The sequence below is a fragment of the Vanellus vanellus genome (assembly GCF_965231255.1).
Source record: "Vanellus vanellus genome assembly, chromosome: 17".
Classification (NCBI taxonomy): Eukaryota; Metazoa; Chordata; class Aves; order Charadriiformes; family Charadriidae; genus Vanellus; species Vanellus vanellus.
This window is the reverse complement of record NC_138922.1, coordinates 6,249,041-6,320,170: the sequence shown is the minus strand read 5'-3', so window position 1 is coordinate 6,320,170 and position 71,130 is coordinate 6,249,041. Positions and strand designations below refer to the sequence as shown.

The window sequence follows — 71,130 nt, the reverse complement described above, 5'->3', positions numbered from 1 at the left end:
AGGATGGGGGTGCGTGGAAGCCGATCAGTTGGTGCTGGGTGGCTGCGTGGTCCCGCGGCTCCTTTCAGCAGCGCCGAGGTCGAGAGAAGAGACAAAAGAGGGTGTGCGAGGGGAAGGGGACATGGCAAAGGTGTGCAGCAGGTTGCAGCGTTTGCAGCATTGGTTATGAAATGCTTTTCCTTTCAGGCTCCGCACACGCGTGCCCCTGTGCCGCCCTGGTGTGCTGCCCCAGAGGGAAGGGGGTATCTGTCCGGAGTGGGGTGTCCAGCTGCCCCCTGCACCTCCCTGCCAGGCTGGTGTTAAACAAGGCTGTGAGTGTCTCGGAGCCCCTCTAACTCAGCTGGAAAAGCCCATCTCCCTTGTGAGGGTGCCCAGGTTGCCTGCCGCAGCCTGGCTGGCTCATCCAGGCCTTCGAGGAACCTCCTGTGGCCACTGCATGTGAGGTCCCGGGGTCCAGCCTTGGGCAGACTGTCTGCAGGGCTCTTCCACCATGCTCTGGGCGCTTTCTGGCACCATTAAAGGACTTCATTCTGATAACAAGAAAAAAAAAAACTACTGAGCATTACCACATCCAACATTAAACCAGGAACACATGAAATCCTGGGCTATGTTGGGAGAGAGGTGAATGTCCCTCGGCTTGTGACCAAGTGGCAGAAAGGGCTTTGTACCCTGAAAAGTGCAGAAGCAGGTTTTCCAAAGTGAGGTCCTCAAATCTGTGGGTATTTATGTTTCCATTCATCCCTTTGCATCACAATTCTGTGTGCAAAATGAGGATCATGACCTCTGATTTCACGGGGACTGGAAAGACGTTCCTCAGCATTTGTAAAACACTCTGCCTGTATATTTACAAGCACCAGAAGAAAAACCACAAGAAAATGAACAGTTTAGTATTCCGAGCAGGCTCCGAGCAGTGTGCAGGCGGCATGGCGCCGGCTGCGCACCGACTGATGGGAAACCAGAGCACTGAATTACCTGCTCAGCCGGCGGGGCTGATCTGCCCTCGCAGGCGTGGGGCCGGGCTGGTGGGACAACGAGTTGTCACCATGTCATTCAAGCCCCTCGCTTGAGCGCGCCGGCACCGAGAGGCCCCACCAAGGTTTTTACGGGCAACCTGAAAGCAGCGTTGGCTAGCAGCGTGGTGCTTGGCTTAACCAGCTGCTCTTTTTTGTGCGGGTTTTGTATGTCTGATTTGGATCTTTATGTATATTTTATAAAAGGTCTGCTAAAACGTGTTATTGCAGAAATAAAAGCTAAGCGCTTATTCATTTTTAATAAGCCATCAGGGAGAAAGCTATTCCATGTGTGTCGTAGTGTTTTTCTTCTGTTGGGCTGGTTATACTGAAATGCCTTGGAGGGAAATTTGCGATGAAATTACGTGAATGCGACACCTTTATTCACACTGAACACCCTCTCGCGCTCAGGCAGGAGCGGAGCTGTCGGAGCCTCTGAAGGTGAAGCACAATTCAACGTCAACAGGCGGCCTCAAAAACCACCAACAGAAAATTTAATCCAAATACTGGTTTGCTCCATATAAACGCAGGGGCAGTTCCAGCTCCGGCCAAGAGCAGCCTCCGAACCCTCTGTTTGCAGAGATTTTGCCATTTTGGGGGCATACAAACCCAGCAGCACCATCCCGGCGGGCGGGCTGTTCCCCGAGCTGGATGGGGTCACAGTCTCTGTCTCCCCCGAGCCCCCCCCAGTTCTCGGCTCTCGTCCCAGCAGTTTCACGGAAAAGCCCGAGCAGTGCCTGTGAGCCCCGATCCCCTCTGCAGGCCCGGGGGGTGGCCCCTGCGGCGCCGGCGGGAGCCGGGACAGCCGAGCGTTACCGCCAAGGCCCGGCGCCCGAGGCTGGGATTGCCCTACCCCCGAGGCACTCGCCCCCCGGCTACCCGCCCTCGGGCCAGGCTCTGGCCCCGCCGGTTGCCATAGCGACGCCGGGCAGGCCACCTCGACCACGTCGCTGGCCCTTTAAGGCAGGACTTGGAGGACTGCGGCAGACCGGAAGTGCTCCGCCAGGCGCTCTGGCCTTCGCTTCGTCTCGGTGGGCTTCCGGCCTTTCTGTTTCCGGTTGTGTGGAGCCTCGTGGTGGGCGGCTGGGCCGGGGGGTGCCATTGGGGGGTGAAGTAGGATTTGGGGGGCTGGGGGGCAGGATATGGGGCTGAGGTGATGGGGGTGCAGCGGGAGCTGAGGGGCAGCGGTGTATGGGGTGCAGTGGGGGCTGGGGAAGACAGGGTATGGGGGGCTGAAGCGCTGTGGGGGTTGCAGGGGTGCCGCAGTTTGGGGGTGTAGTGAGGGTCTGGGGAGCGGGTGATGGGGTTCAGGGGGGGCTGGGGGGCAGGAGAGCTGGGCGTCTGTGCAGGGGACGAGCTCAACTTAGGGTTCCTCCGTGGGGGAGATGCTGGAGCCCGCACTGGGGGTCTGGGCGGGGGGGGGCGGGAGAGCTGAGTTGGGCCCGAGGGGTGGAACGAGTGAGCCGTGCAGCGGGGAGGGGGTTGCGGGGGGCGGGGTGTGTGTGGATACTGAGACTGTTTGTTTTACTTAGGAATTTTTCCAAAACTTTTTGTGTCACAGGATTTCCTGCTGGGGCTCAGCCCCAGAGAAGCCGCAGCCCCGAATGGTGACCGCTGGTGGTTACATTGGCCCTTGGTGCTTCCATTGAGTGAGAACCAGGCAATTCGGGTGAGCCCTGTGGGTCGGGGGTATGAGGGGTCTGTGGGCGCCGCGGCAAGCGCAGGGCTGGGGAAGGGCTGCTGGGCAGTGGGGCCAGCGGGCCCAGCCTTGTACCAGCCAGCCTCACCCGTGCCCGAGATCAACTCCCCAGCAGGCTCCATGCTGGGGTTTATGCTGTGCAGTAACAGGTGTGAGCATTCATGCAGCGTTTTGATGGTCATGTATGATACTGCATACAACAGGCTTCTACCTAAGCCAAGGAAAAACAGCTTTTAGGTTAGTTTCTTTAATGTATACAGAATCTTCTTTTGAAAACATTCTAGCAAAATTAAACTGACATTGCCCTTCCTTTGCAGGCAAGTTTTACAGACATAGAAGCAAAACTTAGGTACATTGCACATACAGGTTTTCCCTTGATTTATCACTGGTGCTATCTGAATTCCAAAACTATGTTCCCCACGTAGTAGGGAGTACTGATAAGGTGGTTTCTTTACTTGAGCAAATTGTAAGGCTTTGTTGGAAGTTGTGTACTTAGCTCTCTTGTTATGTCTGATTTTCTTTACTGATCGGTTTTTCTCCTGCAGCTGGGGAGTTCAGCTGGGGTCACAGCTCAGGTGAGCATGTGCTCTTGTAGGCATGGGAAGGGGAGGGGGAAAGGCCTGTGCTGTGAACCTGGCACCAAAGTGATCCTGACTGCTGATGAAAATTCGTTGCTAAAAAAAAAAAACCAAACCACTTTTCCTGTTTGTTTTTGGTGTCAGTTGTATGATCTGGCTCACAGCAAGGTCACCCCAGATGGTTGCTCCTGTACAACGGAGGAGCTGTCAGACAGTTGGAGGAGGAAGGTGCTCCTTAAACCAGTTTTGCCATCACTGTGTTTTGTGCGTGGCTGTAGCTAATCTGCCGGCAATCAGTGAGCTCTCTCAGTGCTGTTTGGGATAAAATGAATTGATATTTCATTGCTGCTGAAGTGGGAGACCCTCCCTGCCCCCAGTCCCAGCAAAATGCTTCCTATGCTCACCTTGACCTGGCACTTGGATTTGTTAGGGCTATGTGTGAGCAGATTTAACCCAATAAAGCAGCAAAAACAAGCTGAGGAGAGGAAAAATAAGTAACTTTGCTAGCACATTAATGAAGTTATGGGAAAGCTAACATTATCAAAGGTTGGGAGGGAGAGGAAGGACTGCGCAGTTTGAGGGTGAGGAAAACAGCTTTTCTGCCCCCCCCTCCCCCACTGCAGTGGCTTTGTTTTGCGGGGAGCTCCACTGCTCTGTAGAGACCACAGTGGCCATGCGGAAGCTGCCAGATCTTGTATTTCCAATCAGATCTTAAAAACACGGGCACTGCACACCAGCAGCACCTGAGCTAGAAGTGTGTGATTGGGGGGAGCTCTAATATGCTGTTTCTCTGTCCAGTCTTGCACCATTTTAACCAGGTGTTTAACCAGGTGTGTGAACTGTCCCTGATAATTTTAGTGGGGTGTTAATTTGGGAGCCTGATGGTTTAACAAGCTCATTGTTAATTCTTTGTGTTGCATCTGCTTATCCTTCAGCTGGTGATTTTTTTCCACTGTATCTGTTACCCAGCTCATTCTGCCAGGGTACCTGCAACAGTATGAAGTGTATTTTTGAAGAAATGCTGTGCCTTCTCAGCAGAAATGAAGCAGCGTCTCTGGCTCAGGGCCTTCTGGTGCCAGACCAGAGTGCTGCGTCCCCGTGACATAGCACTGATCCAGTACAAGCTCACTTTGCCAGCTCTGATTTGCTGGGACCAGTCTAGGAGGTTAATGCTGTGCTGGCAGGCTTTCTGCTGGCCACATGTCTGACCTTCTGCTGTCAGCGTCAGCCAGCATAAGCTCTGGGCCGCGTGTTACGGCTATTTTGGCAGAAATGCAGTCTGGATTTCTGGCTAACACCCTGACCGGGTAATGTTCCCTGCATTGAGCAAACCTGCACTCCATTCACCAGATGCAGTCACATGTGTTGAATTTGCAACCAATTCTCCCTTTCTGCTTTGTCTCCTGATGTTGAACTGACTTGGTAGAACTGTCTGTGACAGTCTCAGGCTGCAGTTAGAAGACATTTCGCTTGTGTACTGCTGCAGACTGACATCTTTGATCAGTTTATTATTTGAACAAGCATTTTCCTTTCCTTTCCCTAATGTAACTCTTCCCTGGGTTACAAATTGGTATTTTTGGCCATGTGGCCTGTCAGAACAAAGCATGCGTAGCACTAGATAGGGTGATTACGAATATCCTGATCTTAGTTGCACCTGGAAAATGAGCTGTATTTATCCTTTAAATCCAAAATTTATAAATTTTGCTATACGTAAAACTTGTCAGTTTTCTAATAAAGGAGGGAAAAGTTGGATGTAACAGAAAAGTATCTTCTAAGCTTGAGGAATTTTAATTTTAAAAGCAAAGTTATTTGCCTGACTGAGAATTTTCCTGTCAGCTAACGTTTAAACACTAAGGCATTTTCTCAATTTAATTAATATGCAACATAACCATTTGCAGGAGGGCCTTGGATCACGAGCTGCTTGTGACAGCCTTGTGGGGTATGACTACCTGGTGCACATGCTGAGCAGCTCTGATGTGTCTGCCCAGCTTTCCCTGCAGCGTGCTTGCTCTGACTGAATGTCCTGGTCATTTCTTTTCAGGTGGCTGGACCAGAAGATCGTTCCACAGGATGGTGAGAGTGGTGCCCTTGCAGTTTGATTATACCTGTGTGGCCTTTTTAGGTTATAGATAGTTTTGCCTAATTAGATGCTAAACATAAATAAAATCCAGTTCAAAGCTGACTTTCTTCTTTTCTTATTTAATACTTGCTATTGTGCATGGACAGTGTAGATTTTTAACATGCTGCAAGTGTGCATACAGGCAAGTAGGTATGCAAAACTACTTCTATACTGACACTTGTGGCTTGTGCCTGGGGCAGTCACATGCTGAAGACGCGTAGTGCTCTCTAGATTTCGAGCTCTGGGGATCTGTAGGGGTAATTCAATCTTGAATTCAGTGGCACTGAAGGATTTGAGAGCATCTCCTCTGTGTGCCAAGCTCCCGTCTCCACTAGAGGGTGTGAAGCTCCACAGAATGGTTGAATTTCACTGAAACTGGAAAACGAGGAGACTTCCTTTAATCGGATGCACGGGCCGCGGCAGGATTACGTTCTCGCCAAAGATCCCCGCTCTGCGCATTGGCAGCAGCCCAGGTTCCTTGTGCATTATACAACCATCAGCCGGGCTCGCAGTGCGCTCCATGTGATGCTGCTCGGCCCTGGCCAGTGGAATTACTCGTAAGCAATGTGTGTGTGCGCCTGGGGGAGGCAGCTCTGCTATGGGTTTGATAGCGCCCACCCAACGCGGGTTTCCTGGAAGAGGTTGCTTGGAAGGTTAACTTGCAGATGCCAAATTCCCTTTCCTTCTGTCTGGGTAGTAAAATGTACCTTTGCTAACAGCAAGTAGTAACTTCTCATTTGCAGTGCAAAGAGCCTGGCTCCTAGATTTCCTTTCATAAGTAGAGGGAATTTCCACTCTATCTGGAACACTCCCAAGCCAAGCCTGAGGCCGATGTGCTGTGAAATGCCGTGAACCCGTGCTGCTCGCTGGGCTGTGTGTGTTCCCAGTGCTTAGTGTTCATAGGGAGCGCTGCAGAAGCCACTCGGCTCACAGTGGCCACGCTGGCTCCTTGGCTGAGTACAGGATTTCTTCCTTGCTTAATTTTCCCTCTTAAGTGTCGTGTTAAGAATGAATTCCTGAGCAGAACTGAACCCAGCGATGCTGGCTTTGCTCCAGCGGCCGCAGTGCTTGAGAAAGCGTGCCTGAAGGAGAGATGGGCATCTTCGCCAGTATGTGATTGCTGCGGCTCGAGATGGGGAGGAGCGTACGCTCCCCTCCGGCTGCTGGTACCAGGTGGGGTCCGCGGACATTTTGGAGCTCGATCTTTCCATCCGAGAGGAAAGCCGTTGGCTGAAGGATGGTGTCTGCCAGTTACTGCTCCTACTGCAGCCGGCTGGGTGTCGGGGGGGAGACTGGCTGGAGAGCGATGGGGAGGCAGCCGAAATGGGGTGGTGCTCGCAGGGCTGAGGAGGGAGGGTGGGGAGGTGAGGGGGTGCCTGTGGGAAGGGCAGTCCTGCAACGGCTTTTCTGCCTTTGCTTTGTTTTCAAGGAAATTTTACATCTTTCTGGCCTCGTGCCTGCTGCAAAAATAACGTCAATGTTCTCTTTGAAGGTTTTAATTCAGAATGGGTCAGCAAGGAGCTGGTCACTGCCTTTAAAAAAAAAAAAAAAAAAAAGTGTTTTTCCCCATCTTCTCCTGGGGGATGCTGTGTCTTGGTATGGTCCTATGCACATGACTGCCAAGCATGGTCCCCAGCCTGTCCTGGCGCCTCTCCCGGGGTCTCGCTGTGAAGAGTCCAGCGGCTGAAGTCATTAGTTGCGCTAGAAGCACAGTTACAGTAAAAGCCTCTTTGGGCTGACGGGTACGGGCAGGACGCAGCCTCCGCTGGCTCGGCGTGCTGAGGTCTCTGCTTAACCAACATGTAAAGTGGATTAGAGATTGTAAACAGCCTTCATTTGAGGAAAGCACAACCGACCTGGGAGAAGTGGGTCAGTTGGATATTTGGGGCTGTGTAACTTGCAAATCATGCTTAAGGGTCGTTTGTTTATCAGCTGGAGTGACTCCAATTGCATTGTAAAAGTGGTTTGTGCCTGTCTGGAGCAGGGTGATGCATCCCCTGCCCCTGCTTGCCTGCTCCGCGGCCTCTCGTGGCCCTGGGAAGATGGGTGCACCCGGGTTTGCTTACCAGTCGCCCATTTGGTTTTCCTCCTAACTTGAAACTGCTGTGAACCTCTTAAATAGCAACTGAGAATTTATTGCCAAGACAAAGAGAGTAGGCAAACACCCTATAGCCAGTCAGTGTTGGTAGCACGTGGATATGTTTTGAAGTCTGTGCTGTTTTACTAGTTTTGCCCACTAATTGGGTAAAATTAATCCCTGCAATGGTTAGCTCCTGCCTCTCCCAGAAGGGAAACAAGGTGCTTATTGCCCCCTCCCTCGCTGCTCTCTCTTGCCCGTGCGAAGGTGGGCAATGTCAAACAACTCGTCTTTTCCGAGGATTTCATGCATCCCCAGCAGGTCGGTGCTGCGCAATGCGAGGGCGGCTGCGAGCCCTGCATGAATTGCACCCAGGAGAGGTGCTGGTGGGAATGGTGGGTTGCACCCAAATATGGTCCTCAGGTGTTGTCACCAGGTCCCCGAAGCAGTCCTTTCTCCAGCTCTCCAAACACACGCCATTTATTTTTCTTCCCTGGCTGTGAAGAGATTGTGTGCAAAATGCTTTGACCACCACTGCAGCTCCGTGTTTTTCCAAACACAACCCCACCGTTGGAGCATGAGTAATCGTTTGGAGGAGCCTCATCCGCCGTTTGCGCCGCTGCGCGCTGCGATAAGGTCGAGCCATGCACTTGTTTGTGCCGTTTGCAAGCTGTTCCTTCCTGAGCGGCTCATCTCACGAGTACACGAGTCTCCAGAGCAATGAGTTATCTGCTTGGACGCGCTCTCTGTGCTGACAGTGAGCTGAGGAAGTTTGCTTTGTTGGAGCAAGGCCTTTGCTTGCTGGAGGGAACATTGCTTTTTGGCAGGTCACAGTCCTGGTGGCCCTCCAAGTGCTGCTTTACCCTGCCCTGGGGCAGCGCGGTGCCTTCACTCCCCACGTGGCCCCTGGGTCTCTTCTGATCTCATCTCTGGCTCTGTCAGCCTCCTTGAGAACAGCTCCATGGATGGGAGCCACTCTAATCCTTTACCCGGGTGGGTGGGCTGCCCGGCCGCAGCATCTGACCCGTTCTTCCAGCCCCATGTAGCTCAGCTCCCCTCTGCTCTTCCTTTAGGCTCTTGGGTCCCTGTTTCCCAGTGCATGGGATTTCTCTGCTGGGTTTCACCCTGTGCCCGAACGCGGTTCCTCTGGCCACTCTGGGGACGTGGGACGGGAGCTGCTCCAGCAGCCCCATGCAGCAGAAAGGGAGCTGCAGCGCTCCTGGTGCTCAGCTCAGAGTGGCTCTTCTTACTCCTCGCAGGGAGCTGCTGACACAACTCACACACCTGGCCGAAAAGCATTTTATTGTTGCTGGATGGAGGAGCTCGGCTGGCCCGCAGAAGGTCCCGGTGGGCGCTGGGCGAGCCGGACCTCTGCCTTTTGGCAGCATCAAACCCTTGTGTCAGCGCTGCGGGTCGGGGAGCTGCAGCCTCGCTGGCTCTGCTTGTCCTAGCCTGCTGCCCGTGCACAGCTTTCCCGATTCCTCCATTTCTGACGGGTGAGGTCACGCTCTGCGCATCCTGTGGCTTTTTGGAAGAAGTTCTGCCCATTGTGTTTTTGTGGGGGAGACTGCGATCCGTCCTGCAACGTAAACACAGGGTGCCGCGCACAGACACTGCTTGCAATCTTCTCTCCTGCTTCTAACCACAGAACCGGGTTTTTTAAGGACTTTGCAGTAGTTCTTACTGCAAGGGAAAAATCCCGCTGGACTCGAAGCCCTGGAGATCTCAGCGCTGATGGTCAGCCCTGAGCTCTGCCAGCAAGCCCGCAGCGTCTGCTCCCTGCCGAAGCTGCCCGGCAGCACTGCCCAGGACAGCAGGCAGCTCTGCGGCGACGGCAGCCAGATCTTCATCGCAAAAATGGGTCTATGCAGCATGGCAGGGTCAGGGCACTTGGGTTTGGGGAAATACTGCCCGTTCTGACATGCAGCCAATTTCTTTTCCCTGGCAGGAAAGTGTCCCAGCTCACGGCAGGGCTGTGATACCATTGCCACACGTAAAGGTCAGAGGGAATGACTTGGCTTTTCAGCCCATTTGGATGCTAAAGTAGTAAAACTTCAAGTCAGGACTCTTGGACCAGGATGCAAATTCTCTATAATAACTTTATTTCTTCTGTAACAGGGAAAAAAAAAAAATAGAAAAATGTGTCTCCCCTGGAGAGCGCCGGTTGCAGGTGCAGTAAAAGCTGTCAGTGCCCTCTCCGCTGTGCTGGCAGACACCGGTGACAAGAGATAGTGCCACACACAGCTCTGCCACCCGCCAGTGCGGCCTGATAAGGAGGTTTGTGCTTGATAAAATCTGTATAACCTGCTGGGCCAGAGCAGCCACGTTCATCGTCTTTTCAGACTAATCAGGATCTGCTAAATGGAAAAAGAGGAAAATCAGACTCGGAGAAATTGGTGTGGGCTGTCAGTGCTGATGGCTTTTGCGTGGCCGGATCAGGCACTGCAGCTCCTCTGTGCTTTCCAAACACCACCATTGGAAACAGCTTCAGAGCTGGAGGCCCAGCTTGAATTAGAGGGCAAACTCCATCTAGTTGTGGTGGTGGCATCCGGAGCTCAAAGGTGGTTTTGGGGAGACAGATAACACAATAGCCAAGGGCTAACCGGAGCAATGTGCCCTCCTAACCACAATACTGGTACTGTGGTCGACATGCAAATATAAATTAATTATCTTACCCCCATAAATACTGAACAGCCCAAGAGCCTTTGGAGCTCTCCCGAACAGCAGCGGGCTGCGCACCATCCTCTCCCGTTGAGTAGGGACACCTCTCAAGGTTACTCCTCGAGGGTAAGAGATTCCTTGCTGCAACAGGTCCTCGGTAAGAGGTTTATTGCATGCTAAACTTTGAAGTTCTTAGCAAAGTGATATAAAGGATTGATTGTGCATATATAATCCTTTAGACATAAACTGTTGATCATGTCTGGGGCTAGGATTGGATCCAGCCACACCCAGACTCCTCTCTGAGAAGGAGCTGAGAAAGCAAGGGGGTCCTCTCTGAACCTCATGACTCAATAGGAGGGTCTCCCTGATGGTTCTGTCTGACCCTGTCTCTATGCAGTAAATAACCAGGTGTACCTTCCCATCGAATCTTGTTTAAATTGTCGCATTTACTATCAAACTCTGCTAAATCGTTGTTTTGTATCGATAAATATATTGCCGCTTCTCTCTTACGAGTGAAGTGCATCGCTCCATCCGTGACACTTGCAAGGCAGAGCAGAGGGAAAGGACGGCCGGGGCCGTGGTGGATGGTGCCACGCTGCGTGCAGCAGCGGTGCCCAGCAGCCGCATCCTGGTGTACTCATCCAAGGCCAGGAGTGACGATGGAAGGTAGGTCAGAGACCGACTGTGTACTCCGATGCCAGATCCTGGTACAAAGCCAGCTGCAGAGCAGCAGCCAGGGTCGTAACCCAGCCAAGCAAATCCTTCGTCAGCTGAGCATGAAATGGATATTTATGCATGCTAGTCAAAAAATAACGAGGAAGGGCGCAGAGGTGTTTGTATATGCACCCATGTTTTAACTCAACTACAGATGGGCCAAATCCTGAGCGCTGGGGCCGGGCTGGGAGGAAAGCCAGACTCCATGGTCAGGGAGCAGGTCCCACGCGGGCAGGGGAGATGCCCCGGCTGCAGCGGATGGAGGCCGAGGGCGGGCAGGGGAGATGCCCCGGCTGCAGCGGATGGAGGCCGAGGGCGGGCAGGGGAGATGCCCCGGCTGCAGCGGATGGAGGCCGAGGGCGGGCAGGGGAGATGCCCCGGCTGCAGCGGATGGAGGCCGAGGGCGGGCAGGGGAGATGCCCCGGCTGCAGCGGATGGAGGCCGAGGGCGGGCAGGGGAGATGCCCCGGCTGCAGCGGATGGAGGCCGAGGGCGGGCAGGGGAGATGCCCCGGCTGCAGCGGATGGAGGCCGAGGGCGGGCAGGGGAGATGCCCCGGCTGCAGCGGATGGAGGCCGAGGGCGGGCAGGGGAGATGCCCCGGCTGCAGCGGATGGAGGCCGAGGGCGGGCAGGGGAGATGCCCCGGCTGCAGCGGATGGAGGCCGAGGGCGGGCAGGGGAGATGCCCTGGCTGCAGCGGATGGAGGCCGAGGGCGGGCAGGGGAGATGCCCTGGCTGCAGCGGATGGAGGCCGAGGGCGGGCAGGGGAGATGCCCCGGCTGCAGCGGATGGAGGCCGAGGGCGGGCAGGGGAGATGCCCCGGCTGCAGCGGATGGAGGCCGAGGGCGGGCAGGGGAGATGCCCCGGCTGCAGCGGATGGAGGCCGAGGGCGGGCAGGGGAGATGCCCCGGCTGCAGCGGATGGAGGCCGAGGGCGGGCAGGGGAGATGCCCCGGCTGCAGCGGATGGAGGCCGAGGGCGGGCAGGGGAGATGCCCCGGCTGCAGCGGATGGAGGCTGAGGGCGGGCAGGGGAGATGCCCTGGCTGCAGTGGATGGAGGCCGAGGGCGGGCAGGGGAGATGCCCTGGCTGCAGCGGATGGAGGCCGAGGGCGGGCAGGGGAGATGCCCTGGCTGCAGCGGATGGAGGCCGAGGGCGGGCAGGGGAGATGTCCCGGCTGCAGCGGATGGAGGCCGAGGGCGGGCAGGGGAGATGTCCCGGCTGCAGCGGATGGAGGCCGAGGGCGGGCAGGGGAGATGCCCCGGCTGCAGCGGATGGAGGCCGAGGGCGGGCAGGGGAGATGCCCCGGCTGCAGCGGATGGAGGCCGAGGGCGGGCAGGGGAGATGCCCCGGCTGCAGCGGATGGAGGCCGAGGGCGGGCAGGGGAGATGCCCCGGCTGCAGCGGATGGAGGCCGAGGGCGGGCAAGCAATGGGGAAAACTGCTTTGACCTGCAGAGCACATCCCAGCAGGTGCCTTGCTGTGGAGGTGGCTTCTCCCCTTGTGCTAAGCCCTCAGCTCCCATAGCCATGAGGCCACCTCGCTCCTCTGCTGGGTCAGTCCTCAAGAGCTGGCCAGGAACCAGCACCATGCAGCCACAGGTGGGGAGCCCGGCCGTGCTCTGAGGCCACTTTCTGCTCTCCCCTCCTCTGCTTCTGGGTTGTGCTTAGGCTGGAAGAGCCTTGAAGGCTGTGCCTGGCAGGCTGGACCTTGAGCTGGGACAGGAATCAGTTAATGTCGCCAGCCTGTTATGCAAAGCGTTGAACTTTGCATTGTCGGAAGAGGAAATGTCTGTACTTTCGCTCTAATTTGTACAGGAATTGAGAGCATGGAGATTTGGGGCTGTGGCGTCTTCTGCTGAGTAAACAGCCGGAGAGCTTCCCGGTTTCCACCTTTCCTCCCTCTCCACCATCCATTGAAGAGGCTCTGGCAGCTCTCTTAATGCGTGACGTCTGGGAATAGTGCTAGCAACCACCAGCTCAAACCAGATCCTTCCACTCGGCATTGCTCAGCCTTTAGCAAAGGTTCACCTCTGCTAAGAGGCTGCTTTTAGCTGCTCCCTTGAGAGCCATTTTTAGGTCTGGCTGTAGTATTGGTCTTCTTTCAGCAGCAGATAAAGTCCTGCGTTTACTGCTGGAGGGAGAGCACAGGCTGTGGGGAGGTCCCGTCGGGGCGTCTCACTGGGCTGACCCTGGGGAAGGGATGAGGCTGGACTGGGTACCACTGGAGCATCACTTGGGCCCTTAGTTCCCACCCGTGCCAGGACTGCACGGCAGGAGTTGATTTCAGTCACTGTGCTTTGATGATGAAGGGAGGGCACAATCAAAGGAAGCTTAAAAATATATATATTTTTTAATCTGTAGCTAAGAAATCTGCCATGGCTCCAAGTTGGACCTTTGAGCCAGAGGTGAGCAGGCTTAATTTGACAGCTATTTCTTAAATATTTAAAGAGCTGCCTGGAATAAACTGAATGCTTCCGAGTAGTGACCTAAATTCCACTTGCTGTAAATTTCAATAGAAAGTGGATTTGTGTGCCTGCCAGGAGCAGGCCACTTTGCAGCTTCATTGATCTGCCCAAACCATGTGCTGTGCAAGTGCCTTCCTCAGCAGATTTTTAAAGACCTCACTGCTGCATGCTACTCTCCCGAAATGTGGCTTTTTTCCTTGCTTTTCTCCTCCCTTCCTCTCTTTTTATTTTTTTCTTCCTGGTGCAAATGCATCATTTGTTTACTAATCACGTCGCATCGTTAGCTGCACAGAGTCATCCCACCGGCTGTGTGGGCAAGGATATAGCAGCTGGGAAGGAAAATGTCACTCTCCTTCAGCTCGCTTGATGTGCTTCGCTCTCAAATCCCCATCCCACGCTGCGGAGGACAAAGACTTTTGCAACCCGGGGGGGGGCTGTCTGCAGCTCTCCGCTCTCCAGCGAGGTCACCTGTGGTTCTGACACCCCCTCAAAGAAGCTTCCTTCCCTTCTGCTGTCCTCAAAGCGCTGTCTATCCCTGTGCAACCACGACTTTGGATCTTGTGGAGAGGTGTGATGGTAGCACAGATGGTATATAGCGAGTCTTGCTAGGGAAGAAAGCCTGGGGAGATGTGGTACTGCCAGACCTCCGGATGCACGAGCGACATGCATCTCCCCAAGCCTGAGCAGGCTGCTGCTGATGATGCTGAGCTCTCTTCCCATGGCAGCACGTCTGCAGCCTACCTGCCCAGGTTAAAGGCAATGGGGGGAGCTCCATGCAGCCACCACGGTGACACAGCTTCTCTGGCATTGTCAGACAGGGAGCAATTTCCTGGCTGAGCTGAATTAATGGGTGAGGGGAAAGGTGATGCGTCCCTTAGACCTGAAGTTGGGTACCCAGACCTGGCTTCCCTGGAAGGAAGCCTGGAGAAGGCTCCAGGGAGACCTTAGAGCCCCTTCCAGTACCTAAAGGGGCTATAGGAAAGCTGGGGAGGCACACTTGATCAGGGAGTGGAGCCATAGGATGAAGGGTAATGGTTTTAAACCAAAAGAGGGGAAGTTTAAATCAGATATTAGGAAGAAATTCTTTAGTCTGGGGGCGGTGAGACACTGACCCAGGCTGCCCAAAGAAGCTGTGGCTGCCCCATCCCTGGAGGTGTTCAAGGCCAGGTTGGACGGGGCTTGGAGCAACCTGGGCTGGTGGGAGGTGTCCCTGCCCAGGGCAGGGGGGGTGGAACTAGATGATCTTTAAGGTCATGATTCTGCACGGGGACCTTATTCTGGGGCTGGGGGGAACATGACATCTTGGTCCCCCTGCCACTTCTGCCTTTGTCTTTCCACGAAGCTGATGGTCCCGTGGGGACCTCCAGCCTGGGGCTAGGCCACCTAACAGCAAAAAAAATGCTGCATTTTGGAAGCCCCATGGCCTTGCTGTGGCTCAGGGAGGGTTGTGCACCCTGGGCACTGTGTGCGGAGCAGGCAGGCTGCAGCTGAGGCAAAGCAGCAGAAAATAAGGGACTAACCAACAGCTCTGTCCTACAGAATGATGTGCTGACATCCAGCAGGATCTCTGACAGCTCTTCCCCATTCACAGCACACGGCAGAGCTGGCTTTCCAAGAGGAGCTTTCCTACGCGAGGATGGTCCCAGCACTGCCAGGCTGGCACAGAGAGCAGACGGTCCTGCGAGGAGGCAGGGATGGCCTGGGATTCAGGAGTGCACGCTCACGTTGAAGGTATGTCTAAGGGAATTGGTTGCACCTCAAAGAAGTGGTCTCCAAAGGGTGAGATTAGAAAATGTGTGTTTTCCTCAGCCACCTCCAGAGATGGAGCCTGTGCAGCTGGGAGCTGGGACTGAAAATACCCCAAACCCAAAGACAGGGGTGGCTAGTGTGATGGGTGGAGGTTGGAGAGAAATATTCCCCTGTTCTAACCAATGTCTCTGTGTCTTGCTTATGGCTGAACATTGGGAAGAGATATCTGGTGGGGGCTTCTGGTGCTCGTCTTGCTGTATGGATGATGAAAGTGGGAAGAAACCCCGTGCTGGAGCTGTGGAACACAGGGCTCTCCTGCTGAGGGCTTCCATGGACGGGGCTTTCTTGGGCTGAGTTTTGGCAAGGCGGGTCCAAAGCAGCAGCAGCCTTTCCACTGCCTCTCCGTCCCCTTTGGCTGCCAGCACAGACAATGCCCAGGTGCGGTGAACCTGGCTGTCCTCTCTGCTGGGAGAGGGGCTGCTTCACCTCTGCTGTACAACGCTGATTTATTTTCAGCAGTTAAACCAACGGCCCGAACAAAGAGGCCGCAGCCTGAGCTGGGAATACGGGCAATCTTGGGGACAGGGCCATGCTGGCTGTCAGCACCCAGACAAAGGCTAAATTCCTTTCCCATAAATCTGAGATGCTCTGGCGGTTTCCCGGCTTCTCGGCATCTCTGCTGGAGTTGCCTGTTCTTTATTTGCCTGAGGTCTAAGGAGATATGCTGTAGGTTTTACCGAGGCAATGGCCCGGGTCCTGTTCCCTCCCACCGCCACCACCCTGGGCTTTCCCTTACTCTGACCACTGATGTGGGGTTTCTCGCCTGGACCCAGGTGGCTTCATCTATCCCCAAGCCTTGTCTGTCCCCAGCTGCAGGACAGGCAGGGAGGAAGGAGAATCGGAAGCCGGAGGTCTCCTGGTTCTCTCCTGCTTTGGTTTTGGGCAGTGTGGGTGGCTGAGCCCTTTTGAAGGGAGGCAGACGGTACCTGGGGAGGGGATGCTCTGCAAGCTCACCTGCCTGCACCCGGCAGAGCGGTGCTGGGGACCGCTGGCCGTAACTGGGCGCTGGGCTGGCACCAGCAGTGTCCCCGCTTCGGTCCCCTGCCCGGTGCCGTGATGCCGCTCAGCAGCCCGGAGCCTGGGCTTTGTGGCTGGAGCAAATGCAGCTGCACTTGTCAGTGCCGAGGAAGGGGGTGTCGGGGTGTAGCTGCCACGGGAATCTGGTTTTAAGTGTCGGGAGCGTCACCAAAGCAGCAGTTTCTCTCCGCAACCCATGAGGGGGTTAAGTGAAAAATGAAATTTCTCTTTATCTCCTTCCTTGTACTTTCTCATCTCCGCCAACGGAGCTGAAGATGGGGGAGGATTTTTTTTCTATATTTAGCTTTGGAGAAATTGCTATAACTAATCGGCTTTAGGATACTGGGCTCTCTCTTTTATTTTATCTTTTTCTGTCACTAAGACCTTGTCATGCGGCTGTGGACTGTGGCTCGCTGGCTCTCTCTGTTTGCCGGGCTCAATTTTTTTTCATGGAGCCAATTAATAACCCGTAAAAATAACACCTCCAGCTGTTCCACTTGCAGCTGACGGGCTGGAGTCTAATTACCCAGCCTTGGATCCCAAATCCTGCTTTGCATGAAAAAGTGCCAGTGAATAGGAACAGGCAGAGGAGATGGCAATGCAGAGAAGGAGTGCGGTTTGGGGTGCTATTTTTAGCCTTTTCAAGCCCAATGTAAAAAGACCCTTAGGCTGCTTGTGTCCTGCTGAATCTGATCATATGCACAATATTGTTCCCATGGCACAGCGCAGCAGCCGGGGTGAGTTGGGGTTTATTTTTGGCAGTCAGCTTTGCCTACATTTGAAACCTCCTTCTGGGTTAGTTTGAGCAGTGCTGTGTTGATGTGGCTTACATCCGTGTACTAATGGGTTTGGGTTTTTTTTGCAATCACCTGTAGTTCTCTGTGTGTTGCTGATCGTGCCAGGGCTGGATGCAGCTGGGGCAGTGATGGGGAGGGAAGGCACACAGTTCCTCACCCAGAGCAGAGCTTACAACTTGCAGAGTGGTGGTGAAGAGGTGTCCAGCCTCCCTCAAAAAGTCCTTTCCTACCGATTGAGACACAAAATTAATTTAGCTGGAGCTCTGGTGGATATACTGTGATCTGGATCCAAGGGTCTGGAGCACGAGTCTGATGAGGAGTGGCTGAGGGAACTGGGGGGTGTTCAGCCTGGAGAAAAGGAGGCTGAGGGGAGACCTCACTCTCTACAGCCCCCTGAAAGGAGGTTGTGGAGAGGTAGGGATTAGTCTCTCCAACCAAGTAACAAGCCATAGGACAAGAGGAAATGGCAAAGAGTTACGCCAGGGGAGGTTCAGATTGGATATTAGTAAAAATTTCTTCACTAAAATGGTTGTCAAGCATTGGAAGAGGCTTCCCAGGGAAGCGGCTGAATTGCCATCCCTGGAGGTATTTAAAAGACGGGTAGACATGCTGCTGAGGGACATGGTTTAGTGGTAACTTGGCAGTGCGGGGTTAGCAGTTGAACTCAATGATCTTAAAGGTCACTTCCAACCATAATGATTCTATAATTCTATCTCCCTCCCATGTATTCCTGTCTATCTTGCCCAGGGAGGTGGTGGATTCGCCATCCCTGGAGGTGTTTAAAAAAAGGGTAGATGTGGTACTTGGGGACATGGTTTAGAAGTGGTTTTTGTCAGGGTAGGTTAATGGTTCGACTTGATGATCGTAAAGGTCCCTTCCAACCTCAGCAATTCTATGATTCTATGACTCTGCTTTCCTGTGCTGGATGTCATCTGCTGGGCAGATTTGTCCTCTGCATCTCTGGATGTCTGGGGGTCTGGCCTCTGCTTGGCCGGTGCTGCCTCCGCTCCCACTGCTGCCATATTCATCTGACCTCCTGTTACCTCCTGTCTGCTCAAGACCCCTCTCCTCTCCTGCTCCCCTGGGCTTCCCCAGGAAGGCCTGGCTGCACACTGGGTGTTGGGGATGGGGCACTGAGGAAGCGTTGGGCTTGCTTCCAGTCCCTCTCCAGGAAGTTGTACTGGGGCATATTGTTTTTTTTCATCACTGGGGTCTTGCTTCATTCAGACTCAGGCTGGTTATGACCAAAAGCGAATCCAACAGAACAGCTGTTTGTTAGCTAATTTGAAATACTTAGTGGTCACACATTAGTCTGTAGCTACCAGCTTGAAACCACGACTGCAAATAGGCTTCCTGTGCTGGAGATCATCCCCTTCATTAAACCAAGTTATTTTGAGACTGCTATTTGGAAGCTGCCCTCAGAAAAAACTCCTACACATCCCACTTGCACAGGGGTTGCAGAGCCAGTGCTCAACCGAAATGGCAACTCCCCCTCTTCCTTCTCTGCTTGGGCTCCCCCTGCCCCACGCTGACAGCTACAAGAGGCACGAGGTGTTAAATATGTCATCTCTCATCCCTAGAGAGATGGAGCCAAACTCTCGGTGGGTATCCCTTCGGTGGAGCTCAGCTACCAGTTCACTAATCCAGGGGTAGAGGATGCTCTCCATCTCTGCTCGCTCTTGCCTAGTAAAGAGATTGCAACCGTGGCTTTCCGTCATGCGGTACATTAGCCAAATTAATTCCAGGACAGAGAGTCAGCCAGTAGTGCTGGAGGCCGAGACAGATTAATGCTGCAGCCACGTCAAAATCAGCAGAGCTGGTGCTCGTAGCGTGCCGCCTCCCGGGCGGCAGCCAGCCCTCTGCTCAGCAATGCCCTCTGCCTCGCGCTCCTCGGGAGCACCGACCTCGCTGGAATCAGTGACACAGACAATTCAATCAGCAGGAACATCTGTCTCTACATTGAGCTCCCCATTCCGGCTGCCGCCGCTGCGAGCGGGTGACATTTTTTTAATGTGCCTTGCTTGCTTTCTTTAATCTCCCAAACACAGGCGCGCCTGTGGAGCACAGGAAGGTTCCTCCCCTGTGACAAGGAAAAAGGAATTAGCAAGCAGATCGAGCGCGTATAGCAAATCATGAGATTGCCTTGGATACAGGATGGGAATTCAGGCAAGGAATTCTGCCGATGAGAGAAGATAAGCAGCATTTCTAGGGCCTGCAAATAGCGTCATGAGACTTACATTTCTCGAGTGTTTTCTAAGAGATCCTTGGATGAAGGCTGCCAGCACGGGCCTGATCCACAGACAGTGCGATTTAAAAAAATAAACCCTGAAATAGCTATGGCGGTAGTTATTTCGGTGTGCAAGTGCCTCATAATGACATGCCTCATTTTCCTGGAGGCGCGGGACTAAGCTACACAGCTACACGCACTGTTACGCCGGTGGAGCGGCAACCACAAAGCAGGCTCGTCCCGACCCAGCTCCCGTGTTTGCCCACAGGGTGCAGACCCAGGACCGGTGGAGTCAGTGCTTAATTTAAAAGGATCTGGATTTGTGGAATACTTTTAATAATAAGTAAATGTTTCTTATTACTCCCCTGGTACTAAAAAAAAAATAAAATAAAAATCAACATTTTACGGGCAAATAGGGACAAAGTCTACACCTGGTGAGCAACCCAACAGCTCGATTCAATGCTTGTTGAAGTGGATGAGAGTATTTGTACTGTTGGGCTCATTAAAAAGAGGGATAGTAAACAGCCTTTGCTTTTATTTTTATAGGAAATTTACTCATCCTTGCATTTGCTATGCCTCTTGGCTGAGGCTGTTATTTTTCTAAGGACTGAGAAGTGTTATTAATCAGATCAGATCCAGACAGTCCTTTAACTTGTGTAGAGACGACTGTTAACAGGCTGTTCCCTGTGAGGCGGCTCCCAGGCAGTGGCACATGGGCACAAGGGGTGTTTCCAAAGGCAATTTGAAAAGCTGGGCATTCCCAACAGCCCAGAAAACCCTTCCTGGCTTGCAACTCCAGCTCCCTCTGTTATGAGCATGGTATCTTCAGCAACAGTAGAATACCCCAGCAAGTAAGTTATCATCCAAGTGTTTTTCCCTTTATTACTGGAAAAAAGGTCATGGGAGTGAGTTCCCTTTGACATTTTGCCCCCCCGTGCTGCCTCCTGATGTCTGAGGGATAAAATAATCCTGTGGGAGCCCCCAAAGGGTGTCTCCCCCTCCTCACGCTCCCCCAAGAAGACTGTGCAATCAACCTTTTGAGTATTACAAATATCCAACACAGGTGTTGGAATGAGCGTTGGGCTTGATGCCACATCCAGAATATACACTCTACTAGCTCCTCACACTTTAATGATTTCTGTACCAGCAATCCCCCCCCTGCACCACCTGCTCACTTTGGCTTTCGTGCTGTACCACTTATGAGCGGTGACACTGAATTCGATGCAGGAAGCCTTGGGCGGTTACGGGCTTTGCAATGAGAGGACGTGAGTAAGGGCTGGGACGCCTTCCATATGCTCATCCCGATTCATGCATTTTATGAATCAGGACTCAGTCCTATTTGCTAATGTCCGTCTACGTAACCCATGCTATGTCAATGCTGCCTGTGCTCTGATGTCAGCTGCCGGAGTCCGAGCGCTGGCAGCTGGTGTCTCTGGCCAGCTCCCAGCCTACGATTCAATTTTCCTATCAGGCACTTGAAAAGAAAGGAAAAAAACATGTTTCTGACTGTTTGTGGCATCAAAACATAAAGTGCTCCAGTCCACAAGGTTGTTTAAGGCTTTTCTACACTGTGACAAATGGGAAAGTTCAGATTAATCAAATGGTATAAGTTAATACACGTTCCCTTATACTGCAGCAAACTGCAGTAAACCGAGGCCAATTTAATCCTGAATAAAAATCTCAGCATGAGAGTTTCGTGCGTTCTATGTTTCATACATTAACATCACCTCTCTGAACACAGGCCGGTCTGGAGATATTTTACCCCGCTCCCAATCTTGTCAATGGTAGAAAACTACGGTGGAGCTAAAAGGCAGCAGTGCTTGGGAATAAGGGGATTGCCCTGGGAGTGAAGAGCTCTGTTCTGCTTTCTCTACTGACTTACTGCGTGACTGTGTGCATAGCAATTTGTGACCCTCATGTTTGTATCTGTATATTGGGACTAGGAGTATCTTCCCTGCCATTACAAAGGGCTTTAAGATCTCCAGAGATACATGGAGATACTTCTCCTATGTACCGCTTCCCCAATATGGGCTATACAAGGAACTTACAAAAACATGTACAGCTGTCGCAGATGAGCACATTCAGGAATGTGCCTGGAGGACTCAACTTGGGTGTCACAGTTACTTTAGTTTCAAGAGTGAAGGAATTCACGCCACCTCATATCCAGCACCACTGGCTACTGGCTCCCAGACTGACAAGGGAAGGAAAAAATTGTGACACCTAGTTAAGTACCTATCGTGCACTTAATAAGAACTGTGGGTAAACCAGAATCGCGTGTCCTCAGGGCACGACTCTGTCGTATTAGCTGTTTGTCACTCATCATGCTTATTTTAGCAGGAAATGTTATCATTTTGGAACTTTTTCATGGTTTTAAAGGTTTAGGAAGCCGGCATTTATTTCAACATAGCCAGCGGTACATAAAAAATTCCACTGACTCAGATGGGACTGATTTATTAGGGAACGGCTCTTGAAGAACTTCAGTGTATCTATCTGAACTCAAAATCTCATCCCTCTCTCACATACTTTTAATAAATATACAGCTTAGCAGCAAGATCTTGAATGAACCGTGTTCTGTCTTGTTGAGAACTCCTAACAACCTCCTCTCTTCAGTACAAAAGCTGCAGAGACGAGACCTGCTGAACAGTAACAAGCCAGGACCACTTCACTTTTATTCACTCTCTGGGATGCAAACAAAAGAAACCAGAGCAAGTCCCTGCCTGCTGAAATTCCAGGGGCTTGCACTGAATTACAGCAAGGCCTGGAGGCGTTTTGAATCTTTTCTTGTATACATCAGCCCTGCACTGCTCCCAGGCAATTGTACTTTAAGTTAGTTATTATCAATAATAAAGGACTGACTACCAATCGTTCTCATTAATTTCCATGGCAATATTGCCTGAAACAAGACAAATGACTGGGCTTTGAGTTGTGTAACCAAAGTTCGTATGGTGAAGGAATGCAATCCAGGAAAAACGTTCAGATGGTGGGGAGGGACCGACCTTGCATAACCTCCCTAAGGCCCAACTTCCCTTCATATCTGGCAAGCGCTGTCCCAATTTTCTGAAAATATTGAACGGTTTGCACTTTCAGCCTCTGTCCTCTGGGCTCCAGTCTTCAGCATGCCTCACAGCATTCCTTAAGCATTTCACCCACCCATTTATTCATTTATATTCCTTCTAACGATGCACTGCTGGAGCTTCCAAAAAAGAAGATGTAATGGGAATATAAACAACGATAGAAAAATTTAGAAACATATTACTTTCCTCTTCTGTGTCTATCTTGTTAAGATTATTGTTTCTGCAGAAAACAGGCAAGACAGCTACCACGATTGATTTAGACATTAAATTATGGACTTTCACTTTAATGCTTTCACTCTATCAATAAACTCTGAATACCTTGAAAAGGCCAAATAAAGCTTTTCTGGATATACGGCTGTTTGGTTAAGTACAACAGTGGCAGTCAGTAAGAATTAAAACATTTCCCAGAATCTAAAGAGAGGAATGTTAGGAACAAAGAAGAATCGGAGTGGGCGTAAATTCCTCACCCTGCTATGCTGGTAGGATTATATCTCAGGCTTTCAGAGCAGGAAAAGGATGTTACAGGCATAATGGCAGGGAATATCAATCAGATAACTAAATCTAATTACAGAGTTACTAGATTGACTACTAACTTCAGCTACATGAAGGTAACTGGCCAAGTGCCACAACAGAAACCAGATTCAGAGAAACAATTTCTCAACACATTAAACAACTTCTTGCAACGACTAGTTTCAGATCAGACAACAGACTATTCTTGAATAACTTTAAAAGACACATGGTTTGTGTAAGAAAGAACTGTAGCTGAATCACTCATTAATAGTAACCACAAATTCAGCTTTCCTAGAGAAAGAATTGCACCAAAAGGACAGGACAATGACTCCAAATTTTAGTAGAAAGATTTATTTTCTGAGGGAGTAAGCCAGTAATAAAACATGTTCTGGGCAAACAAATTGCCTTAATAAAGTCATTGAAGGGAACAGAGGCATGGGCCCCTAATTTTCAGGTCCTTATTTTAACAGTTTGTGATGCAGTGGCACTGTAGAAAACATAATTGCATTTCTTGCTTTTATTACACGACAGTTAAACCATGCTAGACGTGGTCTAAGACAGAACTCTCAGACACCCCCAACTGCAAAGCCCCCAGGCTGGGTGACTGCTGGCTGAAGACCAAGACAGAACAGAGACAGAAAGATGCTTGAGCAGATGACTGGCCAAAACGGGGCGGCTGCTCGCTACTGATGAAATGATGTAGAACTTTGTCTCAGGAGACACCATCTGTGATCGCAGGCTGCAGTTCTTCGCCCATTCAGCTGAGATAAACTACATCCCAGCCAGGTCTTTGGGGCTGTTTCTCTCCTGTTCCTGCTCTCCTCAGCCTGGCGCCATCACCCAGCGAGGCCACCACAGCTGCCCCGCGCTGTAGCCATTACTCTGGGCTCTCACCTCTGACTCACCATCACTCCCTCCCCTCACCCTCTGCTTCCCATGGTACACAGCACCCACTTGGAGCCCCTGAGGAGCCACAGGCCCAGGAAGAGCCATGGCCTCACCCCCATGAGATTTATCATAGAACCGTAAAATGGCTTGGGTTGGAAGGGGCCTTAAAGACCATTCAGTCCCACCCCCCGCCCTGGACAGGGACACCTCCCCCCAGCCCAGGTCGCTCCAAGCCCCGTCCAACCCGGCCTTGAACACCTCCGGGGATGGGGCAGCCACAGCTTCTCTGGGCAACCTGGCCCAGTGTCTCACCACCCTCAGAGTAAAGAATTTCTTCCTAATATCTAATCTAAATCTCCCCTCTTTCAGTTTAAAACCATTGCCCCTCACCCTGTCGCTACATGCACTTGTAAAAAGTCCCTTTCGAGCTTTCCTGTAAACCCCTCTTAGGTACTGGAAGGGGCTGTTAGGCCTCCCCGGAGCCTTCTCTTCCCCAGGCTGCAAACCCCCGCACTGGGAGAAGCCGTGAAAGGTTACAGGACCAAAGCAGTACTCAGGAAAGCTGAGAAGAGAGGAAGTACCCACAGTGGGGTGCCACGTCCTACTCCCCACCCCGGGCGACCGCCCCTGTGTGTAGGTGTGAGGGGTACTCTCCCCTCACTCCGTCGCGGGCACCCCGCGTCCCACACTGCGCATGCGCTTCCCCTGGAGCGCGGCCGGCGACACTGCGCAGGCGCAAGGGCAGTACGGGGAAGAAGGCGCCCGCAGCCCTCCCCCGCCTCCTCGCCGAACGGCCGCGCATGCGCAGCCCCTGGCCGGGTGCCAAGCCCCGCCCCCGCCCTGTCACTACTAACAACAGGCGGCGGCGCCCGCCCGCCTCTCTCCTCTCCGCTTCCCACCCCCCCACCCCCCTCACGCCGGAACCGGCGGCGGCGCTGCCCCGCGCCGGCATGAGGCCAGAGCCCGACCGGCCGTCGTGACGGGAGGCGGTAAGGGTCCCGCGCGGCTGCCTATCCCCTGCCCTTCCCCTGCCTGTACGCCGCCGCTCGTGTGTCTGTGTCGTCCCCCCGGCGCCCCCTCCCCTCAGCCCCCGCCGTTGCTGCCCCCCGCGGCAAGTTTCCCGCCGCTCCGCTCTCCGCCGGCTCCCCTCAGCCTTGAGCCCCGCCGTGAGCCCTGAGGAGCGGGCGGCGCTCCCCACTGTGGTGGGCGGCGGGGGGTGAACGGCCCTCGGGCGGGTCGCGGCCCTGGGTTATTGTCCCCCCCCGGGGGTGGGGGGAGCCCCTCAGGGCTCACGACGAGCCCCCCCCCCCCCCCCCCCCCCCCCCGCCCCGGTCCGCGGCGGGCCGTCCTGACGCGGAGCATCCCGCGGTCCGGCGGGCTGTCACAGGTGTCCGCCGGGTCCCGTCCCCGGCCTGGAGGGGGCTCGGCGTGGGGCGGCAGCGCCGTCCTGGGCGAACGGGTGAAGAGAAACGCCGAGTTTCTTTGTTGTGTAACTCTTTTTTTTTTTTTTTTTTTTTTTTTTTTTTGTGTGTGTGTCCAAGGATTAGAGAGGGTTTGCGGCTTTTTTTGCTGATTCAGGTGGTTTTGTTGTGTTGGTGGTGTGCTGTTTTTTTTTTTTGTTTTTTTTTTTTTTTTTAATTGCGGGGTAGTCATGGGTAAATTCCTCTCTTGAGTAGGATGTCGGGTGAACTTTCTTGTGACTTTTGAATTTATCGTTGGCCGCTTCTCGCGTCTGAGGAGCGGCGGTGCCCATCTGCTGCTCCGTCCCCGCGGCTCGGAACGCTTTCCAGAAACACTGTACATAACGTGAGGACACATTAAAAAAAAAAAATAAAATACTAACTTACTGTAATAAAGCCACTTCTCGCTAAAATGCATCTGGCTAGCCAATGTTTCATCTGCAAGTCCTACTGCAAGTTGTTTTTTTTTTTTTTTCTCCAATAAATGTAATTGCATTCAAGAGAGTTTGGGTTGAACACTTTGCTGGGGAAAGCAGACATGAAGCCATTGGAATAGCTCCTGTCTGTTTTGCGAGCGATTTTCTTTCTGACCGTATATTGGACTGTTTGTAGTTTCTCTTGAGTCTTTCTCCCCAGCTACCTCTTAAATTCTTCCCACAAAAGTCTTAACTAATTTGATTTGGAAATGATGAAGGAATGCCTTATATCAGTGTGCTCCAGTGATCCATTATTTTCTTTCTTTCTTTCTGAAAAGAAGGGATTTTAACACTTGGTATACTTTAAAACTTTTTTTTTTAAAACCAGTCCCCATTCAGAATGACCTATAAGCAAGGTAGCCCACTTCGCACGCTGGGGGACTGGGCAATGCTTTTCTGCCTTTAGCTGGTATGTGTCAATGTTTGGTTCTCAGCAGCAGCACAGGAAGTCTCACCACCCTGAGGAAGAGTCATAAAGTGTGTTGAAGATTTGTTGCTAAAACTGGACTGAGAATGTGCTAATTTTGTGTCATGTTTGGAAGAAATGATAAGTCATTTCTGACAAAAATATATGTAGCTTTTCAGTGCCCCATTTCTTCTTCAAAAAAAAAAAGTCATCAAGGAGTTGTGAATGATTTCCTATAGAACTGGTAGTATGGTATCACACAGAATAATTGTAAGAGAAGATTGAAAATGGCTTCCTACTTTTGACAGATGGTTTTAAAAATTTCTTTTTCAGGTTTGAGTTGATCTTACTAACTGCAGCTATGGTGCAGAAGTACCAATCGCCCGTACGGGTGTATAAACACCCTTTTGAGTTAATTATGGCTGTAAGTATTAACTTTTGCTATAATTTTCTTCCTTGACAGTTCCTTTTATTGCTAAGTACTTACTGAGCTCTGTTTGATAGGTACTGTAGGACATATTTTGTGTATCATTTCAGATTTATGAGGTATGTGTTTTGATGGTTTCTTCTCTACTCAGAGTATTCTTTTACGTAATTTATTTTCTTTTTCTTCCAAAGTTTATAGTTCATAGATTTATTTTAAAGTTAGAGCAAAAGTGGGCTTGAAGTGTATTTCCCAGGTGATCACTGGGAACTATCTATTTTGGCATGGAAGAAAGTGTTAAGTGCGTTGATGAAAAGATTGTTGCGGTTGCGTCTTCATCAGTATGGAGTTTACAGGACTAGAGAGCACAGAGAAAAGCCATGAAAGTAAGGATAAGCCTGAAAGAAAGAGGAGAAAGCATTCTGAGCATTGGTAATACTTTGGGGGGAGGAAAAAAACCTGATTGCTAGAGGCCAGAGAGAGGAACAAAAAACCTTTGGGTGCATGGTTGCTAATTTGTGTGCTAATGTTACAAACAGTAACCAAAAAAAAAAGAAAATCCTAATTAGGTTCCCTCTTTATCTCTGTCCTCCTCTCCCTGCCTTTTTTCTTTTAGAAAATAGAAAGGAAGTAGGTATTTGACATTTTTAAGTATATTCAGCCAAAACCACAGCTGTGTGGCTCTCATGAGTTATGAAGAGCAGTTGAGGAGAGCAGTCAGGTCAGCTTCTACCTGATAAGAACAGTCAAAACTAAATAATAATCTAAATAATAATTGTTTTGTCTCACTTGCTGAAAATACTATGTTTAATGGCTTCAGAGGAGAGTTTTAATAGTGTTCATAGTGTAAATATTTAGATAGATCACATGGTTTGGAGTGCAGAGTTCCTTACAGAAGTCATCCTTTGCGGTCACAAGGCAAAATAGAATTAGATCGCTCTAAGGGGAATACTTCCGGTTCTTTTTATCTTATTCCAGAAACTGCCTCCAGTAGGTCCTGCTCTTGGAAACGCTTCAAGGCAGAGAGTGGTTATTTTCATGAATGGTGGAGAATCTGACTGTGATGTGTTGAAGGTCTTTTAGTACCTTACTATGCTCTGACAGGCTTCAGATGGTTTCTAATTTAAATTTGATTGTGTGTGTAACTTTGGCCTTCAGTGAAGTATGCTGGTTCTTGTTCTTAGATCAGTCAACAGAAATGAGTTTCTTGGACAAAATTCTCTGGCTATGTGTTGAACTGATGAGTCTTTTCCTTGCTGTTGAATTGAAGGCAAAAATTCTTCTTTTAAGTTATTTCTTCAAGGATATTTTGAGTTAAAATGCTGACATCAGGATTTTTCACAATGCTTTATTGGTTGTAAATAGAAACACTTCTGACAATATTAATATTAACTTTGAGTTATCAAACTGTTCTGTAGCTTGGGGTAACATTTGAAGAATAATCTTTAACAAATATGAAGTCTTTCCGTACATGAAAGCTTTTTTCTCCTTTGGAAAGAAAGAGGCTACACTACATACGCAACTAGAAGAAAACAATAGTTGAAAAACTGAAACAGTGAACTAAGAGGAGAAGAATGTTTATAAAAAGAAACAGTCAGCTGAACAGGATGCTTTCTGAGACTAGAAGTTTAGATTAGCAATAGTGCATACGATTTATTTAATCTATGTCAGGGCAACGAATTATCACTTGAACTTGTTCAGAATGTAATCGCTGGATGAACATCCTTCTTGTGCCGTGTCGCTTCTGTTATGTTTGCGGGTTTTAAAACATGTAAAATTCCTGGTGCTGATTTATCAAAACTTATCATGCATTTTCTGAAGTATGTAGAGGAATGCCTCCACGAGCCATATTCTTTAAAGAATATAAACAGTGTATGATAGTTTCATGCCTTTACTTACTGTTTTTCTTCGGTTGAATTGTGTAAGTTGATGAAGTATTTCTGGAAGGAATATTCCTGTCAAATTTTGTGCTCACTAAAGTGGAAGTACTACATGTTCTCAACAAAAAAGTGCTATAATGTTATTTTAACTGTATTGACAGCTCTTCTGAAACGAGGAACAAATCCTGGTATGTACCAATCTTGAATTTAAGGCACCTAGCAAACAACTTTAACAATATGCTTTTTACATTTGATTTTTTTTTTTCTCTGTCCCTCTCTCTCATATGCACCAACCTTTGAGAGAATGTGTTCTCAAAAGGGGTTTAAACCCACACCAGAGATGCTCAGCTGTCAGTAAAAAGCCTCTTGAAGAAACCTTTGGTCAATGTGGTAACAGTATTCTTTATGCTAAGTTGTCTAACAAAAATCACTGTTTCTAGCTTGGGTCTTGATGCTTGGGATCTCATCTGTGTCTTAAGGTGCAGAGTACTTTTAAAAATGTTATTTGGAAAATCATCCTCCATTCCCAGAGAGTTTCATGGAATGAAAGCGGTAATTCATTCTATAGAGTAGTCATGAAGCCCACGTGGATTGTAAAGATTTCCTGGATGATATGTATTCCAACTAAAATTGGAGCTCATTAAGTCAAATTAATATTTAGCTTTCAGATAGAGAAATCAGCATAAAATTCTTCTCTTCTACATGCAACCAAATGAATGCCACTTGCAGAATGGGTCATTTACACTACAAACTTCCTATTTGCCCGCTTTTCCTTTCCTGGGTTTGAAAGAGGTACTTGAGGGAGAAAAAAGTACAATCAGCATTCCATTCATGCTGCTCTAGTGTATTTTGAGAGAACTTTGTTCTCTCTGTGAAGGGTGAGCGCAGCTATATTAAGACAAAAAATTGGATTTAATTCCACTTTGATCTAAACCAAGATTGACAAGTGTTTTGCAGACAATTATGATATAAAGGCTTTTAAAATAGATGCAGTGAAAATTCTTTTTATAAGTTGAATTGGTGTTGAAAATAAATTTCTTATGCTTCTCCACTGAAATCCAAAAATCATCTGTTGAGCCCTCATGTATCTCTGTGACAATATACTTCAAGGCACAGCCCCTTATCTCTCAAGTCTGTGAGAGAACTGGTGAAATACTGTTATTGGTAGAGAGTTGGGAGATCCACTGCTGCGTACTTCTTGCCTTCCTTTATCATTTAAGGCAAGCCATGTAATATCTAATATAAGCTATTTGCCTTGAAGATTCCCTTTTACTGGAGAATTGTGTGGTTCCAGATAATATCTAAGTTTCTTTGAACTGTCATAAACAACTTCTTGAAAACTCTGTGTGTATGTATAGATACATATTTAAAAAAAAAATCAGACAAACAACCTGCAGAGCTGTTCATCAGGCTGAATAGAATCTTGCCTTGTTTTTCCTCCTGTTCATGTTGAAGTTTACGTAATGCTGGAAGCAGCTGAAATGTGGAAAAATGACTGTTTACTTAGACTCACTTGTCAAGTTACCAAGGTTAAATATATTGCAGAAAAAACTGAGAGGCTGCTTTTATAGAACTTTTAAAGATTATAGATTCAATTTCTGATATTAGCTTAAAGAGGTTTACATTTAAAGTAATATAGGGACTTGCTGAATAAGTAGTTCTTAATGCTAAAACGCAGTTAAGAACTTGAATCTTAAAGCTTTCTTAACACACATGAGGCTAAAATTAACTTTGGAGATTCACAGCTCATTTTCAGTCTGACATGCATTAGATAATTCCCCTTGAGTTTAATTTCCAAAGCAAATTTAAATAATGAATAATCAGCTACTATGGCATTCCAAGGGTGGAATTTATGCAAATGGAAAATAAGTAAGATTTTTGAAAGAACCACATTGAATTGAACCATTGACCAGAGGGAGTTTTATTTTTTTGTTTGTTTGTTTCTGGAGGGTCTGTGGAAAATGTATTGCTCTTCAGCCCATTTAAAAAATGTCCTATTTACAGCCACAAATTACTTAGTATCAGAAGTAAATACGAATAGTAACGTGACTGAACACAGCAAGTGTGCTCTAAACCCGTCCTGTTATGTTTAGTCAAATTAATGTTCATTTTAAGAACTTGTGGCTTTGTGAAATCTAAGGTTTTCAAATCTGCCTGTGACAAGAGACAGACTTTCAAAGGTATTTTGCAGTCTTTTGAATACAGAAAATGATGTTTCCACTTTGTTCCTGGCATTTGTCAGCTTCCAAACAAGGAAGAGAAGTCTGTTGGTAAACTAGTCATGAATGTCAGGAGCTTATGGTTGTGGAAATAAAGCATTTGATTTTTATTTTAAGATCAAAATAACAATTAATTTTGCACTGCCTTGAGGCTGAAAATTACTTCCTTCCAAGCTACATGTTAACATCGGAATCCTTTAAAAAAATTAATTGTTCTTACATTTTTCCATTCTTCTGGTAGAAAGATTCATGCTTTAGATATTCTGTCTTAATAAGTATAATCTATAGTGCCCTTTTGATTATATTGTAATTTTAATGGTTCGAATTTGCTGCTTTTGGAGAACAGACTGACTGGCTTTCTTTGGTTTTAGAAAAAAATAATGAAAAAAAACATGTTTAACATAAATCTCCATGATTTAAAGTATACCTAAATTACAGGAAAGTAATAAGATTGTAGATGCCATAAATACGCTTCAATGATAGAGTAAATTAGAAAAAATATATTTTTTTTTTTCAGATTGACAAATCAAAGTATAATCCCTTGATCTAGATTGTAATGAATTTCCTGATCAGGCAGTACATGATCTTTTCATTTTAAAGGTTATTACTTTAAAGTGACATTACAAAAAAATTACTATGTATCAAGTTAAGTGCCACACCTGCTCATAAATCCCTACAATTTTTATTCCTTCTAGTCTTTTTTTCCTTTTCTTGGAAAAAATGCATTCCACACATCACGTGAAGCGAGGCTGAGAGTCTGATAAGAAAAAGGAAGCTGTTCTCCAAGTGCTTTTGAAAGCACAAAGTAGGCTTTAAATGCATAGAGAAATAATGTATTCCCCCGCCGCGGTGTACCTTCTTGAGGATTTGCCGTGGATAATTAAAGCCTGGGGAGGGGAGCAAACTGAGTGTCCCCTCCTGACGCTGTTCAGCGGCGTTCCCTTTGGTTGTGACTCCCAGGCTCTCATCTACTTTGCTTCCTGTCTTTGTTCAAAATTCAGGCTTATTTACTGTTGGAAATGCATTGGTAAAACCGTGGTGGAATAGTGCCTTGTATGGATTTTCTTATTTTCTATTAAGTGTCTGCAGTTTAACTGCTGTTGTATGTCGTTGATGGTCTCTTGCGTTAGCACAGGTTGTAAGAACAAATGAAATGTTTGGCCACTTGTTTGGAATGAGCCGTGGTTAACAAACGTTAAGAGTTAAGTTGAGCACTAGGGAAAAATATTGACTTAGCAGCCTGCTTACCGTGCAATTTATGTGTTGTTTCATGGCCTGCTTAGATATTTCCATGGCTAGCTGTTTCCTGTTTTTTGTGGGCAAACACATGACCTGACTGTAGCTGACAGCTGCAGTTCTCTTGTGCACCAAATGCTTTTAGTCAGTTTTTTTAACAAGTCTTTTACACTTTAAAAGCTAAAACACCACTACTGTCAAACTCTGAAAGGTGTCAATGGAAGAAAAATATGTATCAAAACAGTTCTTGCTACTTTGTTCTGAAAGCAGTCCAAGCTTTTCACCCTTCGCAGGTGTTTTAGCTCTGAGACTGGTGTGAAGCGCTGTTCGAGAATCTGTTGATTGGACAAGTGACTGTTGCCTTTGAGTTAAAAATCTCAAAGTTAAACACGTGGGAACCTGGCAGAAAGGAAGTGGTTAATACACTCTGCAGAGTCCTAGACAGCCGTGGTACTACAGTTATGATCTGGAAAAGGTATAACTTCATGATTGTAATTTAATGTGTGGTTAGCCATTAAGAAGCACACGTAAAAGCCTTGAAAACCCCACATGAAAGAGATGCAGTGCGTGGTTTTTTTTTTGTTAATTTTAAAAACGTGTCCAATGAGGAGCTGGATGTTGCACAGAGATCAGAGATGTTGGCTGCAGATGCAGAATGAGGTGTTTCCGTATGGTATGGCCAGTTCCGTACACCTCCAGCATGAGCAATCTGTGCTTCCCATTCCTGTGGAGCTCTTACTGCCATCTTACAGCAGTGTATTTGAGCTGCTATGCTTATAGGAAACAAGCACACAGTGAAAGAGGGAGTGGGAGAGCCTCAGGGATCAGAAGCAGCCCCTGAGGATTTTCCATAAAGCACATTGAATGAGAGTCCAGATTTTGGAGCACAGAATTGAGGGGTATTCACTGTGATTTTTTTCATTACCAAGATTGGGTTTTCTTTGCACTTAGTCTGAATTCAGTTTGTTTCTGGAAGGAGGGTGGTGACATGACCTTAACTGTTGCGTTCTGAATATAGAATGAATCTTCTGAGAATTTGCAAGGAAATCTGTTAATTAGCTCATGTTAAAATTAATTACAGGTTAGTCTTAAATGGTCTATTTTCTTTTCTCCTAAGTGAATTTGTCTTTTAATTTTTCATGTAGTTTAAAATTACTGTGTATACATTCTGAATGAAGCACTAGGCTGTTAAGCTGAATTATTAACTTTTTAATCTCATTTTTGTGATATCGTTAAGATGGGCCAGGTTAGCAGCTCAGGTAAAATGTTAAGTAGAGCCTATTACAGGTAATTTAATAATTTGGCTTTCTCACAGTCAATTTGCATGCAGCTTTGTTTCAGTTGTAATGAGTTAGTGATGTTTGAAGTGAGAGTCATGCCAAGAACTCACGCTGGTGGAAGATAATGGTGGCAACATGGCTGGAAAGCTTGTGTTGGAAGGACTGGTTGGCATGATCTGGGCTCCACTGTGGCATAGGATGGCATTGCCAAAAGAGTACAAGCAAGCAATGAACCATCAAAATTCGAGATCGGGTCCCAAGGTCTTGGCTTTTCTCTGCATTGCTTTTGCTTAAGTAATACTGATTTCCGCCCAGTCCACTGAGGTTTTCAGCTTGTGGTTCATGGGCTCTGTCTTCTAAGGGTCAGAGAAACATAACCGAACATGTGGTTTTCCCGTTATAGCTAAGTTGGTGTTGCAGCTTGCTCTTGTCCTTGCAAGAAAGCAACATGTTCATTAGCAGGCCAGTTTAGGGAGCTAGGCTGGTCAAAAGCTGTCATGGAAAAACAGAAAATAAATACCTTGTCAACCTCATTTCCTCGCCAGACTCACCGAAGGCTGACGAGCACCCCTGTGGGAGGAGGTGATTGTCCCCCCTGCATTGTTAGTGAGCTGATGGCAGATGGCCACAAGAAAGGAAGAGCAAGTCAGCAGGGCATTTGTTGGTACATGTTGCACTGTTGGGAGCCCTTGATTCCATGGGGAAATAATTAGGGATCTGCAGTTTGAAAAATGCTGAAGCCCATTGCTGTAACAGTAAATGAAGGGGCCATTAGAAAATTGATTCAGCAGTCTTCAGACCTGGTATTATTTAGCAGTGCAAAGTGTTTGCAAATTGTGCTTAATGGCTTGGAGTTGTGGATTCTGTGAGCTGCTTTGGCATAAATGGGAATCTGTCCTTGCCTTAGAAAAATAAAAATTAAAAAAAAAAAACCACAACCAAATAGGTATTTTTTGTGATCTAATGGGGTAGCATACAAGCTGACTGGTTGGCTTTCTTGCTTTGTATTCGTGTATGAAACTTCGGATTTGAACATTTTCTGTCTTTGATTCCTCTCAGGTTTTACTTTATGATGATAAGGTTTGGGGACTATATATCAGTAAATTTGAAAATAAAAATATCACAGGGCTTTTGGAACCTAACAGCTTTAACTGGTGACAGCAGAGGGATCGTGGGAGGGAGCAAAGAGAAGCTACCCTTTTGTATTAAAAATGAATTTTTATTTAAACTGTTTTAATTCTTAATTATATGCATTTTGGTTCTCTTAAATTAGCATTTCAAGACTTGTAGATATTGAACTTCATAAATCTCAATCTGCAGGTTTATGTATGTTTTGGATTATTTGTTGGATAATTACAGCTGTTTTTATTCTGTGATGTTATTTATATTCTCAAAACTGAGTATAGGTGTTTTTTGGAATATATGCAGATCAATCAGTGTAACCTACATTGCAGCCCTCATAACGTTTCAGCCTCCCTGTGTCTGATAACTTTCTGCCTTGACTACTGCTGCTATAATATTATATCATATTGCTTTGATAATAATAGATCTCATTTTGTGAAAATGAATATTTCTCTGGTGATGGTCAGGATGGCGATGTGTCATTTATATTTGTTTATGCCAGAACAGAAGGGGAACAGTTAGTTTCCTGATGAGAGCACTTCCTTTCTCGAGTGCATTGTGTCTCTTCGTTTAGTGTAAAATGCGAATACCATAGACATTAAGTCCAGTTCAGGAACATCAGTCAGCAGAATCCTTTCCAGAGGACATTTTTCTGGCTATTTCATTCAGTGCATAAATTATACTTAATTTGCAAAACTCTCTTTGCTGTGCAATTCATTGGCCTGTGGATAAATTCTTCATTACTGAATTCATGGCTCTATGAAATTACTTATTTCTATTGAAGTGTTTCATGGTCTGCATGGTGCAACCACTGATGTTGTAATGAACAGGATTTAAAGCAATTTTACTTGAACTTGTTTGTTCTATGTTGACTAAACTGATTCTTGCTTTTGTTTGCCTTTTTGTTGTAAAGGAGGGTAAAGAACAAAACCGATGGTCTATAATCTGATTTTTAATTGCTTTTTAGAAAAGAATCAAAGGAGTCTTGACTGTTCTTTTTTTAATTGGCTTACCTTTTGGAGCTAGGTGGCATCTTTCTTTTTGTGCTTTATTGGGGAGCAGATTTAGGGGTACAGAAGTTGTACCACCTTAACATGCCAATGATGCATCTAACAGTGGTATTAACTGGTTATTGATATCTTAGTGGTGTATTTGCATGTGGGGAAAAGGATTATATTCTGTCTCTTACTGAGAACCACAGTACTGAATTGCACCATAAGGCCTATCTAGCTAATGTGCTGTATATCTGCCGCTAGGGAAGAGGATAAGAATGAGAGAATCATGGTAACACTCTCCTGGGATACTCTCTCATCCTACAGCGATGTGTCTTGACAGCCCTTCTGGTCTAGAAAGTGCTCGTTGTCTATAATAGCACTGCATGTGGTTTCTTTCTTGTGCCTGCCCAGTTCCTTTCTGGAGCCAAGTGAACGCTCTATCGTTACACTCTCAAGCAGGAGTTTGTGCTTCATGACATGCTCTGTCAAGAGATGTATCCTTTATCTAGAGCCTGGCTGCTGCTCGCTCAGCTTCACACCACCTGCTCCTTCTGTTGGAAGCGGCACTAAAACCCCACTCACATACTTCGTGCTGCTTGCCCTGTTAGATCTGTAAGATATCTCCCTCAGTTTTTAAATTATTCTTTTTCATGGTGATGAGTCTTAGTCTGTTTAATAGTTTATGATTCCATATGAGAAACCACTGTTGTTCAGTACTGTTGATCTTCCACCATCTATTTCTAACCTTTTTGAGGCATCTCCTGATACATCAGACATGTATGTAAGGTTAAGATTTTTTTTTTTAAATGTTACATTTAACTTCCTTAAGAGGTAAATTGTCTGCAGGCCCCAGACTTTATCATGCCGCATTTTGATGGCATTCCATTGACATTGGTAAATGGTCAAGTTTTAATTGATATACTTAATAAATTTTAATTGGGTTGCTTAATAGAGTACAGCTGCTCTCCACCTGGAAGCTGGTATTTTGCTGGTCCAAAAGCCAAACTGAGACCTTTGCAGTTGAGCCATGCTACTTATCTTGAATTATGCCCTTTTGGCAAAGCTTTCTTTACTGTACTGATTATACCCTTGGTAGAGTGTAATCACTCTTGCAGTGCTTAGAGGCAAATTGCCTCTGGGCCAAATTAAAACCTGGTGGGTGCAGTTTGAGACAATGAAGTCAAACCTGTTTCACTGAACCTTCATGTGTTAGGGGGGTTGATCTGGATGATGGTGATCAGGAGGCTTTCTCTTTGTGGTAGTAGAAGTTAACCTTTCATGCCATGGCTTAATGAGGAATTCTGACCCTATGCTGTAGCAATGCTGTAGTCATCCTTTCCTCCCCCACTCATAAATTAGATTTTGTTTACACAGTAATAATTTTATTTAAAATACCCTAACATATTCCAGATGTTAAACATGTTTTAACAGACCTGCTTTAGTGAAAGTGCCTGTGATTCTAAGACCAAAAAAGTGACGAATACCAATTGTAGGACTCATAAAAGTGAGACTTAAGCATGGAGCAATAGAGCAGTAAGGAATATTTGACTGTTCCAAAAATAGACCCTCAGTGGACACAGCAGGATTGCAGCTGAATTTTTAAGTAAAACTGACTGCGGAGGAACCAGACATGCAGTTTTGTTAACTGGAAAGGAATGGGGAAGCCAAGTACCAAATTCTGCTTTCAGTGTGACAGTATCTCGTGCATTTGTGAGACGCCTGTTAGCAATGCAGAACATAGCTGTCACTGTTCAGCTGCTGTAAGACAAGTAATTGTTATTTACAAGCAATGGTAAGACCAAGTTTAATGATTTACAGTATTTTGATGCGTGCATCTTAAAAATTTAAAAAAAAAGATATGTTCCTATGTTGTGTAAAGGTTGATGTATTACTATTGTTGCAGAGAAATAGTAATGCTTGAGAATAGCTCACATTCCCCGGTAATCACATGTCTCCAAGCATTTAAGCTTTCACTGGCCCCTTGCCAGCCTTTACTGTGATGCTCTTTTGGAGGTCAGCCTCTTCTCCATAGTGCTGTAACCTTGAGCCAGAACAGTCATGTCCTGTGCAATTGGGGTCAGAAGGCAAGTCTCCTATCCTAGAAACTACTGAAGTTAACTCTAATTGCAGGGCACAGTCTGTCAAACAAAGTGGTGTGCTCAGAGCTACGTGGCTTCTGGGCCAGAACTGATTTCCATCTGTCTTGCTTGGAACATGGGCAGAGCAAACACTCATTTTCTCTGTAGAATAGTTCTGCATGTGCATTTAATATAAACAAGTTAAAGTGAAATTGCAAGTCAATCTGATATTGCTATTGCCCCTACTAAGTCTACTAGGGTCTGTGTATACTGAAGAGCAACTTAGAGCAGCATGGTTATAAAGTCTGTCCTTGATGTTCAACCTAGACCACAGCAATGTCAGGGTTTTTTCCAACCAGCAGTTTGATATTGGTCTCCCAGTCACAAGCCAACCTAACCTGAGTGGTTGGGCTTTCCCAGTTTATGCCAAAGGAAAGCAAGATTAAAATTATTTACATTCAGCATGTTTGGGTTTTCTGTCCTTAATCTTTTTTTTTTTTTTTTTTTTTTCCTTGAGGAAGGAGTGATACTTGCTCAACTTCTCTATTCTAGCTTCTCATTTTAGAGTTGCGTCTCAACACTGTGCAGAGACTGCAGTTGAAGTTGTCCTTGCTCACTCTTTAGTGGAGTGGCACTATGCCTTGGGTTCTTTCAGGCTCTCTGGACTTCTTGAAGGGAGGAAAAGAATTAATTATCCTCTTGTGAGTGTTTGAGAGGCAAGCAGGTGTAACTCTTAAACTCTTAGACTGGCTATCTGCTTGCTCCTCAGATTCCACCCTGGTGATTCATTTGTTCTCTGAAGGTGAACATTCAGGCTCCTGTATGAGAATCAAGTATTAACAGTTCCAGCTGTGCAAATTTATTTAAGCAAACCTCAAATGACTTGTATCTGTTTTAAAGAAACCACTCTTCCAATTAAAGTACCACTGAGGCAGGCCTGTGGTTATTAAAGATCATCTTTAACAGATAAAAGGTGGAATGTTAGCCCTTGTCTTCAGGTCAGATTGTTTATCTCCAAACTGTTTTGCCCACTGAATCAATATACTTTTTACCACCAAAATCTTGACTAAAGTTGTGTTTAATCATTGAAGAATTTACTTTTTATCTGCAAGAAGATTGCATCTCTGCATGTAGCAAAATGGTTTTTAGGTGGTTAAGAGCCAGTCCCCTTCCAGTTTCATTACATGTAGCTGTATGCAACACTCAGGCCACTATAATTTTGCTAGTAAAGCTTCTCTATGTGACCACTCTTCTGAAATGAAAATGCCCAGCTATTGAATACTATTTGTGCAGGAAGGGTACACTGTAGGGGATAAAGTAAGTGACCTGTATAGAAAGAGCCTACGTGGGTGGCTTGACTGGTCACATCCCTCCTGAGAACAGAGGTTTCTGTGTCTGGCTATTTCTTCCACTGCAGGAAAGCAGAGGTGCTTTGCTTAGTCTGGTAAGTTGGTTACCACAGTTGCATAACTCAACAGTGAATTACCAGTAAAATTCCACTTATCTGGAAGATTGCTTCATAGCCTGTTTTGAATCTCCTGCTTTATTTATAAGGTCTCAATTATTTTAATGAAATATTAAAATATTAAAGTAACTTTATGCATGCTTGAAAACACTGGGTGCTGAGGCTGATTCACTAGCTCTGTAGCCTTCAAGTTTGTGCTCTGATAAAGAGATTTGCTTCAGACCCTCCTGTCCCCCAGTAACTCCTTGCTCCTGCTTTTTGCCTCTTGTCCCCTACCTTGCTTTTGGTTTTGCACAGTCTAAAGCAAATATGCTTTTTTTTTAATATAACTCAAATTTGTCAAGAATGCTTCATAAATATATATTATCAAGTATTTCCTTGGAATAAGTTTAGAGTTTTTCTGATACTTAGTTGTAGGTGCTGTCTAAATGGAGCATCCTTTCAATAAGCTGCTTGTGAAATCCTTTTCATTTCTGGTTTGTAAGCTAGTAGAAAAATGAGCTCTTCCTTGTTCACTTATAGTTCACAGAGAATGTAAACTAAAACTCTGAAATTTTTGTAAGCTTTTTTAATTACACAAAAATGGGATTTTTTTCTGAAATTGTCACTACCTTCTTGAGGTTGGGTTTGATGTCTTCTGTAATTTTAATAGCAGTAGAAGATAACTAGTTCTAAATTCTGTTGATGAAAGTGATACTAATATGCACGATCCTATCTAGTCAATGCATACATAGGATGAACTTCACAACGTTCTCAGCAACAGCTACCTAGAGGTGTACCTGTTGCAAACAGTATCCTGTGATTAACAGCTAAGACAATATCCCAAAGTGCACAGGGTTTGAAGTAATGTTTTGCGCAGTAAGGTTATTCTGATTTCAGTATGACTCTTGATGCTATCACTGCATGATGGCCTCAGAGGAAGGAAGTTTAAGCACAAGCAAGAAAAACCTATTTTTAAGATGGGTACGTAAGTTTTAGAATGTGATGCAGATGCTGTGATGAGATTACCTGGAGATCTGTCCAGTTTCAGTGACTGCTTTTACAAACAGCCTGTATGACATAATGAACAGTACACTTGCTAAGTTTTCAGGTGGCACTATAGCATATTTGAGTACATTACACCTCAGAGGGACTCAAAGCTAGTTTACAAGAACGAGCCTGCAGGGTAGTCATTAAGGCTGTTTAAAATGCCAAGCTATGCATTTGGTCTATATTTGGAATGTACTTAAAGCCAATAGTGATCAACACTGTAACCATGGAAATGCTGCCTGAACTAAAGAGATGAACAGAAATGCCAGTATGCCTGTCTTAGTGCTACTACATTCACTTGAAAGTGCTTTGTAGCAGTGTTAACACATGAAAGGTCTTGTTGCCAGAAATCCCGGGTGGTGTGTGATGTGTTGTATAAGCAGGACTCTAATTGCAAACTATTGAGGATACAGTTTCATTTATGATGCCATTTCAGCTGTATTTCATGATTTTTGTGATTGGCGGTATGCATAAACTACTGTTATGACTGAAATTTAGCATGAAGCTGTTCCTTTTACACTGTGGAAGACTTCAAAGTGATTAAATAGGTGTGCAGTAGCCTGGACTGTGTCTACATTGCTGCATGCAGATAAGCCTTGATACTTCCTGTTATGTGTCACAGAGCTTCGTTCCTTGTTGAAAGCCACAGGGTCTCTATTGTAAAAGGTTGTTTTGCTTCCCCTGTGTACATCCCGTACATGTTCTGGGTGACTGGTGGCAAGTGCTGTTTGGAGTGATGGTGATTCAGAAGCAGACAAAAAATTGTCATGAAATTTTTATGGTCTCAGCTAGAGTAACTTATTTGAGCTAAAGCACAAGAATAGCTTCTGTGCTGTTTTCCTGACTCCATAGAGATTTTTAATTTATTGAATCAAAGCTCTTCATACAACGTTACAAAGTAGCTACTGAGTTGAGTTTAGTCTGTACACTGGGTTATTTTGTAATGGTTGTGGGCAATGTCCTGTTGCTCTCAGACACTTTTTGTTTCGGGAGTTTGCAGAATGGATGAGATCAGAAGCTTTCTCACTGTTTCTAGGATTTGAGCAGCAAATTGTTGTGACTGCTTTGAATGTGGCAGGCCTGTTAACCTGTTTGGTAGAACAAATAGGTATTGTTTATTCTGAGGTGACATTCAGAAGATTACTTTAACAGGTTTTTGTTAGCTCTGTTCATACCATCTAGGAGTAAGGTATATTTGAAATGTGCAAGAAACATAACTGGATACAACTTGAGTACTATGGGCTTCTAATACAGCTAAATGTAAAAATGAACAGAACAAAGTATTGAAGCCTAAGGCTTTATATACTTAAGCTAAGGGGTGAATTTAAATGTATTGAAATAAATCTCTCTTCCCGTCCTCCCTTCCTCTTTCTGTGTGGATGTTTGCAAGGTATAAGTGGGTCATTCATAGCAGTCCAGGGTCTGAAATCCTTTTAACCCAATTAAATCAAGTGGACCCCTTTAAACAAGTATGAGCATCAAAAGAAGACAAGGAGGAGTAGCAATTATGCTCTTCTGTACACCTAATAAAGACTTTCTTTCCATGCAGAACTCTAGAGTGAGAGGAGCAGTCAGTGGCAAGAATTTAATGGCTTTGGTGAATGCCAGGGAGAGAAATGTTTTCTTGTCCATCTCTGCTTACAGTTGGTTTCATTTCCCTCAGCTCTTGGTTTCCTGGAGAATGTAATTTCCATTCCACAAAAGGAGGGGTGAGCTGAGAAAGCTCGGTTTGCTGGCTTGACTGGCTTTCAAATGCTTTTCTAGAGACAAGGATACTGTAAACAGCAAGTCATCTTAGCACTTCATACTCTAACAAGATCAAGTGAAGCCCCGGTGATGTTAATGAAATGGTTTCTGTAGTGACCTTCAGTGTTTGTAGAGTGGTATGGGCTGCTTAGAGCATAGGTTAACACCTGTGGGTGTTGGAAGCACAGGGAATACTTTGAGACCTGTGCAGGATCCAATAATGTCTATATAGTTATGACTGACTCAGTGTGTTAGTCTCTCTTGAATAAGTTGGGTCCTTGATCTTCTGAATATGAGACATAGACCTGGGCTATAAATTTGAGCACCACTTCAGTGCAATATCATAAATATGGCATTATAAGAATCTGAATATCATGCTGCAATAAGTTCTTGAACCACTGACAATTTTTCTTCCCAGATATTCTACCTGAAAGCTCTGTTCACTGCATCAGAGAACATCTGAGATTGTTTTTCAAGCTTGCTTCTCTTGCTGTTTGAGGAATTAATTAGTCTTCAATTTGAATTCATGAACAAAATCTGTGCAGAGTAAATTCTTGTTAGTACTTGTCTCGTAATTTGTATAATAATGTGTATTTGTGTGGTCTATATTTTAAGAACACAAAAAAATAAAACTTCAAAACCTAAAAAGCCATTGTAGTTCAAGGGTTCGATGTATAATTATGTAAAACTTTAACAGCCCCCTTTATGAAAATTTTAGACAAACTCCAGTGTTATGAAACTTTAAAGCTGGGGTGTATACTGCCAAGTAGAAGTAGTTGGGCCATTTTGGGCAATTACTTGGGAATGCTTTGCTTTGGTAGACTATGTGAACAGTGCAGGCACTGCTTGTTCCCAGTGCTGCTAGCTTACACTTGTCATTTAATCAGAAAGTCCTCAGTCAATAGCACTTTTTACACTTGTGTAGTAAACAAGAACTTTTTAGCCTCTAAAATGAAGCAGAGTGCTTGTCTTATTGATACTGACTTGTCCTATTGATTTTTCTATGTAACTTTTAGCAGGGTTATTTATTTTATACTTAATGGTCACCGTTAATACTTAAGAGGCCAAATTTCATCTTGTACCAGGGAACAGAAGACAGTATATCCTGTTCCTGCGTGACAAGTGCCACAACGGGGTAAAATGCTTTTGGACTGTAACAGAGGGGAGGATAGAAGAGGGGCAAAGTAAAATAAGGTCAGGATGCAGTTGCCAGTGTAGTAAAGTCTGATGGGGAGAAAGAGTTTTTGTGCAATTTTTTGCCTGTAGTTTAAGGTAAGGAGCTACTCATGTTTTTCAGGTAAATGTCTGTCAGATCTCATTTTAAGAGATTCTCCGGAATACATCCCACCATACGATGCAGCTGTCACCTCAGAGCCATCTGCATAGCTGTCAGATTGAATGTTCTGCCAGTTCTTCTCTGCTATTCGCACCCTTCTCAAGTACAGCTTAGTTTGTAAAGGCTGGATTTTCTTCTCTTCAGTGAAATTCTGCTCTTTATAAGAGTGGAGGAGTTTTTCCTGTTCCAAAATTAATATATTAAAATGAAAGTATATTCAAATGTGGGACAATGGGATTTAGTTGTTTGTGTGTTTTTTTGTTTTTTTTTTTTTTTTTAACAAAACAAGATGGAACACAGCCTTCCTTTTTAATGGATGCTTGCTGCCTGCTTAACTTGTCTTGATTCTTAAAACCTTTGAAGTAGCTTTCATTCAGGTGAAGGATTATCATTTTTAATTCAGGCAAAGGGCTTCCCCTCAAGGTATTTCCTGATGTACTTTCTTATTGCCTAAATCCTGTTCAGTGATAAGTTGTTAGGCAAACATTTTATTTGTTGATCTTGCTGTGATAGCCAGCAGGTTAACCATTGGTGAATCTTGCTGGAAAAGCTTTGGAGGAGTGTATTGTGTTCTAGTTCTAATTTGAACCTTTTAAACACTTTTAAATGTAGAAATTGCAATGGAAAGCTTAAACTCTCTTTCCCTCCCCCTTTTAAAATAAGTCAGTGTTCTCTACACTTTCAAGAAAGCTAGTAGGTAAGGTGTCCTGCGTGTAATACGCACTTTTACAAATACCAATTGTGCAGCAGATCATCATCTCATTGCTTTGAAAATCTGACTAGTCATATCTTGATGGCATAGACCGGGTCAAGACTTACAGACAAGTCAAAAATAAGGTTGGTTAAACTACCTTGTATTTGTCAAGGACCAGAAATGTGCATATAGAAAATTTTTGTGTTTCAGATGATATACAGCCATTTGTTCATAGGTCTGCCTCTTTCATGCTGGGTAGGTTGTCTGTAGTCCCCATAAGCCTCATTTGTAATCTTGTGTAACTAAAGCCTTCTTGGTCTTTGCCAGAGAGAGTTCATTCTTAGTACTGAGTCACTACCAAGCAGCCTTTGTTTCGCAGCAATAAGAAAATAACTTCCCTCTTTGTAAATGAGAACATTTAATGAAGTGAAGTGAAATAATGAAGTGAAAACACAGTGGAGAAAAAACACTTAAGCCTACTTTGAACAAGGGCTGCTGCGGAGAGCCATACTGATGGGGGAAGTTAAACTTTGTTTTTTTGCAGTTAACTGTGCTGCTTGTATGGCAGCAGGGGTCTGGCTTGTAGCAGTGGAGGTATCCCTTCAGAGAACTGTTTGTCCTTCCAGAACTGGCTTCACAGAGGTGTTGCTTTCCAAAGAGCTGAGAACCTGCGTATCAAAGAGGTTCATTCTTTCCCAAGCTGCAGGCAACTTCATATTGCCCCTTCCTGGTGCATAGGAATGCTACCTTACCAAAAAAGTATTTCTAGAGCTTTTTGAGGTATATCTGCTCTAACCATCTGCTTTCTTCCGTGCACACACCCCCAAGCTGATTACTAACACATCCGCTAACATCCATGAGGTACACTGGCACTGAGATACACACCTCTTTGCAGAAGTATAATGACTTGTAAACATATGTATGTAGTATAAAGAGAATGGTAAAGAGCTATGAACAACAGTGTATGGGGGATGAGAAGGTATTTGCTGATTTGTGAGGCCTAATCCAGAATTGTTTCTTTCCAAATGCAGCTGCCAATAATTTGAAACCTCTTGGTTGGCCTCCTGTGAGTCAGTGTTTTTCCTATTGATCTACAGTGCTGTACTGCAGGAGGAGGAAGGGGGTACAGAGATAGGTAGGACTGATGAAGCTGTTGTAATGCATCCTGCTTGAGTGACCCTTCTTTCTTGTGTGTTTAGCGATAAGTCAGGAACTCCACATACTCGAAGTGTGGTGAATGTTGGTATACACTTGCAGATTAGCACCCAAACCTAGTCAGGTATTGCAGGCAGAAATTAAAGCTTGTATGTGGCCCACATGAAGATTTGATTGCCAGGATGAATCTCTTCACGTGTTCTCGTGAGGTGCCCTTGGAAAATGTTGAGCTACTCTTAGAGGGTTACTGTTCTAGCAATTTTGAACAGAAAACATCTTAAAAATAAAACATCTTCACAACTTGTTTCATGCAACTAAGCTATTAAGAAAGCACTCAATATGCTTCATCTTCTGAACGGTACCTAAAATTCCTACTAATTTCACCAGGCTAGAAGTTCTATTTGGAGGGTTCAGCTACTCTAAGAATAACAGCACAGTGTAAGATTGCTTGCAAGTTTTGTCAGGTCTTTTTTTCTCCTTGTAAGCATGGAAATTAGGTTTGAGTCATCTAATGGAAATACTGAAAAAATCCCTATCCTTTAAGGCATGAGACTGGGAATATATTAATCTGGCCAGAGAAGCTGAGTAACTTATTTACATAAATGACTGACTTTCTCCACTGAGAACTGAGCATATATGCTTATTATCAAGGTATTTGATTAGCCCTAGGCATAGTTTGAGAAGGAAAAAGTCAAACGGTGTCTTTAGTCCTTCTAAAAATTGGGTTGGGGTCATGCCTAAATGCTGTTCTAAAGGTGGTATTTTGAAAGGATCCTGTTATTGCTGATATTAGAATCTCAAAATCTATGGGCAGCAGCAGCAAGTATAATTCCCTTGGGTATGGAAAATGGGTTTAACTCCAATGGGTTTAAAATAGTCTCACTTTTGAATTGCTTTCATGTCTTTAAACACAGCTGAAATACTAGCAAAGATAAAAGTAAAATAAATCCTGTTATTTTGACTCTACTCTGAACACGAGTTGCTAAGGGAAGCAGTTGGAAAAGGAGTTTTAATACAGCGCTATTTTGGTTGAAATTATGCTTGTCAGTGTTCTTACTGTTAACTTGCATTAAGAAAGTTAAGGGTTTATATAATGAGTCCATTAAATTTTGAAGTTCAAGCTGCTTCACCATACTGTGTTTTTCTTGATGCACAATGCCAGCTTCTAATGTATCGGAGTACACAAACTTTCCAGAGGCTGGTGGGAAATTGTAAAAGTACATTATTAGGGAACAACAGAATTGCAGGCTTAAAATCACTTTTTTGAAAGGTCTGTACATAGATGTCTCTCTTAGCCAAAGAGGCGTTGTGACTTTTCATGTCAAGCCTAGCACGAATTGTAGAGGCTTTGAGGATGAGCATGCCTGCGCTTTTTGCTTGTGTTACATATCAGAATCTCCACACCCCCTATTTTTTTAAATGTGACAGAAGAAAATGGGGAAGTTAAGTAATGTCCTTGCAACATCCTACTTAGATGTGTTTAGTCCTACAGCAACAGTATTTCACTCTTGCATTGAGTTCATCAGGATTACTGCAGCTGCTTTGCTTTTTGAGGAATTAATTGGCTTTTGTGATGGCATCTGTACAGTAAAATTGAAATCTTGAAAGGTGTGTATTATCTAACGATTTTATTTGTACAGTACAGAGAGATATAGCATACAGGAAAAAATGTGTGGCATCTTATAATATGCTCTGCTTTATCAGACTGCTAAAGGAATATTGGATAATGCGGTTCAGTTACTTCCTGTCTGCAAAGCTGGACTTGAGACAATTTCTGGTTCAAAACACCCCAATGATGCAGAAAAATCCATTGAATTCTATTATTAGAAAAGAAAAAGCAGTGTTTGATCTTTCTTTAATCTTCTCATGCTCTCTTAATAGCTCCAGTCATGGCGATGCATGTGCTGCTTTGACTCATGTGTCTCTTTTTGTCTTGTAGCACAAATTACAGGTTTTCTTCCTGTGCTGTGTTGGTCCATGGTGAAGTGAGATCTTTGTGTCCTGTAGTCTTTAGCAGCTTTTACCTGCCTACTCTGCAGCATGAAAGAGAACTGTTTGCCATATGTGGAAGAGACAGCTGTGCTTAAATCAGATCGAATATTTTGATGTGGCTATGGTTTACTATAATCACTTTTTCTTCAAACAAGGCTGTGCTGAGAAATGATGCATTACAAGAACCTCTTGGCAATAGTACATAAAGAAATAAAACCAGCCTAATTTAAGAGCTCAATAAAATGACTGTGAACAGTTTTCAGTACTCTGTGTGCATGTTCTTTAGGGAGAAAGAATCCTGTGTTGCTGTTAATCTCTTTGAAACCTTCAAGTACTTTGTTGCTGTAAGCATTGAGCTTGCCAACTTTTGGCAGACAATTATTTTGTTCTTTCAAATTAAACACTTTCAATTCAGTCTTCCCATTCAGAACAGCAAATTATTCTTGGGCATTTTTTTTGCTCACAGCTCAATAAACACTTATGAGCAGGTAATGTTGTAATTTGCAAGTGTTCACAGGGTAAATGGAAAGCATTTTGAGGACCAAGATGAGAAATGCATCAATATGTGCAACGGAAGGAGACTTGCAGAGGCTTGGCATAGAGGAGGCTACTCAGATGGGGAAAATTCATTGTGATCGAAAAGTAAAAAGACTTTTAAAATAGTGAGAAAAATGTTAGATATCTACTTCCCCTTCTCTCCTGCCTGTAAAATAATTGTTGTAACATAGGGCCCTCAAATAATAAAAAAACAATATTAAATGAAACAATCTGAAATCCAGAAGTACTTCTTAATTCTGCTTCTTATGGAAAACTTTTCTTTTTCTAACTTAGGACAACATTTAACTACAGTCAATATCGTTAAAATAGGGATTAATTTAGAAAGAATGCTGAGACTTATTCAGTGAGAGGGCTGAGAGATTCTTGAATGACTGTAAAATATACAGCCTTCTGTCCAGGACAACAAGAGCCTCATAAGAGATAAGAAACTTCTTATACCATATTAATAAGACCCATCCTCCCTTTCTCTTGGAGCTGTGAAAGGTTGGTTTGTTTTTTTTTTTTCACTGCTTGCTATTGTGTTACAACACTAATGCTGTGTCACTTCTATTGTGCACACATCTCTGAGCCCACAAATTATTTCTATTCTTAATTTAAACAAAACCAGCTGTGCACAGATGAAAAGTTTGAAAAAAAAGGAGCATGTGTACTCACTCACTGGTTTTACTTCGAGTACATTACAGAGGAGCCTTATGAACTCGGGACAATCATGCTGCAAAAATGGTTTAAAAATACGCATGAGGGGAAAAAAGCTGACACTGTTTTAGTGCATTGCACCACTGTCACCATAGCAACACTGTGTTTGAACACTGGTAACAAATGAGTATTTTAATTCTTATAAAGGGAGAATTAAGAGACCTTTTCTCTTCCAGTGCTACCATTGCATACTTTTTGCAGCTGCTGCTTATTTTCTTCCACACCCTCTCCTTGTTGGTGCTGTTCTTGTGCTGCAGCCCACCTATATTCAGAGCAGTTAAAATCATCTAAAAGGACAGACTGCATATTTCAGCTATTTTAAAGAATTGTTTTATGTTCTGCTCTTAGATTTACTTTATTCATGTTATTGAAGTTTTATTCCACATTGGGATACCTTGCAAATCCTGCCTTTTCACCGAAGCCAAGTGGGTTCTGATAATAGCAAAAGCAAAAGAATTCAGACTATGGAAAGAAGGCTAAAGAATTACTTACTTTACTGCTACCCTATGTGGGGGAAAAAAAAAGCCAGAGAACTGCATGCACGCTAGTGACTATGAAAGAAAAGGAAAAAAAATTACAGTTGTGTTGTATTCTCTAGCCACAGTGGTTCTAAACCTAAAATTCAACAAATGTACAAATGGGGATAACTCCCATTTTCCTCCGACCTGTTTTACTGCTCCCAGGTTCTTAACTATCCTTTCTGAGCGTGCCTGATTTAATACCATCTTCTCTGCATCTGTCAATATTTGAGATGAACTTATTTACATGACTATATTCTTTAACCAGACTCAAAGCTATTGCTAGCTATGTGTTATTGCAAAAAGTTTAAATTTGCAGGAGGATGAAATGGCCTCATTGCATGGGAAAGACTTACTCTATGTTGTTGGACAAAACTGTAAGCTGATAAAATGTGCAGTGAAATCATTATGAATACTCTGCACAGGGAGCTTGAGAGCTTTATTAGCTTAAGAAATAGGTTTTGAAATGTTTTTATTAGACCTTTGGGAGCTCTATGGAAAACCCTCTAGACAGCTTGGTGAAACACCGATAATTAGCATGTGGGTTTTTTTAATCCAACACGTAATTGTTTTGTCTTGTGGTATTTTAGAACTAGAGGGTCTTATTTTCCTGTTATTGCCGACAAGAGGATTGTCGTATGTAATGAACAGTTTCCTTTTTGGAGGGATGGAAAAATGATGTATTTCATGTGTTTTAAAATTGCTTTACCTAGAATTAGCAATATTAGGAACGTATTAATGAATGGATTGTTTGGAATGCACTATGACTTTTTTGAGCTATAATGTGGGCTCTGAGAAGACTCAATCCCTTCTACGAAGGGTATGAAGGGCATTGTGCCTCCAAATGCTGGTGATGTCAACGAAGCAAAGCTACAGACACCCTCAGGAATTAATTGTGATGACAGTTTGCTTTCTCCTCCTTCCATCTTTATAGGCATATGAAAGAAGGTTTCCTACATGTCCTCTGATCCCTATGTTTGTAGCCAGTGACACTGTAAATGAATACAAGAGTGAGGATGAAGCTATCCATGTGATTGAACGGCGCTGTAAGCTGGATATAGATGCACCGCGGCTATTGAAAAAGGTGATTAGGTTTGCAGTGCCTGTTTTATACTTTTGGATATCATTTCACATGAATTTCGTATCTTAACAGAGTCTGTGTCATCTTCCTCAGATTGCAGGAGTGGATTATGTCTACTTTGTCCAGAAGAATTCTTTGAACAGACGAGAAAGGACTTTGCATATAGAAGCCTACAATGAAACCTTCTCTAATAGAGTCATTATTAATGAACACTGCTGTTACACAGTGAGTAACAGGCTTTTGGTGGTGCTACAGATGGAGCTAAGTCAGTGTTTAGACTTCAGGACTCATAAACAGAAGTTGGGTTGTTCTTGGCTTTTGCCTTGCAGGAAAAAATAACCAACACACCACCATGAGCGATAATTGTTGTTAGTGTTAAATGTAACACGCTTGCTTGAAGAACTGAAAAAAGTTTGGCACCCTCTTGCTTGAGCATATTCTCAGAGAGCAGAACACAACATAATTTGCTATTTGACAGCTCTGTTGAGGCAAATCTGTGGTCTGTAATCGCAATGTGGGACTTGGTGAGGCTGATGATACCCTGACAGAACTGTTAAAGGAAAGTTCAACGTAGCTTATTTCCCTTCTGCTCAGCTCAGACAAAGGTTCATCAAGTCAGCTATGTTGTAGCCTAATTCTTTCCATTGTTCTTGATCTTCATCAGTGCAGATGTTTTCTGGTACAAAGGAGCCTGGTGGCAGGCTGACTGCTATGCTGCGGTCATGTCTTTATCTGAATGGCTTAGCCAATACTCATAGGTTTATACAGCACACATGTACCAGTGAAACTTCAAATCGATGTTGAAGGTCAAATCAAAGCCAGCAAAAGTAACCAATTTATTTGTATTGTAGCATTCTTTTTACGTGCAGGTGATAACCATGGTTCTGTACACAACAGAAAATGTTAAAAGGTCACTAGATGTCAAATCCACTTGACACTATTATCTGATTATTTTTTTAAATTATTATTTCTGCAGTTATTTCTGAGGCACATTCAAAAATACTTTTCCACCTGCAATTTTTCTGTGAAAGCTCTGTTTAAACAGGGGAAACGCTATACAGAAAAGTGCATTTGGTAAATATGTGCAAAACACAACACTTCTTGCCCTTGCTCTTACTCAATCAAGAAATTAGTAGATAAATACAAACCCAGAATTTTAATTCAAGAATAAATTGTTTTTAAAAGTTTGTTCTTATTAAAGTTATTTTATAATTGAATTTATGAAATGACAGAAAGATTATTAAATATTATTATGATTTGTACTTATTTAGGCTGTACAAGCTATTCTTGTACCCCCATTCCCTAATGCAGAAGAAGAAAATGAAGGAAAATGTTTTTCTGTAGTTATGTTGTTATAAAGTGTTGATACTGTTCCCAGTCAATTTTAGTATGTTGTGAGGGTGAGGGTAACCTTAAGGCATGAGGACAATTGCATGCTCAGAAATCCAGCCTTCCATGATGTTTGTATAACCAGAGATTCAGAGCCCAGCCTGGAAATTCCTTAGACAAGTCTTTTTTAGCTGAAGAGAGTTTAGAAAACAGCTTTCCTTCAGAGTAGTAACATCTCTGTTTCAGGATCATCTCAGCAAACTAAGATACAAGCTAAGAAGAAAATTGGGAGTGCTCTAAGATAGCTTATTTGGCTGTCAACTGAATGAGAAGTTTACACTGTGGTATTTGTTTTCTGTGGTATTTGTCATAGGAGAACAAAGTAAAATAACTTTCAGTCTACAGAATACTAAGATACTTCGTAGGTCAATGAGGGAACAATCTATTGCAGTATGCCTGTTGCAAACATGCCTAGACTGCAGTGCTCGGAAATGCTTACACTGTACTTGCTGTAGTCCTCGAGCTGGCTGGCCTTGGTCTATCTGTCTAACTCGCAGCAGCAGAAAGTTCACTGTGGCGTATTTTAACACTGTTCCACAGATGCACTACAGTCACAGCCCGTATCTAGAATGAGATAGTGTTAATTGTATAAATATGCTAGTCCTTTGGCTCTTGGCTGGTGTACTAGTATTTCTCTACCCTCTCCTTGTTAAGGAAAAAATGCGCTGTGCTAGCCATGAGACTATAGGAGGGCTTCTCAGCTTTTTGTTCCTTAGCGTTACCTTTTCTAAACTGTTTTGCAAATGAAGCAAAAGTCTGCAAATTCCACTTGAATGTTTGTGACTGTGAACTTGCAAAACAAGAAAGAGTAATTTCAAATATTGTGAGGGGAAAAAAATACTAAATGGGTAACTAAGCTGTATAACCTCCTTTTAACTAATAGGTTCATCCTGACAATGAAGACTGGACCTGTTTTGAACAGTCAGCAAGTCTGGATATAAAATCTTTTTTTGGTTTTGAAAGCACAGTGGAAAAGATTGCCATGAAGCAGTACACCAGCAATATTAAAAAGGTGAGCTTGCAGTCATGAAGGAGGTGCCTGGCTCTAAGTTACCAAAAGACAAAGAAGCTGCTGCTAAGTAACAGGCTGCTGTGCTCAAAAAGCTGGGCTCTTTGCTCTTTAGCCTGGGGCAACGTGTGTGTAGGTCTGTATTTTCAAGTGGAATCTTGAGAGGTCTGGCCACCTAATGGGTTTCCAGCCCAATCCTTTCTGTGTCTAAATGGATATTTTTAGTAGCTGAAGTAAATTTTTCTCTTTGAAGGGGAAAGAAATAATAGAATACTATCTGAAGCAGCTGGAGGAAGAAGGAATAACTTTCGTTCCTCGTTGGACTCCTCCTGTTGCATGTAAATTGGAGAGCAGCACATCCCACACAAGACGACCAGTTTCACCTGCTATTACTATACCAGACTCGGCCACAAAGGAGGGCTTGAACAATAAGGAGATCCTCAACACCTCAGGCAGCCCCTCGGAGCCCACAGCAGGAACACCTGATGGTATGGTGTTCTGACGTGTTCTAGTAGGATTCTTTGTACTGTAGAGGCTCTCAGCAGTGTGCTGCTTTTCATAGGCAGCTGAAAATCTTCACATTGGCTCTTTGGTAACATACAGTCTTAAAGTGCAGGCTTGCAAAGCAGTAACGTGTGGGATAGCTTGGATAGCTGTTATGAGCTGAGCTTTTTTTAGTAAATGAAGGTCAGATATGAGTGGAAAAACTCTTCACTTTGCTGTTCATTAGGTTGCAAATGGATGACCTACTTCTTGCCCTGAAATTCAGAGATGGGTATAACTATAGGAGTAATGGGGAAGAAAGGACTGAAGCTTTCCTGTACACAGTCTTCTTTTGTATCTTCCTTCCCCTGTTAATAAGGGAATCTGGGAGAATTCTTGCACTGGGAGACTTAGATCAAAGCTTCTCTAAGTATTGCCATAAGTTGTGGATTGGCAAATCTGAATATACGGGCAAAATGCTTTTATAAATGTCTGGTTTTATTCCTTTCTTAGTTGCAGAAGGAGAATTGCTCTTCTTGGTTTACCATTAAGATAACTCCCTATGTTGCCTTGCTCATCTTTTCATTGATTCAAGAAACTTTATTCAATTCTGACTGCTCAGAACACGCAGCAGTCACTTTTCTGCCTCAGATATCAGCATAGAAGATCATTTGCTACTTTGACTATGTCAGTTCAGGACCACTCTAATCACTGTACATCTCTTTTTAGACAAGCTAGACGCAGACTACATCAAGCGGTATCTGGGTGACTTGACACCAATGCAGGAAAGCTGCCTCATTCGACTGAGACAGTGGCTCCAGGAAACACACAAGGGCAAAGTAAGTTACTGTTGGTCTCTTGTGGCTCTATCTCAATGTGTGATATGCAAGGTGGACCTGATGAAACATCGTGTAGCCTCCTGTAGCTAACTGTTCCTGTTAAGTGGCCCTCCATGATCAAAACCTAAATTAAGTCTATACAATGGTAATAGAAGTAGTTCACTGTGACAGTCCAGCTGACTGTGCCAGCTGAGGTGCTTAAATGGTTAGTGTGACTGCCTCTCAGCATGTCAATAAACCAGCCCAGGGCAATAACATCAGTTTTATGGCTCTGCCTTGTTTGTTTTGGTGGCCAAACATCATATTCTCAAATCTGTATCCCTAAGTGCAGTACTGAAAAGGAAGCAATGTGCCAGTTAAATCACTGATAGCAAGGCTGGGGTTTTTCCAGTGGCTTGTGATTTGCATGTGTCTCAGCTTCCCTTTACTTAGCAATGAATACAGTCTGTGTTTTGTCCCTCTATTCCTTTAAATTGGACTGACTTAGTATGGTCATACAGGTGTAAATGATTACATTACAGTTCATGAAATTTTTATATCCCTTATATAAAGGTGTAGCTGCAGTACCTGACAGGGATCATGTTTTTGTCACAAACAAAGACTGATTTGCTTGAGTAACTTTCAGTATTACGTGCCATCCTTTTGCATTGGTGCAGGGCTGCATGTTTTTCAGCTTCTGTTGTTTGTTTTTTTGTTCTTGTTTCAAACCTTGAGTACAAAATTAGGTTGTTTGGGTTTTGTTGTCTTTTTTTTTTTTAAATAGATCCCAAAGGATGAGCACATTTTAAGATTCCTGCGTGCCCGGGACTTCAACATTGATAAAGCAAGAGAAATCCTTTGCCAGTCGCTGACATGGCGTAAGCAGCACCAGGTAGACTACATTCTAGACACCTGGAACCCTCCTCAAGTACTCCAAGATTACTATGCAGGAGGCTGGCATCACCATGACAAAGGTATGCCCTATAGGGTAGATATTGAACGGCCTTTTTATGTTCTGTATTAAAGGTGATAGTTGTCCCTCTGTTAGCTAGAGATGACTGGAAAGATGGTTAGAACTTCTCAGTTGTTGTGTACTGAATGCATTTAAATTGATGTTGCCAGCTCTGTAGTTGGTGGAGGCAGACTCCTAGGTCCTAATCTTTGAGTGACATGTTTAACCCTCTAAAGAGCTCTGCTTTGCCAGTAGCTTAAAAAAGTTATTAATTGCACTTCTGTAGTGCTCTGAAATGCTTAGAAGGGTGTTATGCAAATGCTGAGTATTCTCTTTCAGTGATTAAAAGATGTTTGTAAATAAGTGTATCTTCCTAATCAACTTATTTCTGATGTTGTATAAGTCTGCTGATGGCATAAATGAATACTTATTTGGCATCACAATCAGCTTAATGATGAGAAGTGGGATGTTGGAAAAACATCAAATAGAGCAGGTTTATTTAAGAAGGGAAGAAGCTTTGGCTAAATTCCCTTTGTATGGTGAGCCACAGCCAGATCTTTAAAACATGGACAACTATGCCTGACACACTCCCCTATCCCTCTGCTTGCTTTTGTCGTGCACTGATCTTATTGCTAATACATACACAGAAATGAAACATTTTGGAATTTGTTTCTTGAGGGAAGCTGGGCTCTTTAGATAAGGAAATGATCTCTTACTGTGAGCTATCAGTGTTCTGATTTAGTCTTTTCCCCAACTAGGCACCATTGTTTCTGCTAGCTCTTCCTGTTACAAGAAGCATATGAAACAGGACAAGATGCTGTCAGCAGTAGGGGCCAGGAGACAGGGGACGATACAGCAGAAGCTTAATCATTGTAAAGCTGAAGAGCTTGAATGGCTGTCCGCTGATGCTTTGGGTTTGACAGACCTCAAACTGAGAAAATGGAAAATGAGAATATGCTTGCAAAGATTGTAGGGGAAAAAAAAACTGAATTAGTTCTTCCTTTCTGTCAGTTCTTTGTCCTTACTTTGCAAAGACTTCCTCTGTCAATAGCACATAACTGGGTCCTGCCAGTGAGTAGAAAGGTACAGAATGCATCAAAGGGTTGTTTAATTTTTTTCTGAGAAGTTCTTCAGTCTTGTGGTGAACTTCGTGCTCCCCTCCCATCCCCTCCAGTTCTTTTGCAGCACGCCCACAAGTAAAGCATGGGTTTGTCAATAATGGAAACAGAATTTCAAAACTGAGCAATTCTATATAATTTAAAATTTTACAATGGTAGGTTCTTTTTTTAAACCCTCTTTTCTAGTATTGCTACTTTCGTCCTACATGCGCTAAATGTGCCAAACTTAAGCTAGCTGAATTCTGTATAGCTTTTAGTGCTAAAGCAAAGGCAGCAGTGATTATGAACAGTGTTGTCTAGAATGAGCCATTAGTGCAAAAGAATAAAAGTTATTCTTTTGGCTTGTATAGAAAACTGCTAATTGCATCTGAGTGGCTTTTATTTTGACAGGAATGCTTCAGTCAAATGTTTTTTTAAATCATAAGGCTCTAATGGAATATAAAATATACAGTGATAATAGAGCACTGTCAGCTGAGACTTTCCTTCATGTGTCATTTGGGTGGACCAGGGTTAGTAAGCTATTAGTTTGGTTTTGGATGCAAGTGTGAGGGAGGAGAGACCTGCTATGAAGCTTAATAGCACTTTTTGTGTAGTGTTTCAAAAGCTAAACAGTACCTTCGAAGATAAGTGTGTGCTGATGTTAAAACATTTTCTTTTAGACAACCTGATAAAATACAAAAGGCTGTGATCTTTCATGGGGGTAGTGTCTTTGCCAAATAAGTAACTTGCCTTGTCTGCAGTTTTGTGTTTGTCTTTTTTTTTTTTTTTTAATAGCATATCTTGACAGTTTCTTTCCTTGTGTCCCAAAGGACTTAATGATAATTTGATACCTCTTTGCAGTTGTTGGAGGGAAGTGTAGCTAAACAGGGAGCTAAACAGGGACTTCAGGGAGATTTTTTTGTAGAAAGCTCATTTTTTTTATTTTGTGTCTTAGCATATTCAGTTTTATAAGTTGGTGATTATTTAGTTTGTGTACTAGAATAGATGGAGCGAAGCTTAAACTGCATCACAGCTTTGGGAGGAGGGTGGAAGCTGTTTCAGACAACTGTCTCCTCTTATGAAGAGCTGCAGAAATGCAAGCTTTGATTCTCAAATTCAGCCAACGCAGTTGTTAAGCTTAATGCTTCTGTATTCTGGGCAGTATCGAGATGCTCCAGTATGCAGCAAGATGACTGTGAAAAGGCAAAGCTTTGAATGCAGAGGGTCCATCTGAAGCTGATCTCTGGAACAGAGTCTGTTCTCACCAGGCTTAACCTGCATAAATGAGGCTGCGTGCCAGTTCCGCATAATATGTAATGACATAGCTGAAAGGTGTGACTTCAGCAAATACTGCAGAAAAGCAAGTCTCTGGGTTAACACTGTGTTTCATTAATTCCCAGAACTCAGGGTATCTGCTTTTCCAAAAACATTGCTGTAAGCAGTATTGAGTCATGTGTGATAGAAGGTTTACAGCCTTCAGTGCAAGTCTTTAGTTACGCTTATCAACTAAAGCTTTTCCTGTATCTTTTCTGTCCTGAAAGCTAATTATAGTCCTGTGTCTTTAATTGTGTGTACCACGATCTTGCACGTACTAATATACTTGTTGAAGTCCTTTGAACTTTCCTTGCAGATAGGGGAGCTATTTTTGCATCAAGATGTCATCTCCATTAAACTTGTGCAGCTTATTTACAGGCAATCTTTTGGTGTAGCTGGACAGGGTAAAGTTTATATTGCCATCTGCTCCAGGTTTTCCCTCTTCCAGCTGTACAACAAAGTTTGAACTCGATATGGCTTGTTTCCTTTTGGATTTTTAGTATAAAACTAGCTCACTTAAATTGTCTTTTGCTGTAAAAATAAGGGTTATGTTTATATATTTGTTCTCATTATTCAGATGGTCGCCCGCTGTATGTGCTGAGATTGGGACAGATGGATACCAAAGGCTTAGTGCGAGCTCTTGGGGAAGAGGCCTTACTTCGATACGTAAGTATATTTGGAGCCAGCAAGTTGCTAACAATGTGATATTTTCATTTAGAAATTTCCTCCTCTGCCAGAACATTCATGACTCTGGATATTTTGATGTACTCTCTGTCCATCTGTTTTTGGTTTGAATACATCTGAAAGCTCCTGGTAGCTGATCTTCTGCATTCTTTCCAACTGCAAACTGATGGTGGAAAGGCGTAGTTCTTGGCAGCTCCTATAGTTATTGGTTAGCATTTTCATAGATTCTTCTGCAGTTTGTGCAATGATTCAAGTCTCTGCATTTGTACAGAAGAGAAAATGCCATGCTCAGATTTTGTCAAGCCTGTATTCCAAGGATAAGAATAACTTATTTTTAAAGAAATAGTACTTACCTGTAATTTTGCCTTCTCTAAAGGCATCACTCAGACTGTATTATTGTGGATCTGCTCAGTTTCTGAGCAGAAAGCTGGCAAAATTCCAGATTTGCAATAATTTTTTTTTTGACTCCTAGTAATGACATTCATGGCCATAGTAACCACTAGAAGCAGGGGCTGGATTTTATTTTTTTTGTTCCAGTGGCATTTCCAGCCACATACTAGATTTTGTTTGTTTGCCCTAGTTCTGTTTCAAGGTTACTTTCTTTGACTTAAAGGGCTTTAATTTCTGAGTAAGTAGGAAATCTGTGCTTAAAGGGGCAGAAGTGTAGGGAGACCTCTTGTCTGTATCACTCCTGGGTCTCAGTTTTCCGGAGGATCTTGTTTACGTTTTACTGCTTTTATGGAAAGGCATGTTTATTTTTCAACAAGGTCAACCAGTGGTGTAAATGTAGTGGTTTCTAGTTCATTCTTTGGAAAAAAAAAAAGTTTATGCTGGTTTGAGCTTGTAGTTTTAATTAGTCTTTGGATATATATTTTTTTTTATCCCATCTATGGAGTTTAAGACTGTCTTCTCTAAGCAACATGTTTTCTTGTACAGGTTCTTTCAATAAATGAGGAAGGACTGAGGCGATGTGAGGAGAATACGAAAGTATTTGGCAGGCCAATAAGGTAAAATACAAGTGGATCTGCCCTTTGGGAATTACCTGGTTTCATGGTGTGCTTGGGGGAACATCAGGCAACGTGGTACTGCTGAGCAAAGTTTATTAAATGGAAAAAGCGTAGGATATGCTGTGTAGCTGACACACAGATACAGTTAACTGAGAGCCTCCCCAATTAATGGTAGAGTGAATCTGCATGGTCAAGCCTAAGGTCCAGCAGTCCAGTGTTGTGCTCATAAGGGTTCTACATGGGGAAATGTTATGATTCTACTCTCTTCTACTGTTGGATGTCTGCAAAGCAATGCAGCCTAACTCCCATCTGTTTCTGGGGGATTTTATAAACAGATGTTGGTAGAAGCTGCTGAAAAAATCAAGCCATGATAATATCATGGATAACCTTGCCAGTAGTTTCAGCTATTGTTTTCATGTCACTTGTTCATCCATAGTCCATACCAAGGCTCATCACGCCCACTTCTTGTTTGCTTTATTCAGTTGTTGTATGTTATTCAACTCTTGATCCAAGGTAAGGTCACGAAGCTCCTGTGAAACCTGGGGTCTAGTTTTCCAAGTACTGGCACTACTTCATGTGAAGTTCAGTCAAAAATGGCTTGCTATCCCATCTTTAAGTCATTGTAGGGGTCACTTATGAAAGTGTTGACAGCAAAATGGATTAAAGGGTGTGGAATGAATGCAGGACTGCCTCTGAAAAGAAACAGTGTTTCTTGGACTCTTTTCAATTTCTGACTCCTTCCCTTAATCTGTAAAGGCTCAGGGTTGCATGGTATGTCTGCTTATCTTTTCCCTGCTAAAGAACTTGCCGTCCTAGCTCTCGGTGGGAGGTCAAATCCAAGAGATGGATTTCATGTGTGTAACTACGAAATTGTGCTCTGTACTGGGTCTTGATTTGTAGAAGCAGTCCTAAAGCACTACATATTAAACATTTGAAGTGAAACAAAGAAGTGTTTGCTGTTTCACAGAAGCATAATTTCATGGATGCTAGCTGGTGCAGCACAGCTGTAAATCTTGAATTCATGCCCAGGGTGAGACCTGAACTTGGAAAGTAAAGCATATGCTGAAACTCAGTATTTAGAATTAAGAACATACCTCTTCCTACAGAAGAAGCTTCCCTTCCAGAGATCTGACAACAGAATTAGCTTTGGCATGTAATGGCACTGTTACTGTACTCTATTAGTAGGAAATCTGCACCGTGAATGTTAAATTGCTTCATAGCTGCGTTGCCACTTAATTGACTTGCCAGTAGAAGCAATGGCTTAACATTTGGGCTAGCTGCTGACAGGATCTTTTTTTGGCTTCATATTAACCTTCACCTGGAGTCTGAAATGTCTGTAAGGGAATATGCATGATGTGCAAAGCTCACTTTAATACCTGTAATAAATAATCTGTAACTGTACTTGGCCCACTCTAAGACTTTCCTAAGGATCTTAAACTCCAATGTCTACAGGAAGTGCAAAACAAGGAGGTAAAATAGAAGAAACCAAAACATGCAGTGGGCTCCACACGTTTCAGTACATTGGACACTTGCATAAGAAATCAGAATTTTGATGCCATTGAGATTTTTCCTTTTCTTTTTGTCTTTCTCAAATTCAGCTCTTGGACCTGTCTAGTAGATCTAGAAGGCTTGAACATGCGGCATTTATGGAGACCTGGTGTCAAAGCATTGCTAAGAATCATTGAGGTCGTTGAAGCTAATTACCCTGAGACTTTGGGTCGCCTTCTAATCCTAAGAGCACCTCGAGTATTCCCAGTTCTTTGGACACTGGTATGTTTGTAATTCAAAGCATTCTTCAGCTCTCTCAGTACACTGCTACACAGTTGTAGTTTGTAAAAGCACTTCAGAAATCAGTTGTTATACGCAGGAAATGTTACCGTTTAAAAACATCTCTTTTATAGGATTCCTGGAGCGGATTAAAAACACTACTTAAAAACTTGCTTATGTAGTTGGTTAATTTTCTTTTTAGTGTCAGCTTTGCATAACAAGGATGGTAACAGTTAATGCAATCACACGGATTGCTTCAAAATTGATCTATTCTCTTTTTCTTTGTTTGTAGGTCAGTCCATTCATTGATGACAACACTAGAAAGAAATTCCTTATTTATGCTGGAAATGACTACCAGGGTCCTGGGGGACTGCTGGATTACATCGATAAAGAAATTATCCCTGATTTTCTTGGTGGAGAGTGCATGGTATGAATATAAACTACTGCATACAGCAATGATTTCTGTTTTTTTTTATTCCCCAGCTCCTCTAAACAAAGAAGCCTAGAAGCACAGAATGATTCTTAGTGTAGTTTGGAGGGGAGAGGCCTACGATGTAGGATTCCAGGCTTAGTGTGTTCTTTCAGGTCCACGTTAAAAAGAGAAATGCAATACTTCCTGACAATGAATATCGAATAACTTACCGAAGTAGCCAGGCACAGTTAAAAGCTATAGTCTCTGTTACCTGTCAAGTTCAAGCAGACGTGGTAGCACGGCACTGAGCAAGAGCTGTCACCATCAGCTACTCAGAAGTGTGTGTCACCTAAAAGAACTAACTGATACCATAGGAAGCCCAAGGAAATACATGGCATATCTGCAAGGAGGGCTTAACAAACAGCCAGGTCTCCTAGCACAGTATGCGTGTTGACCACAACAAACAAAAAAAAATTGTTTTACTGCAGGATACTGTAATTTCTCAGTCCCTTGTCATGTGCCTTAATAGCTGCTTTCTGCCTAGACTATGGGTGACAATCAAATCTGTCATTTTAACATCTCCATCATACCATAAGGTTTGTTTGTAATGTTTTTGACAACACAGGCTCACTGGTATGACTGAGTTGTAGGAGTGCAACTTGGGCATTTTCTAGAGCTTCCATCGCAGTAAAACTTAGATGATTTTTTTTTTTTCTTGAACTCAGCTGTGTTAAATACAACTTCAGGGTTGCTTTTTCAAGCCCCCCTGTACTCTTTCTAGATTAATTTCTGTACCATTCTTGAAAATTAATCTAGGTCTGTTCAAATACAGTCTCAAGTTATAATGAAGTACTGTTAGATGTGTTGGAGTAGAGCATGTGTTTCTCTTCAGTGGGCTGCTTTTTGCTGCAGCAGTAGCTTTCAGAGAAGAGAGTTTGTGCTATCTAATTTGGAGCTTGAGAAGCTGGCAAAATCAGCTGCTTAAGTAAGCAAAAGTCAATGTTACCAGAAAGCAAATTGCTACCATACTTCCTACTGGTCACAGACAGTAATAGAGTCGCTTTCTCTTCATCTTTCCTTCTGGGTATTTGAACAAAACTGACTTCTCAAAAGATCCTTTCAATTCTCTGTTGTAATTCAGTTATCAAACACTTTTACTGCCCCAAACACTGCTATGGAACCTGTTCTTGATCAGATAGTTGTCTAACTTCATTACTAGAGACTTCTTAAAAAAGATGATTGCTGAGGGAAGTTATGTAATCGGTTCCAGTAGTGAGCTGTCAAGACAGTTGTAACTTGAAAACTTACTTTCCTGTTACTGTTACTGATGGTGGTATCTTCCCACCATCCTTTGTCCTTAAATTTAGCTACCCTGGTTCTTCCAGGTCTCTATAGGCTATACTTTTTAGAATGAGTCGCTATTACCACTTTCCTCAGGATTCCTAAGTGGTTCACATCTTCCTTCAGTATAGGGGCAGTATGATAACTATAGCATGATAACAGCGATAACTATAGCATTTGCACAGTCATTTTATGTGGTGGTAGCTGTTGTGCATATGCAAGATCTGTTCCTCTGGTGTCTAGTTCTGCAAACTCACCTGCACCAGATCATTGTAAAATAAATTTCTGCATGTATGATGTACAAGCTATAAAATTACTTTCAAACTCTGTTCATATGTCGTTGTTCAGAGTACTTGCTAAATGTGAGGTTTTGTTTCTGAAGCTAGCAGTCAGAGAGCATGACAGGGTGTGGATGTACAGAGGGGATAGTTCTTAATGGCTGTTTATGCTTTTAGTGTGAAGTACCAGAGGGTGGGCTGGTTCCCAAGTCCCTCTACCGGACAGCAGAAGAGTTGGAAAATGAAGACATAAAGCTTTGGACTGAAACAATCTACCAATCTGCAAGTGTCTTCAAAGGAGCTCCGCATGAGGTACGATTGCAGTCTGTCTTTTCTTCCATCTCAACCCTCTGCTCTGGAATTCATCTCTTGAACTGAAAATGGTTTAGATTTAGTTTAGATTAGATCTAGTTGCCATGCTTCCACCTTGTTCTTCTATAGTTCTGATGCATAATGATGCTTTAGTAGATGAAGTTTGGGACCATTTCTGGTATCATCCTGTTGTCGTTTAGGGAATGTCACTGTTTTTCATCCTGTTCAAAGCAGTGTCCTTCTAAGCAAAGACAAATGATATTCTCGGAAGCTACTTGAGAGCTTCTGAAAGTCATGTTAAAATAAGGACACTCCATCAGGAGAGAATTTGTATCTACACTGCCTTTTTGAAAGTCTAAATTAAGCCCAGTGACAAAACCTCTGGGTTTTGTCAGCTTCTCTAGTAAGAGTTTCAGTCTTTACTGAGCAAATTGCTGTTGTCTAATATGACTTTTCTGTCTCAGGTTCTTGTTCAGATTGTGGATGCCTCATCTGTGATCACATGGGATTTTGATGTGTGCAAAGGCGACATTGTTTTTAACATCTTTCATTCCAAGAGAGCCCCACAGCCTCCTAAAAAGGACTCTTTGGGAGCTCACAGCATTACATCTCCTGGTGGAAACAATGTCCAGTTGATAGACAAAGTCTGGCAACTGGGGCGTGATTACAGCATGGTGGAGTCTCCTCTTATCTGCAAAGAAGGGGAGAGTGTGCAGGTAAGACCACTAAATGTCTGTGCAGGAGCAAATGGAAGAGAGCTCCAAAACTAGATGTTCTAATTCACAGTCATCATTGATGACTGACTGGTGATTCAGCTCCGGACTGTCTGCTTGCTTTTGGCCGACATTTCAGCTTATGTTCCTAGCTGCATGCCGTAGGGAACGGGGTTAGTATTTACATGGGATCTGCTGTGAGAAGAGGTTGCATCAGGCTAATAGTGATTGAGGTTGATCAACAAGGAATATAGGGAAGCCACCTAGAATGTAGTGCACATCCAGAAAGTAGCAAGATGTGCTTTGCACTGTAATTTTGACCATTATTTTCTGAAGCAAACAGTCTGTGTTTGAAGAGTATCATAGTGTCTTACCTCAATAATGACAGAACCCTGGAAATTAAGACTGACCTTCTGTGTGTTTGTCCCCCTAACCTTAAGGAGCTCCCAATGGCCAATATTCCTGAAGTTTGGGGGTTTTTTATGGCATTTGCAGCCTATGCTTTAATTACCAAGTTTGCCATTACATGCAGCACATTTACAGTCGCACTCTGTGACTGTTACTCCTTTTGACTTGAAATAAGAGTTGAAAAGCCTTTGAAAAAGGAGCTCTTTAAGTCATCTAATTGGAAGTGTTAAACTGGAAATATGGGCAGTGACCTCTTGAACTGCTCTTTCTCTTTCTGTGAGGTAGGAGCATTGACTGTTCAGTCTCAAAGGACAGCTGTTAATGAAACTAAATAGAAAAAATGTATATTGTTTTAAACAAGAACTTTGTCCTTTTAGTGTATTTAAATCCTAACCACTTTACACTGTCAAAAAGCAGGCAGAACCGCTGGTGTTCTGTCGTATCTTTTATAAGTGTGCTGTGTGGGGAGAGCTGACCAGCACTGCCAGTTGGCTGAGGAGCTGAAATATTGGCATTGGGGAAAAAAATCTGGGCATGTAGGTAGTTTTCCTAAGCTTGGAAAAGAAATTTCAAGCCTACAAATCTTTGTTACGACAAAGTTAATTTTCGATTTTTGCTGTGGCTGCTTCCAGGGATCGCATGTTACCAGGTGGCCTGGCTTTTATATTCTCCAGTGGAAATTTCATAGCATGCCTGCCTGTGCTACAACCAACTTGCCTCGTGTGGATGATGTACTAGCATCTCTACAGGTCTCCTCGCACAAATGTAAAGTGATGTACTATACAGAAGTAATAGGATCTGAAGATTTCAGGTATGTCTGGCCAAGGTTCATGAAGATCAGCTGATGTCAAACCTTTCTGATACTTAGATGATCAAGCCAGTGTCAGGTTTGCTTAAATATGAGTAAATTGTGAGGACTTGTGTTTTCTCAGCCCTAGGAAAAAAAAAAGCATCAAACAAAAAAATTCAATCAGTCCTGGTACTGGGGGCAATTAATGTATAAAAGGTGCTAATTAGTTACCTCATTGTAATCATCATTGGTCACTTTGCTGTGCCTTGAAAGCATAGTGCGAGTTGTTGGCCTTGGCAGGTTGTTGTGTAGAAATGAATGCAACTCAAAATGGAATTGAGTCAGTTCAGTTGCCTGACAGTTGATATATTTGACTGAAGCTAGTTCTCAGTCTCTTTGAACAGCATCTGTTTTTTGCAAGGTGTTTGGTGTCCCCATTATCTTATGTGGTGAGGCAGAAAAGCGTTTGAGTATCTGCACCAAAACTGTTACTTGCTTTTTATTCAGTTTGCAAACAAATACAAATATAGATACATAGCAGAAAGCAAAATCTTTGTGTGTTCTGAAGCTTAAAACTACTTTGTTTTATATTGCAGGGGATCTATGACCAGCCTTGAATCAAGCCACAGTGGATTCTCCCAGCTCAGTGCTGCCACCACCTCTTCTAGCCAGTCCCATTCCAGCTCCATGATTTCCAGGTAGTGCCACAACAGATGAAAAACAAATGGATGAGATGGCTGGACCCTCGCCTGTGGCAGCTGACTGCAATACAGCGTATTCTACTGGCAATTGTGCAAAAAATCCCCACCCCACAAAAGCCTTTTATAGATAGTAAAGTAGCTGTTTGAATTTTAAACTTAGTGGTTTTGGTCCTTGTTAGATCCAACAGCTTGTTTCTTAACTTTAACCCTTTTCTCCTAACTCAGCCATAAATATTTCTGCAAGTGTGCTTGCACAAATCCTAACTCTGAACACAAGGGCTCTCATTGAAAGAGAAAATAACCAGTGCATCAGTTAAGAATATTTTTTAACTGTGTAAACGTGAAAAAGCAAAAAAGAGAAAAAACCCTACCAAAAATGCTCCGTAGTGCATTAGAGATCAACTGCAAGTCTCCTGTCAGGACATTCTTTGCCATTCTAAGAAATCCCCTGTGATCTTCCAGTGCTGCAAACTGTTCTGCTGTGTCCACTAAGTGATGTCCGAGACAAAGAAAAGCAGTTGCTGGATACTTGACTTTGTGAGTCCATTTTTTTCAAAGCATGCCCACAGAGCTGTGGCCAGGCTGTAAACACTAATACCTTTTGTATGAGCATTTTTGGGGAATTTGAGCTCTGGGTTTTGATGGGTTAAAGCAATTCATTCTTTCCTTGGATTTGCGCTTGAATCACTGCCGAGAGAGAGGCAGAGAGCAGGCTCTCCCTCACTGTCACACTGGCCTGATCCAGAATTGGTCTGAGGATCTGTTCCCATCTCTGTGCTGGAGCTTCACTCCACTTCCTTAGTACACTCCATGTGAATCGATTTTACTGAGACTGTTCTTATCAGGAATTTATGCAGAGCTTAAGCTTGCTTCTTAAATCAGTCCAGAAGAGGTATGGCTTCCATCCTTCCTGTGCACTGTTCAATCCATCTTGCTTCCTGTCCCTCCCTGTGCATGTCAGAAATAGAGCGCTTGAGTTGTGAGCAGTGGAAGCTTTAGTGTAGGCAGGGAGCGCAGGTACCTTATGCACTCAAAGTGATACAGCAGAAGATGCTCTAAGCGGTGCCTGCTTGACCATTTTCACTGTTGCTCCTGCCAACGGTGAATTGCCATGTTGGATTTTGTCCCTATTCTACCCAGGCCCAAGCAATCCTACTTTGAACTCTTTTTGTTAAAGTCTGTTCAGGTATTCTTCCACTTCGAGCTCTCTCTCCCACACACAGGAAAAGGCACAGAACTGAAGTGCTGAGCAAAGAGCTGTCAGCAGACAACTACAGACCATACCTGGCAGTGGAGCAGAGGATTTCAGTCTCAAATGCAGCAGGATTTGCATAGTTAGACCCTGCCTGGTCCTTTCCTTAACCTCTTAGAGCTAAACTATCTATCCAGGCAAAAGGGAGCTACTGTGCTGGCTGCAGTCCCTGCTGGAAAGCCGGATAGGCTCTATTAAGCGTTGGGGAGGGAGCACTGTTATGGTAAGTGGTAGAGGAGCTTGCAGAGGTCTTGCACTTTCAAAGCAGAACTTGCTTAAGATACTGGATGCCCTGCCTGAGGAAAGCTGGTTCTGAACTCGGTATAGATATTTTTAATGACTGCAAAGCTTCTGCGAGGCAGGTTACTAACCTCTGACTAGGAGCACCTCTCCTGTGGACCAAATCAGGCTGTGGAACGGGGCAGACAGAGCTGACAAAGAAGTATTTTACTAACAGATAGGTGCTGAGAGTCCAGTCTCCTTAAACTGAAACTAGTCTATTTTGTCTTTTTTGGACTTAAAAATTGCAGATGGAGGTTAGACTGTTATTTAGGCTGGCAAAGAGGGCTGTTGTGTGAGACAGGCCACCGCTTTGGTGTCAAGCAGCTCCTCACCTGGTGTCTGCACAGCAGCCAGCCACGTGCTGTGGCTGTCTGGCTGCTGGTCTGAGCTCTCTGCCTCGGAGGAGCCCAGCTGGCTGAAGAGGTGGTTTGATTCTTGACGTGCAGGAACCAGTATTCCCAGGCGCAGGGGAACTAGGGCAGCAGGAGGCACAGCGAGCTTAACTTAATGACACTCATGGCTCTTTGCAAATGCCACTTTCCATTTGCCAGGCTGTAAGGGCTGAAGGTCCCCTTTCTCTCTCTCTCTCTCTCTCTCTCTCTCTCAGATGGCGATTTTGCTGACAACTGTAAAGAAACTGCTTCATTCAACACTCCACATCTGTCCAGAGGTGTCTGGCTTTGTAGACCTTTTTGAGTTGCAGTCACTTTTCAAGTCTGAAGATCTGTATTTTGTTTTTCACTTGAGCTGGCTCAAAAATGGCACTTTGGGTTTTTCCTGCTGTTAATCTTAACACATCTTTTAGAGCTCAAAGCACATGACAGCACGAACAGCTGGGGAGATAAAATTCCAGAAAACAATAGTTAATCCTCCTCTAAGCAAAGTGCTGTGGCAATATGACTTGATCGCTGCAGTCTGACTAATTAATTTCCCATACCTTGGTCTTTCTTTGTGTGATATTATTGCTCTTCTTCCTTCTCTCAGCCAGTGACTCTTCTGTTGGCTCTTTTCCTGTTATCAGTGTCCTTCTGCACTTTTCCTGTCTGTACTCATGAACTGCATATCAAATTCTGTAAATGTTTTGTATACATAATACCTCATTCTTGGTAATAAAATACAGATAGTCTTTAAAAGATTTTTTTATCGTTATCAATAAATGTGAACTGTTTGGAAAAAAAGGTCAGCTGCTTCATTTCATTCATCTGATGCAAAGCTTCCAGGTTATGTGCTGAATTCAAGTTTGCCAGAGCTGCTCCAGGGCGGTGCTGTTAACGGGGGATGCAGGAGCTGCTTTCAGCTCTCTGCCATGGTGAGAAGCTTCAGCAAAGCATCCTGTCTTGGGGAAGAGAAACCGGAGCTGGTACAAGGTATGAGAAATGTTCTTTTAGAAGGAAAACGGCCTCTGCTGGACACTTCCTTGTCACATAACAGAATCCTTTCCCCACAGTACATGTACGTACACGGTTTTTTACTGATCTATGAATACACAAAAGGAACTAAATACCATGCTGAAAAAGTCTTTGAGTAACCCTGAAAATAAAATGGTTGCTTTTATGGGTTATATGATGACTTTATATTCCTTTTTCACAGCTGATGGCAGCAGCAGCCCTTGTGGAGTGCGATAGGTGCATTATTGAAAAGGCTTGCGCTGCCAAGCTTAGCACGGCAAGGAGACAGATAAATGTCTCTCATTTGCCCCTGTGTGGGCTGAAATGTGTCTGTCCACCTGAACTTGCAAGTGCAACAACTTTTCCACCTGCTTATTTCTTTTTAGTTGGTGGCCCTGCCACTGGCGGTCTGGCAGTATGTGACTGTGAGGGTTGTTTTTTTTTTAACTGGAATGTAAAGATTTAAAGGTATAATAGCTTTCATTTAAGAATAAGCACACCTGTTGCAGGGGTTTGATACTGCCCACCCCAAGGGGTGAGCGAGCCATACGCTGTGGAGGAGATGGGCTCCTCGGCTGCCCCCACCACTGATGCCTTCTTGGGTGGGAGGAATCACAATCACATTTTGGGGGTATTACAATTATTTGGTTTTATTAGTAGAAAAAGCTTTAGCTGCTGTTAAAGCAGGAGCCCATAAATGTCAGCCTGTGGTTTTTCTAACCCCTGGAGCTGGAGTGGTGGCTGAAACATCCATTTATGATTGGTCTTTCAGGTTTTATCCAAGCTGTAAAGTTTCTAAAATGAGAATCTTCAACTATGGTCTGGGAGGTCTGTCAGCAAGACCAGATGGCTGCCTGACCTACTTCAAGTTTTAACATGTGGCCAAATATTTTTATGCCAGTGCATAATTATAATGGGCCGGCTTACTGCTGCTCTGGATGTTACTAAACACAAAAGCCCTTGAAAAGACATCCTACAAGAAGGTGGCGTTGGCTGTTCAGCTGCGCTGTGCCCAGGGAGGCAATGGGAAAGCTGCCTTTCCTGGCTGATGCTCCTCTCTTGAAATGGCAATTAAAGCCAAGAGCCTCAGACCTTATTTGAGCCGAGCAGGTGATAACGGTGTGGGCAGGGGCTGCTCTGCCACACAGCTCCCCTTGGAAAGGTATGAAACTGGTTGAACCCTGTATTTTGGTTTTGGGTTGGGTTGATTTTTTTTTTTTTGGTTGATTTTTTTGAGACAAAGCAAAATTCCTAGAAGAAATTTCCCCTGTCCTTTTCCACCTGCCTTCCCCCCCCAGCCCTCCCTGCTCCCCGCAAAGCTGAGGGCTCCCTCTTTTCCAAGCAGGAGACCCTGGTGTCCTTTCTCATGTGCAACTGTAGCTTGCCAACGAGCCTGTAAATTCCCAGTCACCCAAGGCGAAGGGTGTTTCTGAGTCTCCCAGTGCATCCCTGTGGAGCGGGGGCTGGTGCTGCCTTGCTGTCTGGCACAGCAGCACGTTCCCTGCAGGAGCAGCCAGGACTGCTTGTTCTTCCCATTGCTCCGTGGGGCAGGCAGATTCTGCTGCTTGGTGCAGAATCATAGCACCGTCTAGGTTGGAAGGGACCTTTAAGATCATCTTATTTTACTAGATCGTGCTCTTGTAAGGAGTTTGGACATGGGAAATAAAGGGTCAGGATTTTCTAAGCTGCTTGTTTTTTCTTTTATTCCTTTCCCCTCTGACCACTGGTGAATTCATCCCATGTCACACAGTAAACTGTGGTCCCTCAGGTGGCACTTGGCAGCTACAGGCCTGGGGGAAGCAGGGAGGGGACCCCAGTTTTGTGGCTGGTGCCAGGTCTGATTCAGCCCTTTCCCTCATGCCTGTGGGGGTTGCAGCAATGGGGGCTAACGCTGGCCCACTTCACAGGCCAGAGAGGGCCTGGAGGACAGTGGGCAGAGCTGAGCCTCCTCCAACCCTCTCCCTGGCCTATAAACAAACAAATAAATCTCAGGCTTTTCTCAGTGCTGGCAGAACCCTCTCTTACTGCTGTGGGGTGACCTGACCTGGCCATGGCAGCTTTCCCCTGGGATGGGCAACCTCAGGGGTGGCCTGGCTCCCAAATCCCCCAGGCATGTCGGGATTGGGGTACTGCTGTGACCCAGTGCTGCCCCACACCTGAGGGATGTGCTTTAGATTGCTTATGAAAAGGAAGGGAAAGGGGAAAGGGAGAAGGGAGGAGGGGAAATAAAGGAATTTGTGCTGGAGGGAGCCCAGCTTTGCAGGCAGCCTCCATACTGTCAAATAGCCTTTCTGGCACTGCTGGGGGACACCCACCAGGGGGGTTAAGGCACAAACCCAACCAGCCCGAGCCCCGGGTAGAAAACCCACGTACCAGGGTGTTACGGTTTGAGGAACCCACAACAATTTATTGTTGTTTAGACAATTATTCTACCAGCCCGTGACCCCCTCCCCACCTGGGAAGGGGATTTGGGGAAAAAACAGGGAAAGCTGAGGGTTGAAATATAAACAGACTTAATAGAATAAGACTAAATAATTAACATTAACAATACTAAAGAACCAATATTGATCCCGATACCAGTATAAAATACCCAAGGATTATCCTCAGCCCATTCTACCAGTAGAAGCCGCGCACTCCCAGCTGTGACAGCCAGTGTGGGACACTGCCAGCGCTGCCCGTCCCTGGCAGAAACCCCGCTAGATGGTGCCAACAGCCCACGCAGCGCCCACGGGCACCCAGCGCGGCTGCCCGGCGTGACCGGTGTCCCCACTGCCCGTGGGGATGGGGCTCTTCGTCCCCCCCAGGCTCTGCTGCCCCACCAGCATCCCAGGGCCGTACTGGGAGGGCTGGGAACAGGGCAGGCGTCCCCCGTGTAACCCCCCTCCAGCACAGGGAAAGCCTTTTGCAGGGAGCAGCTGCCTCTCGGGTCCCCGGAGCGTCACCCGGGGTCATCGCCCAGCCCTGCGGCCAGACCCTCACCCTGTGCCCGGCCTGGAGGAGAGAAGACTGAGGGGGGATCTTATCGATGCTTATAAATCCTTCAAGGGAGGGTGCCGGGGGATGGGAACAGGCTTTTTCCAGTGGTGCCCAGTGACAGGACAAGAGGGAACGGGCACAAACTTGACCATAGGAAGTTCCATCTCAACCTGAGGAGGGACTTCTCTCCTGTGCGGGCGGCAGAGCACTGGCACAGCTGCCCAGAGAGGGGGGGAGTCTCCCCCTCTGGAGCCATTCCAAACCCGCCT

General features: G+C 44.6%; 1 protein-coding gene across 1 annotated transcript; it reads left to right on the top strand.

The window, feature by feature from the left end:
• The first annotated feature begins 24,538 nt into the window (after nt 1-24,538).
• On the top strand, nt 24,539-67,665 carry SEC14L1 (SEC14 like lipid binding 1). Its single transcript, XM_082492400.1, has 16 exons — nt 24,539-24,631; nt 26,318-26,408; nt 49,342-49,491; nt 49,582-49,713; nt 51,761-51,889; nt 52,140-52,374; nt 53,099-53,208; nt 53,972-54,161; nt 57,128-57,216; nt 58,171-58,241; nt 59,840-60,011; nt 60,301-60,435; nt 62,217-62,351; nt 62,816-63,067; nt 64,105-64,283; nt 64,859-67,665. The coding sequence occupies exons 2-16, from the start codon at nt 26,346-26,348 to the stop codon at nt 64,962-64,964; spliced, it is 2,148 nt and encodes a 715-aa protein (XP_082348526.1). The 5' UTR covers nt 24,539-24,631; nt 26,318-26,345; the 3' UTR covers nt 64,965-67,665.
• The last annotated feature ends 3,465 nt before the right edge of the window (nt 67,666-71,130 follow it).

Excerpts from the sequence above, each read along its gene's own strand:
- SEC14L1 (XM_082492400.1), top strand. The coding sequence starts at position 26,346 with ATGGTGCAGAAGTACCAATCGCCCGTACGGGTGTATAAACACCCTTTT. Across the intron at positions 60,436-62,216 it reads TTCTTGGTGGAGAGTGCATG|TGTGAAGTACCAGAGGGTGG; the intron begins GTATGAATATAA and ends TTATGCTTTTAG. Across the intron at positions 64,284-64,858 it reads ATAGGATCTGAAGATTTCAG|GGGATCTATGACCAGCCTTG; the intron begins GTATGTCTGGCC and ends TTTATATTGCAG.